This window comes from Diplotaxodon limnothrissa, linkage group LG23 (assembly GCF_057381915.1).
Source record: "Diplotaxodon limnothrissa isolate DT_005_m linkage group LG23, D_limnothrissa_male_GT1.1, whole genome shotgun sequence".
Taxonomy (NCBI): Eukaryota; Metazoa; Chordata; class Actinopteri; order Cichliformes; family Cichlidae; genus Diplotaxodon; species Diplotaxodon limnothrissa.
This window is the reverse complement of record NC_140617.1, coordinates 46,257,364-46,329,452: the sequence shown is the minus strand read 5'-3', so window position 1 is coordinate 46,329,452 and position 72,089 is coordinate 46,257,364. Positions and strand designations below refer to the sequence as shown.

The 72,089-nt window shown below is 42.5% G+C and overlaps 2 protein-coding genes across 3 annotated transcripts; both read right to left on the bottom strand.

Annotated features, from left to right (window-relative positions):
* Window positions 1–20,294: 20,294 nt before the first annotated feature.
* On the bottom strand, window positions 20,295–44,530 carry LOC146608840 (ribonuclease inhibitor-like). The gene is made up of 6 exons (XM_085348898.1): window positions 44,256–44,530; window positions 41,262–41,441; window positions 38,791–38,964; window positions 27,441–27,617; window positions 21,002–21,175; window positions 20,295–20,326 (listed from the first exon to the last, which is right to left on the bottom strand). The coding sequence occupies exons 1-6, from the start codon at window positions 44,528–44,530 to the stop codon at window positions 20,317–20,319; spliced, it is 990 nt and encodes a 329-aa protein (XP_085205024.1). The 3' UTR covers window positions 20,295–20,316.
* A 4,295-nt stretch (window positions 44,531–48,825) lies between these two features.
* LOC146608839 (protein NLRC3-like) lies at window positions 48,826–54,447 on the bottom strand. 2 transcript variants are annotated; one of them, XM_085348890.1, is made up of 4 exons: window positions 52,771–53,289; window positions 50,907–51,148; window positions 49,014–50,802; window positions 48,826–48,874 (listed from the first exon to the last, which is right to left on the bottom strand). In XM_085348890.1, the coding sequence occupies exons 1-4, from the start codon at window positions 52,923–52,925 to the stop codon at window positions 48,826–48,828; spliced, it is 2,235 nt and encodes a 744-aa protein (XP_085205016.1). In that variant the 5' UTR covers window positions 52,926–53,289. The 2 variants fall into 2 exon arrangements, with proteins under 2 accessions (XP_085205016.1, XP_085205018.1); XM_085348892.1 differs by lacking the exon at window positions 48,826–48,874 and adding an exon at window positions 54,414–54,447 and having other exon boundaries at window positions 49,010–50,802; window positions 52,771–52,902.
* Between the last annotated feature and the right edge of the window lie 17,642 nt (window positions 54,448–72,089).

Sequence of the window (72,089 nt, the reverse complement as noted above, 5' to 3'; positions counted from 1 at the left end):
AGACAAATCCCACAGTTGTCTATATTTGTATATTTGACAGTTTAATGAAGCATTTAGAAATCAAAGGTCAGATTAAAATGCTGGATCACAATAGAATGATATCACACAATACAATATTTTTAATATCACACACAGCATGAAAGTTTGCTAGTGTATATTATAAAAATATTACAGTATGTTGGTATAACTTTATCCCCTCCTAGTTTTTAAGATACAAATTTTGGCCCACACTGATTTGTGATCATATTCCTCTGTCCACTAAATGAAGATGGAGGCTCTGCTCTTTATTTCTGTGTTTCTCTGGAGAATCCTGGTAACATGATGGCTTTCTGTCTCTAAACACACACGAGCTTAACTCCGAATGAACATGATCAGAGTTCATTGAACCAACTCTGATCAGTCTTTTCTAAGGGTTTCAAGCCTTTCTTGTTCGAGCCTCTCTTTGTTGTTGCTACAGTTATGTGTAATTATTAATAGTATTGCAGATGTTAGCCTCTGCCTGCAGTGTTGATGTGGGTAAAGGCTTTAACCATGGATTAGCGGCAGGTCCCAGCTTGTAAATTGTGGAGCATTAATGCCCACTCCAGCTCCTATAACCAAATATAAACAGTTGGGATGAGAGTTAGCTCAAGCCACTACAACAGCCAGCAAGAATGATCTGTTCATGCTAGCATTAACAGTGCCTATACACATAGCGACACACGGGGGAGGGGCCTAACTAATAACCAAGATGACTACAGGCTTGGAGGTGCTAAAAGTCAGATATACCAGGAGCAGTTTGGGCTTTAGAACAAATTTTGTGTAATTATAACAATATGTAATTTAGGACCTGGTTACATATGATGCTGCTGATTTTTTAAATCTAATTTTTACGTTGCATTAATTTCTTTTTGTCAGACAGGGAATCAAACAAGTTCTGTTTTCTCGAATGAATCCCACTGTTATTTGTTTGTCCTACCAACAGGGATGTTTACATGGTATTCATGACTGCTGCACCTGATGACTTTCACAGCTTGAGGACTGCAAACATTTCCCAACAAGACATGAGTGGTGGGGTGATCGTTGGTATTCCTGATCAGGTGAGGATCTGTTCCCATCAAACCACCAAAACCAGTTGTTCAGGATGTTTACAGGATGAAGAATCCCCAGTTATTCTTTGTGGTTGGAATGTGCCTACATATGGCTGTGTGGGATTCTGGCTTACTTTAGGGTCAGAGCAGTTGGTATGTGGAGCAAATACTGACACAGTCAGAGTGGGCAAACCAGCAATAGGCTTGTTGTCATACCTGGAAGTCTGAAAGCTCCCGATGCTGGATGGTCTTTCTAGTTTTTAATGACAGGTCGTCTAACAAAGCTTCCATGAGGTGCTATAATGGAGACTGTCCTTTTCAACGAGTTTCTCATGTCTTATCCTACTTTTTTCTTTTTTTTAATTAACAGGAGTGAGAATTTGAAATCCTCTATATTGACATGATTACATTTCTTCTATTAAATGAGAAGTACATTTTGAACACAGTATAGTGAACACAATATCCAAGAAGCTAAATCTGGTGAAATGGTTTCTTTAGCTGTCAGCTTGAAAGGCTGATTGGGGTATTTTTGTCACCTTGCATGCGGGTGGCATGGACACCCGACTTTTGTGTGCATTTATCAAAAAGCTTGGATGATTTTGAAGATCAGTGGCATTCAACTCATGATCAGCGTTCAAGTTTTCTTAAAATCTTGTAACATGATAACTAGAAAGAAGACAGCTAGGATTTTCAAACTGATCCATAGATGGATCTACTATGAAGCTGAGGGACAGCACTGCTTAAAAGATCCTTTTTAAATGACTCCAGCTGTCTGATTTAATGAAACCACGTGTGCTCAAGTTTCCTGCTCTGACTCGGCCTCAGAATGTCTAGAGGCAGAAATCAAGCACACTCAAAGGAAATAAGCGTATCAGTGGGCATGTGCTCAGCACGCAGAGTGGGAGTGACTAAAGGTGCCACTGCAGAGCATCGCAGTTGTTTCGTGTGATTAAGTTGTGTGTTTATGAACCTGTGAGTGTTAGTCCTTTTGGCAGGATGACTCGCATGAAGCTGTTATAATTGTTTGTGCATGTTAAAGTTATGCCTCAGTTCTTTGATACCATGTTGGTAGGATTATTTGGCACTAAGTTAATAGCAGTGGCTGTAATCTCCCGCAGTCATTACATCCAGCGGTATTACAAATAAAGGACTTTTCTATTGTTTAGTTTAATTGTGGCTAGCTTGCCATGTCCGTGCCTTATGATTGGCAATTTGTATGATGTGCTATTTAGGCAATATATGAGCTATAGTGACCCCTTGTGGATATTGTGAGATATTGCTGTGTTGAGTACATTATGTTTTCAATTGTTTTTCTAGTTATTTGTGACTCTACTAATGATAAAATTGCCTGTTTCTGTTTCCAGAAAACCATTGCTCATAGTCCCACATACTATACAATGATAAGTTCAAGTATGGCTGTACCTAATTTGGATTAAGCCTGGCAAGCACTTTGATGTAAACATTTCTTCTGTGGGACTTAAAGACAGTTAACCCAACTCCTGGACTGCTGCAGTCTTCCTGACAGAAAGCTTAGGCCAGGCTTGTATGCCCAGTATATATATTCTATAACGTGTGTAACTACTTCGTTTAGTTGTTTTTGTTTGGATTTAGTTTTGTTGTTTTTCTTTTCAGTGTATTTCAGTGTCAGTAATTTGTGTAGTGCTCACTCACATTTTCAACTGGAAAAGACCTGCAATATAAACGTATTTAGGAGCAAACAAGTGAATGAAAAGTTTGACATCATTAAGGCCAAACAGCACCTAGTTTTCAACAAAAACACATAACATAAGAGCAGCAGTGACGATGCAGCTGACACAGATGAACCCATTTAAACTGGTCCCAGTGTTTTTAGCCTAACTTGAGTTTTGAACCATTGGGGCAAATGAAAAATTCCAGCAGTTCTTGAAAGCAGCAACTCTGCTTTTTTGTGATGTTAGGGACATTATGGTAACTCGAGGCAGAACACCATCCAAATCTTGGTAAATAACACATGAAAGAACAAAACAAACAAACATGGTAAAAAGAAGCCAAACGTGTGATAACATTGTTCCATCACGCTCACTCACTATTCTCTCAACCTTTGCCTTCACGGGGCTGCTGCAACAATGTACCTGGGATTACCGTAATGATGCAAATATTAATGAAAAGTGCAGAGTTGCTGCTCTCAGGAATCATTGGACTTCTTTTAATTGAGGAAATGGATCAGGAGTTACGGTAGTTACAGATGTTTAATACAACCCTAGAAAAGAGCTTTCTGTAGTGCTGTGTGATACGGAAAGATGTTTTATGTATCCGATACAAGTAAATACAGGGCTGATATGATCTCTACTTTTTAATGTGGATGATGCATCATCAAAATGCCAAATTGTTTACATTTTCATGACCTTTACGTTGTTTTTTAGGGGGCTTCATCCTAATGATTATTAATGAGTTAAAACCGAGGACAGAAATAATAAAAGGATTTAGTTTGTAGCCCATAGTTTAAAAACAGTAATCACACATTATCCCTTTCTTTAACAGCAACACAAAAGGATCATTATATTCCATTAAATCTGAGCCATATTATATTCAGTATATTTATTTTAATTTCAGTAAATGTTTTTATTTAAATGACATGTTTCAGTGAGATAAATGTTATTTCAAGGTCGTTGCATCATTTTTACTTTTCGAGTTGGCTAAAATAAGAATTAGCCAGTTGCACTTTAAAGTAATATAACCAACATATCGCCACAGTTATCTACCTGGATATTCTTCAGAGCATGCTTTCTTGCATGTGACAACAAGAGACCTCTCGGTTGTCTGGTGGAGCATTTAGCGCCTCGCTACATGTTTCCAAATCGGCCTTTCTTCTCAGTGAAAGCTGTCCTAGAGAAGTAAAGCAAGTTTGTAAGTTTCTCTCTCAATGTTTGTAACGCATTCCCACGTTAAGCTTAACAACCGATATATGGAGCGACTGCCGTGTCTCCTCTCCCCCTCCCTCTCCTGCTGCTACTTCAATCATGAAACTGATCAATGATCAGCTGATCGCAAGTTCCGTCTCTCTTGTTTGTTTCCCACTTTGCGCCAGAAAGAGGAAACCAGCAGATAAACCACAGCAGCACGTTTAAGCTTGATAAGCTGTTGTTAGAATTTATTTAATATTACTTTAATGCCTAATGCTATAAGTAGCTGACAGCTGGTAACTGTGCAGGGGCGGGTCTAGCAAAGTTTTGCCAGGGGGCCAGCTGGGGCATTAACAGGGAAAAGGGGGGCACAAAGAAATACTTTTCTTTCTTATTCTCATTTAAAATGTCTCGCTTTTAATAAATAATTATCTGAATCTTACAACCAAAGTTTTTATCTAACGTAAAATGTATAGAAATCTAATATTGTATATAGTAACTATTAAGTCTAATATATACCCTAGTAAGTTATAGTACTTTTTCCTTTGGGAAGATACCATCTGTGCAGTCTGCAGTTCTGTTGAAGAAAGATGTTGAATCTATTTAATTGTTGTTGAAAAATAATTGATTTCTGTGCATTTTTTTTAAATACATGCATTAAATTAAAGTCGATTATGTCGATTAAGCACCACGAGGCAGAGGGTGGGCGATGGTTCCCTTTAGTTTTTTTTTTTGCTGGGAGTTTGCAACCCTATTAGTTAGGTTGTTTAATATTTCTGCTAAGTACTCTTTAAAATACCAGAATAGGGAGGATGGTGCAGGTTTAAGTTTATTAGATTGATCAGTGTTGCTGAACTATGAAATATTTTGGGTGCAGTGTGTTTTTTGCATACAGGTATAACTAAATAACTTTAATGTTTTATTTTTTAAAACTTGAGTATGAACTTATACAAAATAAAGAAAGATATTAAAAAAACTGTTTTATTGATTATAAAAATACGCTGTATCGGATTCATATCGATACTGGACACAAAAAAGTGGTATCGTGCGTTCTCTAGTCCATACAGGAGAGAACCAGAAACTAAAGAAACTAAATTGCGTGTTTACCTTTATGTTGACATCAGTGTCTGTTTTTTTTATTATTATTATTTCAGCATTTCAGCATCTCAAAATATTTTTTAGATAAAAGCAGTCAAAATATTTTTTTTAACAGATGAATCATTAAAGGATGGCAATTTCTAAAATGGTAACCAAAAGACCCGTGTGTTTTCTCTTTTGAATAATAATAATTATTGCTCATTAATAAGAAAACTATTTCTAATCCAATTCAATTTTCGAACAATCAATAAAATACTTTATGACTAAAATGATGAATAACTGCAGCCCTAGAATAAACACATTTTAGAGAAACTTGTGATTTTTGAGATGATGCAGGTTTAATTTGATAGTTTTTCCCCTTTGGTAACTTTGCTGTCCTCGCCCTGAGTTCCTTAGTTTCACCAGCTAGACAGCGAGATAACGATGCTCCAATAACCAGACTTATTTTCCTTTCTGTGCTGATTTATTGAAGAATGGCCTCTGACCATTGCCTTCTCTTTGACCATCGTAAAACTGAAAGTACAAAATACTGTATTAGCTAACTAACATTGTAAACTAGCTTGTTACACTCTTACTGCAAGCTAACAGTAGATTACAGCTCAGTATTCAATACCATCGTTCCCTCGAAGCTGGACAGGAATCTGCAGGATCTAGGACTGAGCAGCTCCCTCTGCAGCTGGATCCTTAACTTCCTGTCTGATAGACGCCAAGTAGTCAGACTGGGCAGCATCACCTCATCCCCCATCACACTGAACACTGGTGCACCACAGGGGTGTGTACTGAGCCCTCTCCTGTACTCACTCTACACCTATGACTGCACAGCCACTAACAACTCCAACATCATTGTGAAGTTTGCAGATGACACTACAGTGGTGGGTCTTATCACCAACAGTGATGAGACGGCTTACAGGGAGGAGGTCAGCGCCCTGACCCACTGGTGTCAAGACAACCATCTCACCCTCAACGTCGCAAAGACAAAGGAGTTGATAGTGGACTTCCGGAGGTGCAGAGAAGTACACACCCCCATCACCATCAACGGCGCTGCTGTGGAGAGAGTGAGCAGCTTCCGGTTCCTTGGGGTACATCTGGCTGAGGATCTTACGTGGTCAGGACACATAAACAAAACAGTGAAGAAGGCGCAGCAGCGCCTCTTCTTTCTCAGGAGACTGAAAAGATTTGGCATGAGCCCCCGCATCCTCAGGACCTTCTATCACTGTGCCATTGAGAGCATCCTCACTGGATGCATCACCACCTGGTACGGCAACAGCACCGCTTACAACCGCAAAGCTCTCCAGCGAGTAGTGCGGTGCTCTGAACGGATAATTGGAGGTGAGCTTCCCTCCCTCCAAGACATCTACAGGAAGCGCTGCCTGAGGAAAGCGGGGAGGACCATCAAGGACTCCAGTCACCCCAGCCATCAACTGTTCAGACTACTTCCAACAGGAAGGAGGTTCTGCAGCATCCGGTCCCCAACCAGCAGACTGAGAGACAGCTTTTTCCACCAGGCCATCAGACTGCTGGACACTTCATAGACACCTCAGCTTCACTACTGGAACTTCAACATTATGCACTCCACACTGTATATAAATGCCACTTGTTTTGCACATGTCCAACTACCAACCTCTGTATATTTTATTTTATTGTTTACTCTATTTAATTTGTAAAATATGTACACACACACACACACGCGCGCGCGTAGAAAAACATATTTAGTATACACATCCAGTAATGCATGTACTATTATATATTGTACATATATTTATTAGTCTCAGATTTAGCCGTTCTTATATTTTGCTTGTTTTACGTTATTGTATTTTTGCACACCTCTGTTGCTTGTGAAGCTCGCAAACAAGAATTTCACTGACATGTACTGTACCAGTGTACCTGCACATGTGATGTGACAATCAAAGTGATTTGATTTGATAACAAGATAAAACTTTCAAATGTACAAATTATCGTACCATTTTTACACAAAACAAAAGATAATAATTATTTTATCGTCACTCATACTTACAGACATATCTTGTCCAAGGCAACAACATTTTAAGGTCCATATCAGCTTAGAACGATAACTTTCCGCCATCTTTGATTTTTTCACCTTCTCATTGTTCCTTTCCCAAAGTAGTCAAACCCATATTACAAAGCAGCCACTAGAGGGAGCTCTAGGGCCGTTTGCAACCATAATATCCAGTTTACCTTATAAAAGGCAGAACAGTAACTATAGTGTTTGCAATAAATGGAGACATTTAAAAACAGAAAGCTATCATCTACTGTGATTCAAGTGTATAAACGAAACCACATAAAATGGCTTAAACTGAATATGGTCACGTTTTATTTTTTGTGTGGCCATTACTGCATTTTAATGGTGTTATAGATGCTGTCGAGGCTAAGCCTACATTTAAAGCCACTGAGCTGTTTGTTGGCAGGTTAATGCAATGTCACTGGTATGAATAAACGTATTAAACTTAGTTCAATAACTGAAACCATACTTATCTTGTCCTTTAGATTCTTTATTCCAACACAATTTAACATAACAGCGCAGCGGTCACAATCTGTTTGCTCCTTCCCAACAACAACACACCTGCTGCTAATGACCTATCTACCTTAAATAGACACACCATATGTAACACAAAAGGTGACCCCTAGTGGCATACATGAGGTACCCACACAAAAATGGCTCCTACAGATACTGAGCACAAATATGAGTACAGAGAATTTCCAGCAAGCTTTTAATACTGTCACAAAAAGGTCTAGAGGGATTTATCAGCATCATCCTGTCAAACTGGTTTTATGGTGGTTTTGATGAGAACAGATTATAGCTTGATCAAGAAGACCAACCGTCGAAGTCCTGTTGGGAAACCTTTGCACTTTTTCAAGGTGTGAGTATCATCAAGTGTAGCAGTGATGTCCTCATTGGTCGTTGACACAGTTGACAACTTGTTTGAGGGATGAAATTGTGGCGTTTTGGTCAGAAAGTTTATACTTGTAAATCAGACTGCAGAAATATTTCTGAAAATGTAGTGGTTTGTTTGTTTGTGGTTTGTTTGTTTGTGGTTTGTTTGTTTGTGGTTTGTTTGTTTGTGGTTTGTTTGTTTGTGGTTTGTTTGTTTGTGGTTTGTTTGTTTGTGGTTTGTTTGTTTGTGGTTTGTTTGTTCATGTTTTTTGTTTGTTTTTATTTCAAATATCTTATAACAAGATGAAACTACAATTGTAAACGCAATTTGGTTTTTTGGTTTTTTCTCAAACTTAAGTAACTGAAACCTTTCATTGAACTACAGCAGAAACAGATTGGAAATGCCAAGTTATTCTAACACTAGTGGACTTGTTAAACAAAACATTTGTTTCACTTCTTTCTCAACATGCAGCACCATTAAGAACAGTGGACCAGCATAGTTGGTCTGCATGAGCACACTTACTGCAACAGTTGTACATGCTGAAACTGGTTGCTGGCAGCTGATGTGAAGAAATGTCTGGACACATCAAAAGTTTTCTTTTTCATTTTCTTCCTCCCTTGGATAACATACACATGGCAAATAAAAACATGTAACTAGGGTGACGTGAAGTGTGTATCATCAGGTTTAACTAAAATATAATGAGGCTGTCCATCTGTGAAGTAATTGTTCCTTCAAAAACCACTGTGACAACAGATTTTATTTCATTCATTTGATGGTTTTCTATTCTGTATACTGGAACTTTTTAATAGCCCCCCTGTCCACACATCCTTGACATGAGACTTTCTGCAGAGTTGCACATGATGAATGCACACAAAACTTAAAGTGTTGCTGTCATATTTTTTTGGATGTGGTTTGTTGTCATAATCAAGAACGTGTCTTATTTTTTTATTTGTTTTGTTGCTGATCGGCCATTGGACTGCTGAGCCTGCAGTGAACAGCCAGTCACTGACTCTTGATGCTAGAGCAAGGACAACTGAGCTCTCTCTCTCTCTCTCTCTCTCTCTCTCTCTCTCTCTCTCTCTCTCTCTCTCTCTTTTAAATAAATAATACGTTCGAGCTGTTTATGTTTTTGACTTGTTATGGACTCTGACTGGCAATGGGAGGGCTGGCGGACTCATATTATGGAGGTGGAGGGTAGACACATTTTGTGTGCAAGAGACCACATACTACAGTGGTGATTGACACAGACTTCAATGGACATTTAGGTGAAGGGAACAGAGGTTATGAGGTGTTGGGTAGGTGTGGTGTTTAGGAGAGAAATCTAGAAAGACAGATGTGGGGCAGATTTTCCAAGTGGAAATGGCCGTGGTGCACACATACTTCAAGAACAGGGAGGAACTTGTAGAAATATATGAAAGTGGAGGAAGCTGCACACAGGGCAACTAAATATTATGCAGAAGGTGAAATCAAAAAGACAGGAGACAAGGAGGTGTCAGGGAGAATGCAGCTATGCAGCATCAAATGGTAGTTTGAAGGATGAGTTTGGACATCAAGAAGAGGAAGTGAGTGAAGGCAGAGACATGCAGGAGTATAAACAGGCTCTGGGTAGTAGGGAAGACTTAGCAGATGGCTGGGATAGTACAGCTTTATTGAGATAAACTGCCAAGAAGGGGTTTGACGTCTTCTCTGCACAGAAGAAAGGGAAAAAAGAAAAGTGATTTTGAAAGTATTTGAAGGAAGAGATTTACAAAGAAAAAGAAGTGTAGTTAGTGAAATGAAGAAAATAGACCAAGAAACTGGGAGGCTAGGCATGTAGCAGAAAGAGGTGACAAAGGAAAAGGCTCAGTGCCACGTATGTGAAGCTGGACCCCAAGGAAATGAGGGAATGAGACTTGCTAGGCAGAGAGTGAGTTTGAATGGATGTTCAAACCCAAAAAAAAGATATATTCACATAACATAGATTGAAAGAAGCTGCAGGTGGCACAGCAGCTTTAATGTCTTCCAGACAGGAAGTTTTGGAAAGAAATATCATCATTTCCCAGATTTTACTATCTTAGTGTTCTGTAACAAAATCACTGTTGTGCGCATGGTGTTAGAGATGATGATGATTACAAACAAACTTAATGTGCTAGTCGTGCTTTTCTTGAGGGATTTGTCCTTCCACCAGTTTTCATGTCATTGGAATCATTTGTATTCACTGATTCTGGCACTTATTTCATCAAACCAAACTCCAAGTAAATACTTTCGGCTTTTTGGTTTTGTCAAACGAACTAATGTAAAGAATGCCTGGCTGTGCACTACACCACGCAGTGGGAATTTGTCTTCTCCAGTTAAATTCAGGATTAACTTGCTTTATAACACAGACCTCAAAAGTAACCGTTATAACCCCAAACACAAGAAAATGTGATCTACAGCACAGTGAGAACTGGCAACGCTTATCTGGAGGGGTCAGAGTGAATGAACTGGACACCTGTAGAAGCAGGATTTGATTTCCACTGATTTCCTTTCCGATCCGATACCAAGTAAAATTCAGGGTGGTATCGACGATACTGATCTGATACGATACTCTGTACAAAAACTTATTTTTTTTACTCTCTTTTATTTTATCTCAAATTATAGCGTCGTAATGATCACAGGACATCAGATTACTTGTTCTTATCACTTAATGATGCAGAATTATCATATAGAAATGAAAAACCTGAAGTTGTGGCTATTTGTTGCCTGCCTGCAGCATTAAAGGACTCCGTGAGAGACGTCTGTCTCGCCCTGGCAGCACCTCTCCCTCTCCTCCTCTTCAGTTCGCCTCAACATACGCTCGTCATATTCTGTGATATGATTCACTCTGAGGTGTTTGACCAGGTCAGCGGTGTTACCACAACACCTCACATTCTTGCCACATGTATGGCAAACCACGTCTCAGCTGTTCGTGGAGGTAAAATACGTCTGCACATGACTCTGTTTACGCTCAGCCATTGTTGTGAGTGTGCACGCCAAGGGGCCGGACACAATGACGGGTATCGGAGGAATCGATATTTCAGTATCGATCCGCACATCACTAGTTGAGATACGTTTTAAACTGGTCCAAAAAACAAATGCATATTTTCCCGAACCACTGTTCCTTGACTAAGGTGGATAACGTGATGAGGTCAAGGAAGGGTGTGACGGAGATTTGATTGAAAAACTTTGTCGTCCGTTAAAGTTTTACGTTGGCTTTTTCATCTTGAAAGCCCTCTCTGCTCGTGTCCAACCCGTGTGAACAATCACAGATGTGAGAAATGTAAACAAACCGTCCGCAGAACGCTGATCAGGTTATTTTAAGCGCAAGAAAACAAAAACGTTGCGCTCACCGTCGGCGTCACGGACGAGGCCTGGGGGTCCGGGCCCGTCCACAAAGGTCATTGTAACACAAATCATACGATTGCTAATGAAAATGCTATAAAGCTACATCGCAGATAAGTCTCTGGAGTAACAATCAAGGCCATGTTAGTTATTTGATGAATAGTATCTGTGCCACTCATGGCGCATGACTGAGGAGGACGTTGACCTCTGCAAGTCAGGAAAGTCTGCTGCTCATTGTATAAATATGAGATTTTTTTCAAAAACCAGCCAGCCATCATCTCGGGAGGCTGACTCCAAAGTACCATCTCACTTCAAACTTGCAAAACAAGTCGAGTCGATGCGAGCGCACTGCTTGTTTCTAGTTAGTCTTTAAGGATGACAGCATTAGTCTGCTCCTTTGTATGAAAGAAAGTGAGTCGAGTCCATGTGGTCTGGCATCCACCCACATTTCTCTGCTAGTGATCCATGAGGACTCCACCTTGTTGCCAGTTCTCTTGTGTGGAAGCTTCAGGAAATGACAGCTTCACTCTGACGTGTGTGAGCTGTGTGAGGTCTGTGGTTAGAAGTTTACAGTGTTTGCTCTTTGTGTCGTCTGTAATATGCTCTATGGCTTTAAAAAAAAATGGCCACATGTTTCTGTAGCTGAATTTGTCCATCTCTGACCTTCTGAGACTGTATTTTCAAACAGGGACGTTCTGACTTTTCTTCACCTTGTACTTCATTCTGCAAATGTTTTATACTCTATTAGAGTTATTACATTATTCTGTTATGCTATAAAATCAACCCCCATATAAGATCGTACTTAAGAAATACATTTAAAAAACCTTCCTGTGCAAATAACCCAAGTTATCTAGAAGAAATAAAAACTGCACCGCAAACCAAACTCAGGTGTTCGACCTGTTGAGCTCGGGAAACTAACTGGTGTTTCATTTTAGTGAGTGCTTTGTTAGATTCCTTCATTTGAACCAAATGAAGTTGATTAAAGTTGATGCATTGATGTGTTTGAAGTGTTTTGTTAGTTGCGATGGATCTCCTGCTGTCTTTTTTCCTCATTATTAAAAGAGGATTTCTTTGAATTTCAAACATCCATTTCCTGTTTATCTGGTCCCGGGTCACAGGTGCAGCAGTCTAAGCAGAGAATCCCAGACCTCCCTAAACAACCACTTCCTCCAGCATATCCAGGACAATACTGAGGCATTCCCAGGCCTGCTGAGAGATATAACCTCTCTAGTGTGTCCTGGGTCTGCCCTGGAGACTCCTCCTCATGGGACATGCCCCAAACACCTGACCCAGGATATTTTTAATGAAAACATCACAAATAAGTCGTCAGGTCTGATGGTCACATTTGTGAGATTCAACCACCATAAAGCAGAGATCACACAGGACACACTGTGTAACCCTCAGCTCAGGTGTGTTCAGGACATTTGCTTGGAAGAAGCCGTCTGTGGATAAATCCTGCTCTCCACCTCAGCTGTCAGGTTTATCCAGAGAGCGGCCGTCCTGACTTCCAGCAGCCCCACAGTCCTCGTTTCTAATAAACTGGCATCACTGAAATGAACTGTCTGCCTCGCTGTTCAATAATCTGCTCTTTGCCAATTTCCCAGCAGAAGCTTCCACTCATATCAGCATTTTTCTGTGATTCTCACATGAACTAAACATAAAAAGCTGAAGCCAACCTCAGAGTTCCCCGTAGTGAGGAAGAGTTTCCTCTGAGCCACAGCTGAGTTTGATGCGTCCACAAAGGAAGACTGACGGGAGGACAGACTCTGGGAGAAAGGCAGATATTAAAAGATATGAATACAAAGTACGCTGCAACAAACAGGACAGCAGATTATGAAGAGCGGTTAGACCTTCATGTGTCAGTCATTGAAATGTGATCAAAGTTACCTGTTTGACATCCTGATAGAAGAAAATCAGCTTCTTGGATCCGTTTGCAGCAAAGAATTCATGGATCAGACTGAACTGGAAGAATCAGACATTAATGACTCAAAGGTTCAACTCTGAGGAAGGATCACGTCTCTGAACTTACTCTGTCATCAGAGACGATGGCGTCTTCCACCGCCGCCTCCTCCAGGCTGCCGGCGTCTGCCAGCCTGCTCATCAGGTATTTATGTCGGGCATCCAGAGCTGCCCGCCGTTCCTCCTTCACGGCTCTCGCCTGTTTGGCTACTTCTCTCCTCGCCTCATTGGACAGCAGCATCGTCCTTTTACCAGACACCTGGAGAAACATCAGCTCAGTCTACAGACGCAGAGACCAGTGAGAGCTTGGCCCAAACATCTGCAGGTTTCTGAGGACCACGTTTGACCCTGACTGGAGGCATCGATTCTGAGTGTGACTGCCTAAACTGAGCTACTGTCCCCCCTCCACTGAGACGTTGTCCTGTGATGTGTCATGGGGGGAAGTGTTCCTCACGGTTGGACTCGTGAGAAGTTCAGTCAGTTTATTCAAACTTTAAAAAGACGCATTTTCAGTCTCTGGATTTCAGCAGAAACTAATGTGAACACAGCACTTTTTGATTGAGTATAAAAGGATGAAAGAGTCAGTGATTAGTAACATTGTTGCTGACTGATGCTGTTGTAGAGCTGTCTTTGGATCCTCACCTTCCTGGAAGCCTTCCCTGGATTGCTCATATATCATTAACTTGTTTGTGTTCAGTAGAATCAGGTGTTGTGGATGCAGGTCGTAGCTGTGTGAGGCCTGTACAGTCAGCGCTGTGTGAGCGCTGTGTAACGTTAGCTTAGACTTCTTTCTGTTGTTATCATCCTTCAGGTTAATGTTGTTTTCATTATGCATCACAGGAAGTGTGGGTGGCTGTTAGCCTCACAGCTCATGGAGAGTTGCTGCTGCTCTGCCTCCTCTTTGATGTTTCTGCTCTTTGTGGCTTTGTGTTACTTTGTGTCGTGTCTGAAACAAAGTGAGTCCATGTTACTAACTGTAGTCGGCTCTCTGTCTCGTGCACAGCTGACTGTTGTCTGAATGAAAGTGTTTTTGTACTTTGTGTAATCTGTTGGGTCTTTGAGGCCTTTTTAAACAGCATATGAGCCATATGTATGTGTGTATATGAAAGGTTGTTTGTAATACATCAAATTGTTGCTTATTCTAGAGCTGCTGCTGTGCCTGATTGGTCTACTCGCTCGAAACTGAAGGTTGACTTGATTCTTTTGGTTTTTTACATTTTGTCAATAAACCAACTTCTTTATGATTTGAACGGCGTCTCTGACGTGTCACAGGCCTGTCAGCTTTCTTGGTGATTGGTGTAGTTTTGAGCTTCATGCTCTGGCTGTTGTTGGGTTTTCCTCTTTCATATTAAAGCTTTTGTCCTACATTTGGCTCTAAAGTCTAATTCTAATCCCAGCACTGTGTCTGGGTGTGTGATGCTTGTTTTCCTGCTCTTTCTCATGAAACAGTCACAACATTCTCAGTCCAACTTTCACTCTTTGCTGCGTTTGCTGCAGCTGCAGTGAACATGGTGCCGTTTGCCTTTAAGAAAGTTGTGCACAAAGGCTTTTTCTCTAGCAGACAGCTGTGTGGCTAAAAGTCAGATCATTTTTTACCACCTCAGTCACACTGGACTGAAACAAGAGTGAAACTAGGAAGAATCAGAGTTTGTCCAGTGACTGCACTGATTTTCTTCATATTCACAAACTGATTCTAAGTAGTTGCATCAGCTAATCACCCGGACACTGAGCGTCCAACACGCTCCCTGAAGGGAAACGATTACATCCTCCAAACAATCACAATCTGTCTCTGAACGACTGGAATTATTCTCTGATTTGTCAATAACTGGAGTTTATCAATGCAGACACGTTGCCAACATGATGAAGTCAGTCTGAGTCGCATCTCTTTGGCTAACTTAACTCAAGTGGTTGCCGACTATTCTGGTTCTATTCCCATATAACAGCAGGGTTGCTGAGCACCTCTGTCACTCTGCACTTATGTTCCCAGTTCTCTTTTGTGGAGGAATTTTCCAGGAATTCCTGGGACCAGCTTTCCATGAGAGACCCGATCAAGAGCGACTGTCCTGGACACTCCCAGCATCACAGGGACTCACAAACCCGTCTACCACAGTGAGAAGACTGATGGTCACAGGCCCACATGTAGCTTTAGATCACACGTGTGCACTTCCTGTGGTCACTGCTGTAACTCTAGACTCACCGAGGGGCCAGTGGTTGGTGAGGCAGCAGCAGCTGAAGTCATGTGACTAATGGCTCTCAGCTTCTGTCCTCCTATTCGCCGGTGTCCTTCACCTGTCACACCTGGTCAAGAAAGAGTGAGAATGTTCAGAGCTTTAATGGAAAAGAATATTATTACATATAAAAGGCCTCTAACAAGTATTGTAGTGTTAATCAGGATGAAGTCCATCATGAACACTTCAGAGTGCTTCAGACAGTCGGTGTTTCATCCACAGAGCCTCCAGTCTGCATATCAAAGTATCCTGAGGAATGACAGTGAACCCCGAGTTCCCCTCATTACATTCATGTGTGTGACTGTGAGGAAAAGGTGATTGTATGAACGTGTGTGAGCGAGTGAATGAGGCTTGTATCAGAGTGGAGATAATGTTAGCGGCACAAGCTGGACGCTGCAGGTGTCACATGTGAATCTGTGCATCAGTGTCTGCACCTTTGTGGAGGTGAAGCTCAGGAGGTTTGGATTTGTTCAAAGCTCTGTCTGCTCCATCTTTCTTTCCCTCAGGCCTCTCCAGATCAGGAAGGAGGTCCTGTTCTCCTTCTCCCTCCTGGATTTCTGGATCCAGGGAAGGATCAAAGTCTCTCAGCCCAGCATCAGAGCTTCTGGCTGGGGGAGGACTGGAAGTTTCAGCTGGAGGCTGAGAGCCTGGATCTGCCATCTGAGTCACAATTCAAATATTCTCAGTAATCTCAAAAAGCAACAGAAAGGTGCCATTTTCATGAGCAGTGGGTTATCCAGCAGTTTGATTCATGTCAGCAGCATTTAGTTTGTAACTGCTGACTCACCTCTGGCTGTGTCCTGCTCTCAGGGTCACAGTGGACACTGTACCTTTGACCGAAGCTGCAAAGACAGTCAGCAGGGGTCTGGATGCATTCAGCACCACGTCCTTGTTGGGCAGACACCTTCAGTGACAGGACAGTTTATTATGCTGGTAACGTTAATAAGTCTGTTCACCTGTAGAGCTCATTTAAACACATCAGCTGTAGAACATCATGTGTCATGGCGTGTCCAAACTCACAGGCTGCATCCTCCTGAGGACCCGGCCTTCAAGGTCTACGTGGGCTGGGTCCTCCAAAGGTCGGGTAGGCGGGAAGTGAGCGGCTGTGATGGTCTGGCCTTCAGATCCGCGTCACCGCTGTCTCGGTGGAGTTATATATATACTATATATATATATATATATATCTTAGGGGTGCAACGATACACAAAATTCACGGTTCGGTTCGGTTCGATACTTTGGTGTCACGGTTCGATATTTTTTCGATACAAAAAAAATGTTCATGCCTTTTTAATTTGTCATTTATTAAAATTATAAATATATATTTTAACTCAAAAGTACAGTTTTTAAATTTAACCCTAACCCTTGTGCGTGTTTTTTATTTTGACAGCGAATGCGCACCTGCGGACCACTTATGTGCAGCCCTGGTTATTTAGCTCGTCATATCGCAGCCACAGAAATTCTTTTGTCCATGAAACCATAAAGCTGCACTTTCTTTTTGCCTTATAGTCTGATTTGTCATAACTTCTCCGTTTTGTGGTAAGCTTTTCTTTGGCTGTCACTTCTTCACCCTGACCTGTCTTATTTGGCTCAGCAGAACTGAAATATATATCCTGCTGCTTTTACACACTCACTCACATAAGCTCAGCGATTCTCTGCGCGATCAACCTCTCACATGTTTAAGCTGCGGGAGATTTCACTTGTCATGTTTGCGTAGTAAGCTAACGATTAATAAGACGATGTCAGAGGAATTGGTGCACAAATTATCATCACTCACAGATCAGTGCTGTCGCTCTCTATACACAGTTCGCACGATTGCAAAGTGAAAGCAAAAAACAAGCGCAAATTCAATCGCGATTTCAATATGTCACATATTGACAGTGGCTCACCGATGCCAATGACATAAGTACCCAGCTACATTTCTGAAAGAATGCAAAAGCATTGACATATATTTTTCCTTCCTACAATAGCCCGACGGGCAGGGAAGAGATAGATTTTGGTAGCCCGACTGAAAAAATAGCTAGCCCCAGGACGTCGGGCTAGCGATATTGCAAGCCCTGTATCTGATTGAGGAATCACTCATCTTTGGAAAAGACAGTTATTACAGAGAAACGCAGATTCACTGAGCGCTCAACACAGACAGCATCGTCAGAAGGAAAGTTGATAAAATAAATTACAAATTTTGTATTGTTCGATACATATGCGTACCGAACCGAAAGCACTGTATCGAACGGTTCAATATCGATACGAATATCGTTGCACCCCTACTAAGTGACTTATATATCATGTTTAAACCTGAACAGCCAAAGGCCGTGGGGGTCTAAAAACGATGTGCTGGGAGTCCGCTGTTCTCGCTGGCTCTAATGACCCTCGACCTCCCGGTTAGCTATCAAGATGGTGGGTAACAGACGTCTCCAAAAACGTCAGAGCACTTTTGCAAATATGTGATATCTTGACAAACCGAGCAGATATTTGAAGTTTACACTCCTACATTCTCAAACAGGAGCCCCAGCAGAGATGGATGGCTGGCGCGGCTCTCTGGAGCCCCCAGTCAGAGCAGATGCAGGGCCAGCAGGTGTGGAGACCCCTGGCTGAGGCAGCTGAAGCTGTGGGTGGCTGTCAGTCAGCTCAGGATGCCTTTTGGGCTGCAGCAGCATAAAATCCTCAGCAGGCTGGGTAAGCTTGCGTGAGCTCTCTGTGGAGGCTGTTGCAGCTGAGATGGCTCACCCGAGCGGTGCAAACTTAGTTACCTTCAAGGCTCCAGAGTCAGCTGAGGTCAGCAGCTCAGCCTCTGGGGAGGCTACAATCCCTGGAACAGCCAGGTCTCTACAACCAGAAACAGTCTTTGCATGTGCAGCTTCAGAACCAGACTTGAAGTTCCAGTTAGTGTCCGATGTCCCAGAAACACTCAGGTGCTCACTGAGCAATCTCTTGAGGCCAACACTCAGAAAATCAAACAGTCTTTGAGCCTTTGTGGGAACATTTATCGTCTCTGCTGGAAAGGTGGAAACATCTGGGAGATGCAGCCTTAACACACTGGGCTTCACAAGTCCTTGGAGGCAGCTCACTAAACTCAGGGATGCAGACAAAATCAGCACTTGCAGGAACACAATGTGCCCTCTCACAATGAGCTTGGAAGCATAAACTGAGTTTTCCTCACTGACTGTTTTAGACAGGATTGTGGGAGCAACACAAAAAGCAGCTTCAGCTGGAAACACACAGTTTAGTGTCTTTGCTGCTCGCTTTAAGTCACAATAAACAGGAAACTCATTGTGTCTCATGTCAGAATCACTCATATACAGGACAGGAAGAGGCGGAGCTTATTTCCTGCAGGGAGAGGTTAGCAGTCTGTGTCTTTCTCATTTCTGACTCCTAAAGAGCTGAAAAACACAGGCTGTTATTGGCTGGCTGACACTGGGATTAATGTCCTTGAAGCCAGCAGTCTTTAATGTCCAGGTTCAGAACGGGCAGGTGAAAAACAGTCCTTTATGTCCTCTGATGTTCAATAAACTGTCCTGATTACTGAGGGAGCAGAGAAAGTGTCTCCATCACTCACCACAGCTGGATGCTCTGAAATCCTGGAATCCAGCTGTGGAGAGGAGCGCCGGCGGCGTGGACGCAGTTTAGTAATCAGGGAACGGGAGGCAGGAGGGAAACACAGCTGGGACCAATTACACACACGAGACAGGAAACCGTAACACAGGACTGTCAAAGTAAAACAGGAAATATAACACAGAGTCCAAAGTAAGGAGACGTGGGACACAGTGAAGACACAGAAACAGAAACCAGAACTATAATCACAAAACAAACTCAGAAACATAAAGAGTGAATCAGCTGATTCAGTGTTTGTGACAAAAACATGGATCCTGGTTAATAACTTTTATTTGTTTGTTTCTGTATTATTTTGTGTATCGTTCTTATGAGCTGTTGTTTTGTCAGTGAAATATTATTTCATTGTTTTAAGCTTTTTGTTGACTTTGAAGTGCTTAAGTTGATATTTTTGAACATTTAATTTGTTCGATTATTGTCGAGTCGATAAAACTGTCAAACGCACAGCTGCTTCCAGCATGGCCGGAGGAGAGGTGGCCGAGCAGACGCACAACACACACAGCTCACAGGTTTGCATTTCTAGATATTGCAGATGTTGCAGAAATTGAGAGTAAAGAACTCAGAGATCCAGCGCTGTCTCCTGCCCCTTATTTATACACCACAACACAACGACAGGCGTAACTCACACAAACGGGTAACATGAGGCTCAGATGCTTTGGACGTGTTCACATATACTGGACACAGAATGATGAAGATGGAGCTGCAGGAAGGAGGAAAAGAGGAAAAACACAGAAAAGATTCACAGATGTGGTGAAAAAGGACACGACAGCTTCTGTTTGTTAGTTTGGTTTTTCTTTATTTGGTAAAGATTCAGAAATAAAGAGAAGATCACATGTTTGAATATTATATTAACGTTCTGTAATTACAACAAGTTGTAAAATCTTTCCAGAGTGAGACAGAGACTGTGCAGAGACTGTAGAAGGACAGAGCAGCAGCAGAGCAGTCCAGATACACTGATGATCCTCTGTCAGATCCAGAGGGACACACAGGGCTGATGCTGGACTCTACATTGTGTCTGACAGTGGAGCTGTTCTCAGAGCAGTTCACTCTGCAGCACTGACAGTCATCTGCACTTCATTCCTCTGTCAGTCACTGCTGGATGAAGCTCTCCTCTCCACCTCCCAGTAACATGGCCCAGTCAGAGCGTCTCTACACACAAGCTGCTGCTGCTTCAACCTCTCTGGATCATCAGGACACAGCTGCTCCTCTCTCAGCACACACACCGTCCTGTTTACCATCATCACCTCCACCTGCAGAGAGAAGGAGGAAGAGCAGAGGAGATAAACGAGTGTTTCCAGAGACTCTTCATCAGCTGTCAGTCAGTGATGCAGCACATCCAGTATAAAGAGCAGCAGGGACGTCAGTGCTGGGACTGTACTAGGACTCATTGTTGCTTCACTTTTTCTAATCTTTGGATTTTTATTGAAGTTGCTGAAAATGTTTTTCCCTCCTAGTTTGAGTTTGGACTTTCATTCATTAGAAGAACCTTGGTGTGTCCACTCTGAGCTCTGTAGGAACCCCAACAACAAGCCCAACAATCCAGATGGACGGTTCCAGCTGTTAACTGGAGGAATTCCATCCAAACATCTGCTCTCACTAAATTCTTCCTCACCTACAGACTGTGTTCTTCACTGCTTTAAACTTGGAAATCAATGCAGTCATTGGTCTGCGTGCTGCTTTGTTCAGAGAGCTGATTGGCTGTTGACAGTGTTTGATCAGAGCGTGTCAGCCGTTACTATGGTGACCATAAAGGTGAGAAACAGGAAGTGTTTGTGTCCAATCCTGAAGCCTGTCACCGTTCTCCTCTCACAGCTTCACTGAGAAGCTGCAGCTTTACAGGAAACACTGGATCTTTGTTTCATACTGACTGTGTTTAGTACAATACTGCTGACAGCACCACCCACTCACTCCATCACTCTACTTACAGCAGAGACTCCAGTCTGTAGTCTGGACTCTTCTTAAGATCAGACAGCTGCTTCACATCTGGATCCTTCAGGTTGTTTCCCCACAGGTCCAGCTCTCTCAGATGGGAGGGGTTGGACTTCAGTGCTGCTGCCAGATAATCACAGCTGATCTTTGACAAACCACAGCCCCACAATCTGTATAAAGAATGAAAGATGTAAGTTTATTAGACAAAGTGCTTGAAATCATTCAGTGTTTCATCATCTGTTCAGAGCTGAAGAAGGTTCAGAATGTAGAAGTTTAGAAAATGGAAACTCCAAACAGCTGAAGCCAACAGGAAGCAGCTTCAAACAGGAAACTGTGCAGAGTTTCAGACTATATGTCCTGATGCAGCCAGTTGGATTTTGGAGATTTGAATCTCTGTTCTGTGACTAAGTCCTTGAATCATTTCTTCCAGTTGGTCCAACACAAGGGCACAGATTTTTTTTAGTTATTAGTTCACAGAGGCTGTTAAAATTATACGTCTAACATTAAAATGTTGGTGAGACAATAATTTCATCCTAATGGTGCTGACATATTCATAGAGTTAATTTTTGTGACAAAATGTCATGAGGTAGTCATTATTTTGCAAATATCCACCTTGTAGTGCAGTTTGCACAAATTGTTTTAAAAATGCACTCACCCTACAAACATTACTGATGAGTCAAGATCTGCACAAACTGACAGAAACACTGAAGCAGCTCCACATTTTATTCTTATTGTCATGTATGTCCTATTTGTCAGGTGACAGAAGAACCAACACAAAGCTCAGAGAGCAATGGTGACACAAGATCACAGGTGGAATTGGATGATGACTTGATGGTTCATGACTGTATTTGAAGCACATGTGTGACTGCACGTATGTGGAATGTCTCACTGTTATTCATCAGGTGACAGAGGCAGCTCTGCCATGTTGTAGCTCAGAGGTGAAGAGGCGAGGTCACAGGTGACTGACTGATGATTTGGTGCTATAGATTAACTAGTATTTATTCTCATGACAATTGTTAGGCTGCTGCTGTAAATTGATTCATTAGTGTATGTTTGACAAAGAATCTGAATTGACACGTCTCACTTTTTATATGGCACGAATCAATGTGTTATTTTATCAGGTGACAATATGTCCTAGTGCAGTCAGAGGGGAGGAGCCAGGGCCAAAGGTGAGGCACATCAAGCACAGAATAATAATTGTAATCTGAGGATAAAACGCAGGTACTGAGGCTGAAAGAAGCCTCAGTGCTCTCAGAAGACTAAAAACATGGGTAAGGTCAACAGTGACTCAAATGAGATTAAACAATGCTGCTGTATGTCCACCAGGAGAGACTGGACAGTATAGATGCAAAACCAATATGCCAGCAGTTTATCTCAGTTAATGAGAGGAGCAGGCATGTGTTTGGCTCCTTCACATAGTGGACGTTGAGTTGTTGTGTGGGACGCCAGTAGTCCATGTCTGTTGCTGTAACAGTAGTTCATGTTTAGAATAAAAAATCTCAGCTCACTGATTTGATCGGAGCAATAGTGCCTAAAATGTTGCATAATTTTGCTGAGAGATCTTTTACTCTGTGGTAATCTTAGACGAGTAGTTTTATGGACAAAACCCACCAGGTCATTCAGTGTTCCCTTAGTGCCAAAATATAACAGATGTTGGTGTTATAACTGAAGTAATGTTGTTAAGTCCTTAAAGTCATATTCTTTTATTGTCATGACTCTATTTTTATTTTTGTATGATACCTGATTTATATGGAATATGGCTGAAGTAAACTAAAGCCTAAAATACTTTAGTCAGTCATTTGTTTAATAGTAATTTAACATTATATAATTCACATATAAAACTATGAATTGTGATTTTAAATGGTTTAAAAGCACGTAGAATAGCATATGTAGGCAAGTATATTTCTCCTCTTTTTATTAAGAAGCCAAAACAAAAAGGGAAAAAAAAAGAAACAGGGCAGAGTTCGGTGGTTGAATTATTCGTCCCCAACAATGGCAAAACCAAATCTACACCCTTGGTCCAACAAGACAGACTAAGTATTGGACATGTGTTGTGGCTCCATCAGGGGAGCTTCTAAATGTGATGTGATGGCCCCTCTGGGTCTGTCAGGTCACAGCACTGAAGAGAGCTCAAACTGGGCACACAGCTGTTCCAGTCTGGACCAAAGACTCTATACTGGGACTGAGGGACTGCTTTGACTGCACCCACTGGGACTTTTTAAAGGCTCATGTTCTCACTTAGATCATCGATTTCTACTGACATTTCTTTCTGGGAAAAATGGGGATTACTTTGCAAACAGGAAGTATTTTCCCCAATAAGCAGCCCTGGATTAGTAAATCACTCCAACATGTTCTCAGGCAGAAGAAGCTGTCTTGTTATGAGGGAGAGAAGAAAAAGATTGAGGCACAGAAACCTGTTGAAAGAGAGATAAAGCAGCTAAAATCAGGTGTAAAAGTAAAGCAGAGGATGAGCTGAATAAAGGACACTCAAGGCTGGCTTGGAAAGGAATGAAGTCCATGGTGGGGATGCAGAACAAGGAGCAAAGATGAATGTGATGCTGAATCAGCAGAAGACTTGGACTCATTTGATTCCAGCTTTGATATCATTGATTTCAATGAAGAGCTTTGTGATTGTAGCAAAGGGCTGGTAGCTCTGAGAGTCCCACTGATGAGGTGTTTGTGTGGAAATCTCTTAGTGGGACCAAAGAGAGAAAAAGCCCTGGTCCTGATGCTGTGGGAGGGAAATGATTGAAGTGTGCTGTGAGGAACTGACTGGGAGATTTTCACACATTTTCCAGTCCTCCTTGGAACAACAGGAAGTTCCCAGCATATGGAAACAAAGGTTAAGTGTCCTATGGCACTCAGTGATGATGGTGCTGTGGCCCCACCACCTCCACCTCTTTGTAAAGGAACTAACTGTAATCTGAAGCTTCAAATGGAACTAAGACTTCCTCCACTAGGTGGCAGTGTCTGATGAGAAAGTGTTAGTGGAGCTGGCCTGGAGTCAGAAACAGGAAGATGCAGGATTTGGGCTGAAATGGGCAAAAGTGGTTAGCACTAGTGCCTTAGAGCAAGAAGGTTGTAGGTTGAAGCTTGTTGGTCAGCTGGGCCTTTCTGTGGAGGTTGGATGTTCTCCCACAGTCCAATGAAATGCTGCTTAGGTTCATTGGTGCTTCTACATTGGCTGTAGGTGTGGATGTGAGGGAGTGCTTCTCTGTCGCTCTCTGTTGGCCCTGTGATGGACTGCTCACCTGTGCAGGTGGACCACGCCTCTTGCCCTATGACAGCTAGGGCACAGGCTGCAGCCCTGTGAGCCTAAGCTGAATAAACAGTTAGCAAAAATGATCCATAGATGGCCTGAAATCCCCCAGTTAGCAGTTTGGTAGATAGCTATGACATGCTAATCCCATCCAGCAGCTGTATTCTACCTGTAAGCTGATCCCTGCTGAGCCAAAGCACTTTTTCATATACAAATTACAACCTTTAATAGAAACCTATTGGTCAGCATCTTATTAGCCTGCTGTTAGCTTCATTCCACAGAAAACTGAGAGAAACTAACAGAGTTGATAAAGAATAAAGAGAAATGTGCTGATTTAAAGCCTTTGAAGTGCTTCAGATGATCTCTGTCCACTTCTGTCCACTCATTCATTCATGTAAGCTTTCTAATGCAGCTTTGATCTTCACAGTCTGCTTGATGAAACTCATTCTAACCCTGAATGTCAGAGTGTTCCTCCTTCTCTTTCCCATCATTCATGCTGGCAGTGGAGGAGATTTGGATGTTGGACTGTGTTTTGGATGATGTGTGTATGTTTGTGTTGGACTGCTGTCTGTAAAGCAAACGCACATTTTGCTTTGGATTTCAGTGTCAGACAGACTTTAAGGTGGAACGAAGAGTTTGAGAGTTTCACAGTGAATTTTCCAGTGGAGGATTTTTCTTCTTCTTTGAAGGTTTGAAATGTGAACATTGTTCTGCTGCAGTCAATGGACTAAACCAGAGAAGAAGAAAACAGACTTTACCATGAAGATCCTCAGTGTGGATCAGTATAATATCAGCCTGATGTCTGCAGTTTAGTGTCAGCACAACTTTCACATCATATTCATCTCAGCACAACTAAAACATGCTGACTGACCTCAGAGTTTCAAGTTTACATCCTGGACTCTCCAGGAAACCACACAGATGCTTCACTCCTGGATCCTGCAGCTTGTTCTTAGTCGAAGACCAAGAGGAGTCATTACTCAGGTGCAGCTCTCTCAGATGGGAGGGGTTGGACTTCAGTGCTGCTGCCAGATAATCACAGCTGATCTCTGACAAACCACAGCCCTTCAATCTGTATAAAGAATGAAAGATGTAAGTTTATTAGACAAAGAGCTTGAAATCATTCAGTGTTTCATCATCTGTTCAGAGCTGAAGAAGGTTCAGAATGTAGAAGTTTAGAAAATGGAAACTCCAAACAGCTGAAGCCAACAGGAAGCAGCTTCAAACAAACACAACAAGAGAAAAAACTCTGAATGTTTCACATTAAAGTCGTACATGTCTCATAAAAACAGGACAAAGACTTGAAAAAGTCGTGTTTTTCCTTCCAGGAACCACATGGCTTCACTTTTAAAGGTGAAGTGTGACAGAAATGGACATATTTGAAGTCCAACACCTTTTTCCAGTCACATTATTAAAGCAGACAAACTACAAGCTCATTTTCATTCCAACAAGTCATCTTCTGACCTGGACTAACAACACTGGTCTCTATGTGCAGCTGGCTGTGAGACCAGTGCTCAGGGAGCGTCTACAAAGTGCAACACTGAAAGAACATCACACACTCATTTGCTTCCAGCACTTTCACACAAACATCTACTGTCATTATTGTCACCAAACTCTGTGGATCCTTTATTGCAAATTCAAATGGGATCAAATGGTCAGACAAAAGAGGGTTATGAGGAAATATGATGAAATGTTGTGTATTAGCAGCAACTTCTTGAATCTTTTTCCTCAGAAACCAAACAAAATGATTGACAAACATCTTTTTACAAACTCAGTGTTGGACTTGGATCAGCAGGATAAGCTGATGTTTAAAGGCATTTGAGTCTCGCTGTATGAGAGTCCAGTTCTTACTCAATATTTATGGATGATGTTCTTTCAGTGTTGCACTTTGTAGACGCTCCCTGAGCCTCACAGCCAGCTGCACATGGACCAGCTGACATTACCCAGCATTAGAGGCGGCTGTAAAAAATTCATGTTCCCATTTAAATGGTTTTAATTTGAATAAAACGATGTTGATTCATTCAATCCTGAATCGATGTTTAATATAAATGTATTTTGCCAGAATCTCAGGTTAAAGCTCACAAACTATTTCAACAAGCAGCAAACAGATAAAACAGTAAATGAGAGCAGCTAAACACACAAAGATGGAAACACAGAGCGTGGATCGTTCACTCGACGGCACGTACACGGACACGCCGTCGGGGCTGAAAGTGGACAGCTCACAGATCCTGAAGCTGCAGGTTTCATCTGTCTCCAACCAAAACTGAGTGAAGCAGCAGCAAAAGAAGATCCAAACTCTGCTTCACGTTTGATAAACATGCTCATGAATTCTCTCTGACTTTGGCTGTTCCTGCCTGCACAGCTCTCTCTCTCTCAGTGTACTCCAAGAACAGCTTCAAACATCTGTTTCTGCATCATTCACTGTTTATTAGCCACCAGTCTGCTGTTGTGTTCAGTGCTGTCGGCCTCTGACAGTAAAGCCTCATTTCTGCTGTTCCATGGAAACTTTTTAAAATGATGACAGATTACAAACTCTCAGCTGTGTCTGTAATCAAACCTCTGTAACTTTGCTTCACTTCAGCAGCATCAGCTCATGTTCACATGTTGCTTCATGGTTTGCTTCAGTTTTTGATCGACTGCAGAATATTTTGAAGGTTATCTGCTATAAAAAGCCAGAAGAGGAAAATCTGCTTCATGTGTTTCTGTTTGATCCTCAGTGACTTTGACACAAAGGCCTCTGCTGTGATGATCACACCTCTGATCAAGTCTCACAGTGTCACAACTGATAAATGATCAGAGTTAGAATATTTCTGACTGTCTGCTGTGTGCCGTGACCTTTGACCCTCTAAAGACAGTCAGCTGTGGATTATTCATTGTTGTGTCTGATACTTAGAACTGTGAGGAAGAAGCTACACAGTTAATCAGGGTCCCCTCTCTCTGAATCAGGAAAGGTGGGCAGGCCGCGTGTGGGCCGCGGGCCATACGTTGAGTATCACTGTTTGAAATGCGAACATTGTTCTGCTGCAGTCAATGGACTAAACCAGAGAAGAAGAAAACAGACTTTACCATGAAGATCCTCAGTGTGGATCAGTATAATATCAGCCTGATGTCTGCAGTTTAGTGTCAGCACAACTTTCACATCATATTCATCTCAGCACAACTAAAACATGCTGACTGACCTCAGAGTTTCAAGTTTACATCCTGGACTCTCCAGGAAACCACACAGATGCTTCACTCCTGGATCCTTCAGGTTGTAGTTCCTGCTCAGGTCCAGCTGTCTCAGATGGGAGGGGTTGGACTTCAGTGCTGCTGCCAGATAATCACAGCTGATCTCTGACAAACCACAGTCCTTCAGTCTGTATAAAGAATGAAAGATGTAAGTTTATTAGACAAAGTGCTTGAAATCATTCAGTGTTTCATCATCTGTTCAGAGCTGAAGAAGGTTCAGAATGTAGAAGTTTAGAAAATGGAAACTCCAAACAGCTGAAGCCAACAGGAAGCAGCTTCAAACAAACACAACAAGAGAAAAAACTCTGAATGTTTCACATTAAAGTCGTACATTTCTCATAAAAACAGGACAAAGACTTGAAAAAGTCGTGTTTTTCCTTCCAGGAACCACATGGCTTCACTTTTAAAGGTGAAGTGTGACAGAAATGGACATATTTGAAGTCCAACACCTTTTTCCAGTCACATTATTAAAGCAGACAAACTACAAGCTCATTTTCATTCCAACAAGTCATCTTCTGACCTGGACTAACAACACTGGTCTCTATGTGCAGCTGGCTGTGAGACCAGTGCTCAGGGAGCGTCTACAAAGTGCAACACTGAAAGAACATCACACACTCATTTGCTTCCAGCACTTTCACACAAACATCTACTGTCATTATTGTCACCAAACTCTGTGGATCCTTTATTGCAAATTCAAATGGGATCAAATGGTCAGACAAAAGAGGGTTATGAGGAAATATGATGAAATGTTGTGTATTAGCAGCAACTTCTTGAATCTTTTTCCTCAGAAACCAAACAAAATGATTGACAAACATCTTTTTACAAACTCAGTGTTGGACTTGGATCAGCAGGATAAGCTGATGTTTAAAGGCATTTGAGTCTCGCTGTATGAGAGTCCAGTTCTTACTCAATATTTATGGATGATGTTCTTTCAGTGTTGCACTTTGTAGACGCTCCCTGAGCCTCACAGCCAGCTGCACATGGACCAGCTGACATTACCCAGCATTAGAGGCGGCTGTAAAAAATTCATGTTCCCATTTAAATGGTTTTAATTTGAATAAAACGATGTTGATTCATTCAATCCTGAATCGATGTTTAATATAAATGTATTTTGCCAGAATCTCAGGTTAAAGCTCACAAACTATTTCAACAAGCAGCAAACAGCTAAAACAGTAAATGAGAGCAGCTAAACACACAAAGATGGAAACACAGAGCGTGGATCGTTCACTCGACGGCACGTACACGGACACGCCGTCGGGGCTGAAAGTGGACAGCTCACAGATCCTGAAGCTGCAGGTTTCATCTGTCTCCAACCAAAACTGAGTGAAGCAGCAGCAAAAGAAGATCCAAACTCTGCTTCACGTTTGATCAATATGCTCATGAATTCTCTCAGACTTTGGCTGTTCCTGCCTGCACAGCTCTCTCTCTCTCAGTGTACTCCAAGAACAGCTTCAAACATCTGTTTCTGCATCATTCACTGTTTATTAGCCACCAGTCTGCTGTTGTGTTCAGTGCTGTCGGCCTCTGACAGTAAAGCCTCATTTCTGCTGTTCCATGGAAACTTTTTAAAATGATGACAGATTACAAACTCTCAGCTGTGTCTGTAATCAAACCTCTGTAACTTTGCTTCACTTCAGCAGCATCAGCTCATGTTCACATGTTGCTTCATGGTTTGCTTCAGTTTTTGATCGACTGCAGAATATTTTGAAGGTTATCTGCTATAAAAAGCCAGAAGAGGAAAATCTGCTTCATGTGTTTCTGTTTGATCCTCAGTGACTTTGACACAAAGGCCTCTGCTGTGATGATCACACCTCTGATCAAGTCTCACAGTGTCACAACTGATAAATGATCAGAGTTAGAATATTTCTGACTGTCTGCTGTGTGCCGTGACCTTTGACCTGCTAAAGACAGTCAGCTGTGGATTATTCATTGTTGTGTCTGATACTTAGAACTGTGAGGAAGAAGCTACACAGTTAATCAGGGTCCCCTCTCTCTGAATCAGGAAAGGTGGGCAGGCCGTGTGTGGGCCGCGGGCCATACGTTGAGTATCACTGTTTGAAATGCGAACATTGTTCTGCTGCAGTCAATGGACTAAACCAGAGAAGAAGAAAACAGACTTTACCATGAAGATCCTCAGTGTGGATCAGTATAATATCAGCCTGATGTCTGCAGTTTAGTGTCAGCACAACTTTCACCTCATATTCATCTCAGCACAACTAAAACATGCTGACTGACCTCAGAGTTTCAAGTTTACATCCTGGACTCTCCAGGAAACCACACAGATGCTTCACTCCTGGATCCTGCAGCTTGTTGTTGGAGCTCAGGTCCAGCTCTCTCAGATGGGAGGGGTTGGACTTCAGTGCTGCTGCCAGATAATCACAGCTGATCTCTGACAAACCACAGCCCCTCAATCTGTATAAAGAATGAAAGATGTAAGTTTATTAGACAAAGTGCTTGAAATCATTCAGTGTTTCATCATCTGTTCAGAGCTGAAGAAGGTTCAGAATGTAGAAGTTTAGAAAATGGAAACTCCAAACAGCTGAAGCCAACAGGAAGCAGCTTCAAACAAACACAACAAGAGAAAAAACTCTGAATGTTTCACATTAAAGTCGTACATTTCTCATAAAAACAGGACAAAGACTTGAAAAAGTCGTGTTTTTCCTTCCAGGAACCACATGGCTTCACTTTTAAAGGTGAAGTGTGACAGAAATGGACATATTGAAATCAATGATATCAAAGCTGGAATCAAATGAGTCCAAGTCTTCTGCTGATTCAGCATCACATTCATCTTTGCTCCTTGTTCTGCATCCCCACCATAAATATAAAGAGGCAAAACTCACATTTTCCAAAATCCTCTTTAAGCTTCGACAATAAAGGAAGATAGTTTTATACAAGTCTTTGTGGTTTTCTTGTCACCCAGATGCCCGAGTACTTAAACTTGTTATAGCTGGGTTTAAAAGGGGCTAAAATACACAAAACTCCCAGTTGTCGTACAGATAGACTTTTCCTCGCTCTTCCCAAAATTCACTTTATATCCAGAAATTGTCCCAAATTCCTTAAGTATGCATTAAGGTGACCTTGAGGCTCTTAAAGGCGCCTATAAATAAAACGTATTATTATTATTATTATTGTAAGTCTATCCAAAAGTTTGCGGAGGCTGTTCGATGGGTTGGAAATAAATAAAATCATGTCGTCGGCATAAAGAGAGACTTCATGTTCGATACCCCCTCGATGTTTTCCCTCAACACCAACACATTGTCTCAGAGCAACAGCTAGCGGTTCAATGGCAAAAAGGGGACAGAGGGCATCCCTGTTCTGGAGGGCAGATTATTGTTAGTCCGGACGGCTGTTAGAGGGGAGCAATACAATACTTTTATCCAAGATACAAAATTAAAGACACATTTTTTAAGCGTATAAAAAAAAATCCCATCTCACTTGATCCAACGCCTTTTCTGTGTCAAGCCAAATTACAGTTTCCAATGTATCACCTTTAACATGGGTATAAATGATATTTAATAGAGCTCTAATGTTCAAAAAAGAGTGCCTAATAAAGCCCGTCTGGTGAAATAATGGAGGACAAATACTTGTGTAAGCGACGGGCCAACACTTGAGCCAGGATCTTGGTGTCTGTGTTGAACAAAGATATTAAACGACATGAACGACAATCTAAATGGTCTTTTTCCTGTTTTACAATTAAACACATCACTGCTTGATGCATTGTTGGAGGCAACGACTGTGAGAGGAAGGATTCTTCAAAAGTTGATTTTAACAGTGAATTCAGTCGGTCAGAAAACTTTATGAAAAAAATCAGATGGATACCCGTCGGGGCAGCAGATTTTCCAGACTGCATGCTCCGTACGGCCGTTTCAATTCCAACATTAGAGACAGGTTCCTCCAGACTAGCGATCGCATCTTCTCCCAAGGAGGGAATATCAAACACCTTATTGAAATCATTGTGGATCTCAAGGATAGTTTGGTTGTCTGTAGACCTTATTCCCTGGTCATTGTAGATCTCAAGGATAGTTGGTTAGCTGTTCTTAGTCGTAGCTGGTGAGCTGATAACTCGCCTGTTTTTCCTCCATGTTCATAAGCGTAGCTGCAACTTTGACTCAGCCTGTTTTGTAGATATGAGATTGTATTCAGTTTGTCATTGTAACCGCTGTGTATATAATACAGGCTCAGGAGAGTGGCTGTACACAGCATGTAGTTTAGTCATTTCATCAGCTAACTGAGAGAGGCGCTCGGTCGCTATTTTATTCTGTTTGGCACAAAATGAAATGATTTGGCCTCTCAGATGCTTTTAGAGATTCCCAAATGACTGATGATGACATCTCTGGGGTCTGATTGATAGAAAAAAAATCTCTTTGAGACCTTTTGTAACTGACAAACTCTTCATCTGCTAACAACACTGAGTTGAATCTCCATGGCTGATAGTTGGAGCAGGCATCAGGAATACACATTGAAAAAACAAGAGGAGAAATCACCAGAGTCTTATAATCACATTCTGTAACTAAAGGGAGACGTTTTTCTATACAAATATATGTTTTATGGACATTAGAAAAAAAAGAGTATTGATGTGACGCAGGATTATGAAATCTCCATACATCAGCCAGCCCATAATGATCAAGAAAGCTCTGAATGACGCATGCTGAGTTTGGACTAAGTGTACTTTTGTGTGAACTGTGGTCCATAGCAGATAATGAGCAGTTTAGGTCTCCCTCAAAGATGATATTGTGTGATGACATATTGGGGAGCCGCGCAAAGACATTAGTGAAAAATCTGTGATCGTCCCAATTAGAGGCGTAGATATTTGCTAAGATCAAAGGAAAACCATAAACTATGTTTTCTGCACTTAAAATCCTGTAATTTTCTCATAAATCGACAGTGCGCCTTATGGATGAATTCTGGTTGTGCTTACTGACCTCGAACCGATTTTATGTGCTACACGGCGCTCAGAAACCTTTCAAAAGATGTTTTGGTACGACTTTGCTCAGCTACGAGGCCGCACCGCTTGATGGATTGTTGGAGCATTACAGCTACGAGGAGCCTCGCGGAGTGATACGTACTCTGCTTCAACGTAATATTACTGTATTGAGTGTGTATAAGGACCATAAATGGCACCTGTAAGAGACACGGTTACAAAGAGGATTTCAAACTCCAGGCTGTCAGTCACGCAGTAGAACCTGGGAACAGAGCAGCTGCTTGTTATTATGCTCAGCGTCTGTTTACATTTTGACTGCACGATTGTGAGCTTTTTGTTATGCACAATAACAACATTGTTTTCTTTTATTTATGGAGCATTATTATTTAATAAATGCTGATCATTTATTCCTGAGTAATTGTTTCATGTACATCTACGCTGTATGTTAATAAATGTGCCTGTGTGAGATTTGGGACACAGCTTTGACTAAGAACTCTCTTTTTGTTCGTACTTTCTGGCTTCAAAAATATCGAGATATATATCGTATATCGCCATCCAGCTAAAGAATATCGAGATATGAACTTTGGGTCATATCGCCCAGTCGTAATATTGCAATAGGTTGTCCGTTAAACTCAAGCGGGGCTTGGGCCCTGGCACGGCGTAGCCACACAATCCTGGTAGTAGTGACGCTCGGCTATGACGGCGTGCGGGTTACCAGCTGGCTTTCTCAGGATAGGGCTCCTGTGTGAGCGGTCGACAATAACGTCTTTATCCATACCCAGCACTTCACGTAGTAGCACGGATACGGCCGTGGAGGAGCTCGAGTCCAGGCCCTCTGGGATCCCTATGATGTGGATGTTAGCTCTTCGCTTCCTGCCTTCATCACATTTATCCTTCAGGTCAGACAGCTCCTCCTTCATACTCTCTACTGTAGACTGCAGGGTGGTCACCTCATCGCTCCACATTGACAGCCCATCCTCAGCTTCTTTCACTGTAACCTTTACTCCATCAACTTCGCCGCACGTCGCCGCCATGCTGTTAGTGATCTCATTTCTCAGTCCTTGCACGTCAGCCCTTATATTGTCAAAATCTTCTTTCAATGCATTTCTGACTTCTTCTTTTAACAGCGTACTAATGTCCTCTTTAATGGATTGAAGAAGCTCCAATTTTAGAGCAGTAGGATCCACATCACGCGCGTCTGTTGAGTCTGCTCGTCAGCGGCCGTAGAGCTGGACGCTGCCCTTTGGCCATCATCGATACTCTCGCCCGAGATCGCACCGGGGCTAAAATATTCACCTGCTCAGCTGTTTTTGATCAGTTTGAGCCTGTGTGGTTTGATCAGGTGGAGGAACGATGTGATGCTATAAAGACATCATCTTGTCCAAATGAAGTTGTTCCAACACGTGTTTAAAAAGATTTTAAAGGTTGTCGGTTCCGACATCTTAGCGATTTTTAACAGCAGTCTTAGTTCAGGTGTTGTACAGCCTGTTTTAAACATGCTGTTGTACAGCCTGTACTAAAAACCTGATCTGGATCCTCTGTCCGCTCAAATTTCAGGCCTATTTCAAAGCTTCCCTTCCTGTCGAAGATTTTGTAAAAGATTATATTTGTTCAGCTGCAATCTGTTGTAAAGGTTTCAGTCTGGTTTTAAAGCTCTTCACAGCACTGAAACTGCACTTTGGAAAGTTCTTAATGATCTTTTATCAGCCACTGATCAGGAGACTCCGCTGTGCTTTTGGATCTGACTGCTGCCTTGACCACAGCATCTTGACCTCACCATTGGAGCATGGCGGCATCAAGGGCGCTCTATTAGACTGGTTCAGCTCTTTTATTAAATCGCATTATTACATTTGGGGCTTATATTTGACGGCAATTTGAAAAACAGCTGAGCTCAGTTGTACAGCGGTCTTTCTTCAAACTGAGGCTTTTATCTAAGGTGAGATCATTTCTATCTTTTAAAAACCTTGAACGGGCGATCCACGTTTTCATGACGTCCCAGCTGGATTATTGTAACTCCTTATATGTTGGAGTTAGTGGGACCTGCCTGGCAAGACTGCAGCTGGTCCAGAAAGCTGCAGCTCGTCTTCTGACACAAGCTCAAAGACATTTATCGTCCCAACAACCACATATACGCTGGTCCCTCGCTGTAACACAGTTCACCTTTGGCGGCCTCGCTGTTTCGCTGATCTTTTTTGTGCAATTTTGCATGTTTTTGTTTTTTACAGCGCATTGTGTTCTGCATCCTGATTGGCTGTAGACCATTGTCAGCCAATCTCGTGCCGTGTCTCCTGTACAGTACAGAATGTGTTCAAATTTACAGCAGTGTGACTCTGCAGTGCTGCACTGTATGTTTGTACGTTTTGTCCCAACAAACAACAATGATGACGAGACGTTTTGCACCTGTGGTAGCAGCCAAAGGCAGAGGAAGATGCTGACCATCATAGTTTCAACAAGGAGGCAAAAAGGTTGTAACTGTCCACAACAAGAACATCGTAAGGATGGAGTCAGCTTTGGCTTTGTGGCTCAGTGACCGCAGGAAAAAGAACATCGTGCTGGACACCAACATTATCTGCAGAAAAACTCAAAAGCTTTATGAAACTTTACCTGACAGCGAGGAGCCCAGGCCATGGACGAGTGCTCCTCACACAGAAGCTCATTTAATGCCAGCAAAGGCTGATTTGACACATTTCAGAAACACTTTGCTTTCATTCTTTAATAATGAACTTATTTTTCTATGAAGGTTTGAACTTTGTTTAAACAAGAGAGAAAAGTGTGAAAATGTTCATGCCTGTCTGAGAAAAGTGTAGAAAGTGTGCAGTGAGGGTTTAACTGCCTTAAAACTTCTATAATACTTGTAAAACATAAAGCTGCTACTTCATTCTGAGACTTATTTTTAGAACGTAACTCGATAAACGAGCGACCGCAGTAATGTATTGTGTTTATTTTGAAAACTCTCAACAGGATCTTCAGATTTATTTTGAAAGCTTTATCTGGAAAACACAAACACATAAGCAGGAAACAAAGAGCGTGATATGAAACGATAGACGTTTTCATATGGTCATCATATATACATCGTTCTATCGAACAGCCCCAGCTCCTGCTGTCAGTCTCTGTAAATCTGCTCTGAAAACACATTTGTATTCACTGGCTTTTAATACAGCATGAGAGTTATTTGATATTTGATGTGTGATATTAATATTAGGAGTTATTTTAATCGTTATCTTGGATTCTTGTACAGCACTGTGGTCAACGCTGCTGCTGTAATTAATGTGCTATAAACACATAAACAATCTGCAGTTAAACATCCAAAACTAAAGATGTGATCGCTGCCTTTAGAAAATGTGCTGATGCACAAGATATCAGCTCCATTAAGGTGGAATGTGGCCGTGTTAGAAACATGTTGGAAGAAGTTTGAAGCTGAAACTGTGAAGCTGAGAGTGAAAGAGCTCCAGCGTCTGTCACAGGAAACTTTCTTATTTCCACACTGATGAAAGCATCAAGCTTTGATTTCCTGCTGCTTTTATTGAGTCACACTGTGAAACTGAGCCACAGCTGAACCAGCATCCCTGTACAGCAGACACTTACAGCGCTTGGCTGCTTCCATTGGACCCTCTGCACAGAGCTTCAGTTTCCTCTTCTGGTCCCAAAGTGCAGAACAACAAGGTTTCAAACAGCTTCGTTCCAGCAGCATCAGCCACAGACATGCATAGAGAATCCTTTGGTTGTGTTGTGTGTTTGCATATCTGCTGTGTTGCTTTGTGAGGATGGATCATCTCCTGCAGCTCCAGATAAACAAGCTGGACCTGAACCTGGTAGCTTCACTTAGAAGACACTTGTGACGGGAACGTGTGAGAAGTTTTGTGCAGACAAGTTTGGATTTAGAGTGTGGGACGAGCTCTCCACAGTCTTTGTGGAGATCCACATTCTGCATACTGCCTGTGAGAAGCTGCAGACATTTGTCCTCCAAATCCACTGAGCAGCTGCTTGTGGTGGTATTAGCTTCATGTGTGCGTGTTAGCATGAAGCCTCGGTCACACTCTGCTGTGGACACGGTCACGGACAGCTGGACGCCTGATGGACGAGTCGTCCTTCCTGTTAAACTTCTTTGAGCATGAGAAGAGCATGAGAAGCTCAGTGGACACTGTTCAGGGTTTTAACTCTCGCTTTCACTTCAGCTTCACCAACAACAGCACAAGCAGAGCAGCCCACTGCCTGCATGGCTGGGACAGCGCCCCCTGGTGACTGTAAACCACTACAACATGTAGACGGCCGTCTGCAGGCTGGATGTAGCACCACCGCAGAGACGTGCTGCAGCTCTGTTTAGTTACCCAGCTGACAGCAGAGGCTGTAGTTTACTGTTACCAACATGGAAAACTGAAGCTTCACCAGCTGGAGCTACAGAGCTGGAGAACAAAGGAGACTGAGAGGCCAGAATGATGTGGGAGGAAACATCAAGAGCCTGTTTGAAAGAAGACACATGTGGATGCTGTGCCAGTCTGTGGTCTGTCAGAAGTCAGCTGAGTCACACTGCAAGAAGCTGCAGAATCTCAGAGGAGGAGATTTGGAAGTGTTTGTGGGACAAACTGGACTCAAAGAAAGAAGATGTTTGTGAAGTCTTTGGTGGAGGTGAGCAGTGTGAAGCAGAACACATGCAGATGAATCAGGAGGTCAGCATCAGTGTCTCCTTGTGGTGGACGGTAAAAGAATCAGAGCCAACGCTCCCGTCCACCCTCGGCATGAAGCAGTGCTGTTTCTGAAACAGGAGGACAAGTCCAGAGAAGACAGAGGAAGCAAAGATGAGGGTGGGACAGGACAGCAGGACTTCCTTCAGACCTGCAGCTCCATCACACTGCTGTAGCTCCTCTTCATCACACATGTACCTGCAGCCTGTCTTCGAGTCCAGGAGTCACCTCCACACAGTGTAGAAGCCTCCTGTGCAGACCATGGAGTCCAGCCTCTGTCAGGGAAGTCGGCACTAAAGCCTGAAAGACTTCAATCTGTCTCTGCTCCACCCGAGAAAGACCAGCACCGTACTTGTTGTGCATTCAAGGAGGGAACATCAGCGCTGCATCGTGGGAACAACACCGCAGGAACAAAGACACAGCACGGCCGATGAAGGACGAGGACAAAGGAAAGGTGAGTGAGAAGACCCCGGTGGTGTGGACGGACCTGCAGGGGCTCCAAGACTGAGGAGCAGAGACGTCCATGTACCAGCTGAGGATGCTGCAGTGATCCAGGGAGCTCGGTCCAATCTGAGGCCGTGTGAACTACGTGGACCACAGTTTCTTCACAGACTTCAGCCACGTGAACATCTGGAGATCCAACAGTGTACGAGCTGTGAGCCATCAGCTGTTTCTCTCATCAGCTGCTGTAATGAGAGCTGCTGGAATCATCTCGAGCAGCAGGAAATCACTGATGTTGTTTCTAACCAAAGATATGGGACTGAGCTCCGCTGAGCTCCTTCTACTTTCATCCAGATAGAAACTGCTACAGTCTGCTGATTATTGCTTTGCCTCCATCACACGAGCTCTTTATCCTGTTCTTCACTCTCATTGGTTCTTTGTCTGCTTGTTTTTACAACAGTAGTCTTCTGATTGGTCAAAGACAATCAGCTGTGACTAAATGTAGCTCCTACAGCAGTGATGGGAATAACTACTGAAGCTAATCCAGTATCAAAGCTCAGGAATCAGCAGCTCCCACCTCGTTTTCTTTCAACAACTATTTTTAGCTGCTGTGTTTTTGTGTTTCTGCAGACCTCAGACATCCTGCTGCTCTGGACAACTTTTTCATTCTTTTGTATCATTATTTTGCTTTTCTTTTATTATTATGTTATATGTATTAATATGTGAAACACTTATTCTTTGTGTTTTTGCTTTGCTCCTGTCAAACTGCTTTAATAAAATCTGCTGCAGTCTAAACTGTGGACGTTCCCTTTTTAACCCTTTGTGAAACAATAAAGGTTTAAATCTGAGTATTCATCTATGTTAGTGTTTAATGGGTCTAATAGGTTGCTTTGGCCTTTCCCAGTAATATCTTCCCTTGCAGTCTGTGGTCCAGGCTTCTAAAACCATCCCAGGTTAACAAGAACTACAATCTAGAGGAGAGCTGCCATAACAGGTGTGACTGATGAGATCTGACCTGCAAGGTTACTCAGGTTTGTTTGTATCAGGACAAGCAGGGAAGCCGCCTGGACGTCAAAGTAGTTAGAGCTGGGCGAGTGTCCTCACCCACATCGGCTTCACAACTCTGCATCACCTACTGAGTAAGACTCAGAGCATCAGAGATTAGAAGGTCTACAAAGAGCTGAACCAGACTTCCTGTATAAAGGTTTTAGTTCCACAGATCGACAGTGTCAGCACAACTAAAACGTGGAGACTGACCTCAGAGTTTCAATTTGATGTTGTGGATTCTCCAGAAGAACACACAGCTGCTTCACTCCTGAATCCTGAAGCTTGTGGTCTCTCAGGTCCACCTCTCTGGGATACGAAGGGTTGAGCTTCAGCACTGCTTCCAGATAATCACAGCTGATCTCTGACAAATCACAGCGCTCCAATCTGTATAAAGAACGAAAGATGTAAGTTTATTAGACAAAGTGCTTGAAATCATTCAGTGTTTCATCATCTGTTCAGAGCTGAAGAAGGTTCAGAATGTAGAAGTTTAGAAAATGGAAACTCCAAACAGCTGAAGCCAACAGGAAGCAGCTTCAAACAAACACAACAAGAGAAAAAACTCTGAATGTTTCACATTAAAGTCGTACATTTCTAACAAGAGTGTTTTAAAGACAGAGTCACTGATGATCATCTTCTGCCCAGTAAAACTTTGGTTTTCCTCATGTGAGTGTTAATGATGCACAAAGACTGTGAGTGCAAAGAGGGAGCGAGGAGGATGACAGAGAGATGGTACAGGAGCATCAAGAACCCGGCGAGGAAATGAGCAGAAGGACTTTGGAGCCTGTTGGATTGAAGCTTTCACAGAGACGTGTTTGACTGGACACCACCAGGACAGACTTTTAATCCCAGGATTTGGATGAGCTTTCTGTCTTTATGGTCACAAATGATGCTGTAACTCTGTGAATGTCCTGGAACTGTCAGCAGTGTGGTTACGTCCTTTTGACCTGAGTTTCCACAGCTCTTATAACAGCAGTGTACATTCAGACTGAGACACGCTTCAGTCTGTATGGACCTGTTTCTGTAGCTGCCACCATCATTCTACGGTCGTGTCCAAATTCATGGGCTGCATCCTCCCGAGGACCCGGCCTTTGCGGTCTACGTGGGCTGGGTCCTCAGAAGGTCGGGTAGGCTGGAAATAAACGGCTGGGGAAATTGGACGGTCTAGCCTTCTGATTAGCGTCACCGCTGTCTCGGTGGAGTTTAATAAACTCAGCCGTCTGCTCCTTGCTATCTAAAATATAACAGGACACTGGCGTAAATTCTCGACCGTCTCATACTTCTGTTTAATCAGTTTTCTGTTTGACGTTTAGTCAGCTCTGTAAAGACCAAGGAGGAACCCACCTGGGGGATTAATAAAGTTTTATTTTATCTAATCTAATAACTTTAATCTCAGCCAAACCGATTTACTCACGAACAAACAAAACACTGAAAAAAGCCAAACAATAACATTTTGAGGTTGTCTAAGTGACTTATATATCACCTTTAACCTGAGTAGCGAAAGTCCGCGGTGATCTGAAAATGATGTGCCGGGAGTTGTGCCGTTCTCGGCGGCTTCAGTGACCCTCGAGCTCCCGGCGAGCTATCGAGCTGGTGGGTAGCAGACGTCTCCGAAAACGTCGAAGCACTTTTGCAAATATGCGGTATCTTGATAAACCGAGCAGATATTTGATGTTTACACAGCTACTTTCTCGCCTGAAAATATGTTAAAAGTTTATTTTGTGACCGAAAAAGATTAGTATGAGTCATTTTAAAACTTAGTAGCGGCCGCCATTGTTGGAAACTGGAGTTTGGCTGGGCCGCGCTATGAATTCTGGGATATGGTAGGCCACGAAGGACACACCCGACCCATCCTTCAAATTCGGGGAAAAGGAGAACGCATTTGTTGGCTGCATTCGGAGGAGTCTACGAATTTGGACAGCCTTCGACGTGTCGCTGTGACGTAATCGGTCTACAAATGCGGCCTCAGGAGGATGCAGCCCATGAATTTGGACACGACCTACATGTTTGTACATCAGCTTATCAAATACTGTCTGCTGTCTTCATTTATTACTCTTCACCTGCTTCACTGTCACTGTGTGGGCGGAGCAGCCTGAGCCCCGCCCACACAGACACAGCTCCTCTCTGGAGCAAAACTTCTGCTTCATCTCCGCCTCTTTTCTTCATCCTCCACCTCTCTTTTCTCTTCTTCGGTGTTCTACAGCCACAGAGCCTCACAGCCATTAGCACGCCCATACCTGAGCAGCTAGCATTACCCAGCATGCCGTGCAGCAGTGTCAGTTTGTAAATGTGCAAGAATTCCTGCTCCAAACTGTTTCACAGAGTGCTGTGTGCCGTGACCTTTGACCTGCTAAAGACAGTCAGCTGTGGATTATTCATTGTTGTGTCTGATACTTAGAACTGTGAGGAAGAAGCTACACAGTTAATCAGGGTCCCCTCTCTCTGAATCAGGAAAGGTGGGCAGGCCGCGTGTGGGCCGCGGGCCATACGTTGAGTATCACTGTTTGAAATGTGAACATTGTTCTGCTGCAGTCAATGGACTAAACCAGAGAAGAAGAAAACAGACTTTACCATGAAGATCCTCAGTGTGGATCAGTATAATATCAGCCTGATGTCTGCAGTTTAGTGTCAGCACAACTTTCACATCATATTCATCTCAGCACAACTAAAACATGCTGACTGACCTCAGAGTTTCAAATCGACATCGTGGATTCTCCCGAAAACCACACAGATGCTTCACTCCTGAACCCTTCAGGTTGCTGTAGGTTCCACTCAGGTCCACCTCTGTGGGATACGAGGGGTTGGACTTCAGTGCTGCTGCCAGATAATCAAGGCCAATATCTGACAAACCACAGCTCTTCAATCTGTATAAAGAATGAAAGATGTAAGTTTATTAGACAAAGTGCTTGAAATCATTCAGTGTTTCATCATCTGTTCAGAGCTGAAGAAGGTTCAGAATGTAGAAGTTTAGAAAATGGAAACTCCAAACAGCTGAAGCCAACAGGAAGCAGCTTCAAACAAACACAACAAGAGAAAAAACTCTGAATGTTTCACATTAAAGTCGTACATTTCTCATAAAAACAGGACAAAGACTTGAAAAAGTCGTGTTTTTCCTTCCAGGAACCACATGGCTTCACTTTTAAAGGTGAAGTGTGACAGAAATGGACATATTTGAAGTCCAACACCTTTTTCCAGTCACATTATTAAAGCAGACAAACTACAAGCTCATTTTCATTCCAACAAGTCATCTTCTGACCTGGACTAACAACACTGGTCTCTATGTGCAGCTGGCTGTGAGACCAGTGCTCAGGGAGCGTCTACAAAGTGCAACACTGAAAGAACATCACACACTCATTTGCTTCCAGCACTTTCACACAAACATCTACTGTCATCATTCATGTTCCTGCTCCTCTGGATTCACACGGAGCCTCTGCTCATGCCGTTGCCATGGTGAATCATAGTATGTGGCTCCATAACTCAGACTGAGCATGCTCAGAGCTGATTGGCTGATCAGCTGATCTAGAAGAGGAAACTCTGCTATATGTACATTATTACATCTACACCTGAATCACAACACTCACACAAATATATCAACTGTGTTTAATATTTTGGCACGTAGATCATTTATGTGCTTCAGCTCTTCTTACATTTTACCACCAACATGTTTCAAAAGGAGCAGCTTTTACTTTGAAGGCCAGCTGTCTGTGTTTCTTGTTTTCATTGTTGGATAATGGAACAAGTCGATGCTTCAGTGCTTTGAATTAGGAGTGGGTTTTAATAATCGATTCATCGATTAAAATCGATTCTGGCTTGGATAACGTGATATTGATTAATTAAAATCCTGAATCAATTTTTTAATATTAATTTATTTTGCCCGAAATGTCAGAATCTCAGGTTAAACCTCACAAAACTTTAACAACCACCAAACAGCTGAAACAGTAAATGAGAGCAGGAACACGGATTCTGCACAAAGACGTAAACACAAAGCTCGGACCCGCCGACACATCAGAATCAGTGAGATGTCGCCTTTCTCACTGACGGCACAGACACGGTCGGGGCTGAAAGCCGACAGCTCGCCGATTCTGATGTTTCGGCGGGTCCACGCTTTGTGTTTACGTCCTTTTTGCGCTCGATTCTGAAGCTGTTAGTTTTATCTCTCTCCAAACAATATTGACTGAACCAGCAGCAAAAGAAGATCCAAACTACGCTTCACATAAACATCGTCATGAACTCACTCTGACTTTTGCTGTTTTGCTTCCATCACAATAAAATCACACTTCATGCACAGCTCTCTCTCTCTCTCTCTCTCTCTCTGTACTTCAAGAACAGTTTCCTGTTTAAAATCTGTTTTCTGCATTATTTGCTTGCTTGTTACGCACAAGTCTACCGTTGTTTACAGCGCTGTCGGCCGCTGTTTTTTTCCTTTTACTTGCTTTCGAAAAGAAAACCTAATTTCTGCCGTTCAATACTGAACAAATTTAAACTTTTTAAAATTATGCAAATTGCAAAACGCTCAGTTGTGTCTTTAATAAAAACACTGTAACTTTGCTCTGCTTCACTTCAGCAGCATCAGGTAATGTTCATGTGTTGATTCATGGTTTTCTTTCGTTTTTGATCTACTGCAGAATATTTCTATAAAATCCCAGAACAGGAAAATCACCTTCATGTTCTTCTGTGTTTTATCTTCAGCTACTTTGACACAAAGGCCTCTGCTGTGATGCTCACACATTTGATAAAGTCTTGCGAGTGTCAGCTTCCTTTTTATAGACACAAAAATATGTAAATGTACTGAATTATAATATTTCTGTCTGAGGCAAAATTTCCCAGATTCAAATCGAATTGAATCGAACTGAACATTTCCTCATGAACTGTATTAAACTCTGTAAATGAACTGAGAACTATTTCTACATTTGAAACTATGGATTCATTTTCCCGTTCACTTCTGTACGTTAGTGTATAAATGAATGTTAGACTGGGCTCCATGGAAACACTTGGACTGGTCTCAGCTGCCTTCTTTCTGTAGTCCTTTCTCTTCTCCAGCTTCTGTTTGAAATCCTCTCACAGAGCCTGAAACCTGCTTTGCTGTCATGTGTGGGCCTGTGTTCCTCTGCTTTAACACAAACCTCACCACAGCAGCTGTGTGGGTCGTCTCTGTAGCAGCCAGATCAGCTTCTGATACATGAACATCATCACAGCTCCTAACTTCACCTTTATTAGCTTTGACATTCATGTCTTTCTTTTCTCTGTCTGTTTCCACACAAGCTCAAAGTCTCTGCAGCCTGTTTTTATCTGCTATCATCAGATCTCCAACAGCCTCATTCACATCCATCACACACTCTACAGCCTCATCAGTACTGACTTCATCTTCACTGACTGATGGAGCACAACATGAACCTGTGGAGGCTGAAAAGCTGTCCTGTCAAACATCTCCCCGTCACCACTGCACTTCTGTCAGCCTTTAAATGAACCCTGCTCAAGTCTGTCACTTCTATTTGGAGCCAAGAGGAAAAACTGTTGTTCAGTCGTTTGGAAAGACACAATATTTCTGACAGCACTCAAACTTCTTCACATTTGTCTTCAGACACATCCTGAACATTTAGGAACTAAAGAACGTTTCAAATATCAAAGATCAGAAATATAGAAAAACAACAACCAACAGCTGCAGTCAGTGAACTCACCTCAGAGTCTCCAGTCGACAGTTTGGACTCTCCAGTCCAGCACACAGAAGCTTCACTGCTGAATCCTGCAGCTCGTTGTTACTCATGTCCAGCTCTGTCAGATGGGAGGGGATGGACTTCAGGGCCGAGGCCACAACTTCACAGTGAGTCTCTGAGAGTCCACAGTCAGCCAGTCTGAGATTACAGAAAATATAAAATATGTTATTATAAAAGCAGAAAGTCTGCATTATAAACACAGACTGAATGTATATGAAGACAAAACAGAGTGAGGTCATAATCTGATGAACATCTGCTCTTCACATCTGTGCTTCAGCTCCTCTTACTGTGTTTGACATGACACAACGATTGAGTCTCTCTCAGACCTGCAGACTTTTAATGAGAATCTTTGTTTGGCTTTAATCTGCAGATGAAGGAGGAAGATGGTGTCACATTTAGGCTTCCATAATGTCCACAGTCTGTCAGTGAGATCTGATCCAGAGTCAGAGTGAAGACACACATGTGGACTGTTTCCTGTCTTGAATCCAGAACATTTTGAATGAGCTCAGCTCAGTGAAGAGTTCCAGCTGGAAAGATGATCTCTGTTTGCTACCTGCTGCTGTCAGGTACGACTGTTCACGTCCACACTCAGGAAAAATCTGCTGACTGTCACCAAACGGAGCAGAAATGTCATCACTGGACAATAATGATGAATGAACTCAGAGCTGCTGATATCACATCTGATTTCAGGGGAACTAAACTAAAAAGGAACAAATAGAAACAACCATCATGACTCTGTTTGACCTTCAGATCAGAAACTATGGTTCAGAACAGCAGCAGGATTTCAGGCACTGTCACATCCTCAACATCCATATTCCAAATGCTCTTCCTGACAGGACACGCTTTGTTCCCACTCAGGGAGTTTCCATGTGTACAAATCATTTCTGAATCTCAGTAGACTGGGAGGTTTTTCCATCTCATGAATCTCTTTCCTAACATCAAACTAGATAAATCAAACAAAGGAACTGGAGTCTGTCTAATTTCTGACCCCAGTAAAGCTTGTACTGGGATACCCCGACATACTCTCTCTCCATCTGCTCCCACAGCCTCATATTCACAGCTGGCCCTTCTCTCAGCATCCACACTCAGGGTGGGGGCGGGGTCAACACCAGTCAAAACCATTGCTTTGGCCTTATGGCCATTTTATTAGTGTTCGTTTCTGAGTAACAAGCAGGACTACGCACAGGTGTTTGGACATGTGTGGACCCGACCTACACTTAAACTTCTTAAATCCTCTGTTTCTGTGTCACCAGCTACACTTTTAATATTCATATATTCACTCCGACATTTTTGGGGAGCGGTCAGAGCTCGTACACTGCAGACAAACATGTCTCCCAGCACACAGCTGACTGTCAACTCTCTGAGATTGGATATGATTCATTTAGATTATATCTGTAAGGTGAAGTTTATCTCGGTGTTTATTTGTTCCTGAGGAAGTCAGCTCGGCTCAGATTAAACTTTAATAACTGAACAATTTTAATGAACCTTAACGCCTCCCTGGAGCATATATGGAACTGAATCAGTCACTTTTCTTTATTTCCTGATGTTCATATGTGACATACATGTTTTAACCATTAATCTGGAATTAAACTGACATTTAATGTATTTTAAGGAGGAAAGAGAAATTTCACCAGAGGATGTTGATGCTGTTCATGGAGACTGAAGACAGAATGATTTATCTGTCCTAATATTTCTGCTGCTCTTTCCTCAGGTGCAAAAATATTTTAACTGTTGGTTTTAATTCAAAATCAATGGTTAAAATGTTAAAATACCAACAAACTTGTGGCGTTAGTGTTGATATTCTGTGAGTTACTTAAAGAGATCACACAGGTACAGGACATATTTTATGTTTAAGTTTATGCATGTTTGTGGTGAGATGTGCATGTAGTGGGCTGTTATGTTGCAAACTGTGTGGATGTGTTTGGGAACAGAAAGATTATTTTACTGCATAAAACGGCGCTGATCAGCTGTTTCTGCCGCTGATACACTCGGCCGGTGAACCACCTGACTCACACAGGCGCTCCTCCTCCACAGTCCTCGTTTATGAAGAGCTTTACAAACACAACATCACGGCTAACAGCTGGATTCTCCCGTTTCAGTGCCAAACAGCCACTTCCTGCTACAGACAGTAAAGTGGACAGTTCGGCGCTAAACATGTTTTTAAAACTTTAAGCTCTTATTTGTTAAAGCCAGCTTCACAGACAGATCTGTGTCAGTGTTTTAGAGCAGGGCTCAGTGGTGTAAACCAGCCTTTATATGTGTTTCATCTCCATTTTTACATTAAACTGAACCAAAACACTGAAATCTGGGACTCTCCACTTTTTGGTTTTAGAAGTGAAGAAGCTGAATGTTCGGATTAAACATCTTCAAGAAACTTAAAGCAGTGCACTCGCTTTTCTTTCTAAGCGGCCTTTCTTAGATCACCTGATATAACCTGAGTAAATTATGTCGGGTTTGAAAACTCTGCAGCATGACCCGGGTGTTGCTGGTGGCATCATGAGCTTAGACCCCTCAGTCAGCTCGGTCTGAAGTCATCGCAGCACTAACAGGCACAAATAGGCTCTAACGTGACAAACTGACCCGACATTTAAAGAGTGCCCACTACAGTCTCAGCTAAAACATATTAAAATGTGCAACACCAAGGACTGTACACTGGACTCCATTTCAGTGCAAAATAATAAAACGAAGTAAATCCATCCAATCTCCTCTGCCTGTCCTTATCATCAATAAAAACAATTAATAAAACAGAAAATCATAGAAACAGTCATCTTTGTTATTGCATCATCACACATCAGTTCCCAGTAACTAGTCAGAATGAGACGTTGTTTTCATCTTTCTCACACTCATCTCACTCCCCGGTCACAACAGGTGGTGACTTTAACAGGTGTTACAACCTGGCTCAAAGCTGCAAAAGAGGGCGGAGACTGAAAACAGAGACTGGTTTCATTTTGAAGTACTTAATAACCTCGGCTAAAGATGAAAACAGACAGCGTGACAGGGTCTGACAACGAGTGGTGGCGTCGTCCTAGCCGACCTCGGCAGTTATTCACACGCCATGACCAAAAACTCCTGCAGTGTCACAGCAGATAGAGGAGGAGTCACAGAGGAGCGTAACAGCTGTGACAGATGCAACAGGAGGACGAGCTCCACCAGTAAACCCACTGAAGACAGGAAAGCAGTCACGAGTGATGTTGGTCCTGTTTTTATCTCCACTAAAACCTCTCTAACGTCACATGTAACAGAACACAGACACGTCTGATTATCAGGGACCACGACCCACATCTTTGCCTCACTATGTTTATAAGAAGAGACTGAAAATAATGATTCTCCCAACACATCACCAACACTTTTATGGCAAACAGATAATAGTGAGTGAAAAGAGGTCAACTGTTTCATATGCAGTTATCAGGGTAAATACATTTAAACCAAAGACACTGGAAGACTAAATGAAAGGAACTGAAGGTGACAATTCAAGAAGCTCAACAGAAGTCAAATGTAACAGGATCAAGATTCCCTGTTAAAAACAGATATGTACAGTATAATAGTAGACTATACTAATAATAGTGTATAGTATAATAGTAGACTATACTAATAATAGTGTATAGTATAATAGTAGACTATACTAATAATAGTGTATAGTATAATAGTAGACTATACTAATAATAGTGTATAGTATAATAGTATACTACACTAATAATAGTGTATAGTATAGTAGTATACTATATGAAGTCTACACCGCCACGTCCTTAAAATTCAGCGAAATTAAGGACGCATTTGAGGGCCGCATTTCGAGCAGCGACCTTCGTCCCGTCGCTGTGATGTAATCGGCCTTAAAATGCGTCCTTTAAGGCTGCAGACCCTGAATTGGGATACAGCCAGAGTCTGGTCTCTGTTTTCACAGAGGATGTGGTTCTGTTGGCTTCATCAGGTGATGGCCTCCAGCTCACAGTGGAGCTGTTCTCAGCAGAGTGTGAAGCCGTGTGAATGAGGATCAGCATCTGAGGCCATGGTCCTCAGCTGGGAAAGGGTGGAGTGCCCACTCTGGGTCAGAGACGTTCCTGCCCCAGGTGGAGGAGTCTGAGTATCTCAGGGTCGTGTAAAGAAGGGGGAGGGGAGCAGGAATCAACAGACAGACCGTTGCTGCGGTAACAGTGAGGTAGACGCTGTACCGGTCTGTCGTGGTGAAGAGAGAGAGAGCTGAGCGTGACAGCGAAGCTCTCAATTTACCGGTCGATCTACGTCCCTGCCCTCACCTATGGTCACGAGCTGTGGGCAGTGACTGGAAGAACCAGATCGTGGTTACAAGTGGGGCAAATAAATTTTCTCTGAAGGGTAGCTGGTGTCTCCCTTGGAGACGGGGTGAGGAGAATCCTCTTCACAAAAACTAATCAAGTGAACAAGACTCTCCAGGAGGTAAACATTTAAATATCCAAGTCCACCATAAAGAGAAAACTGCATGAAGGTAAACACAGATGGTGCATTACAATTCATTGCATGTGTTTTACATGAAGAATGGAGGATATACCGTCCACTTTCACTCTGTCTTTAGCAGCAAGTGGCTCTTTGTTGTTTGGCTAGCTGCACTGAAACAGGAGAATCCAGCTGTTAGCCGTAATGTTGGTGTTTGTAAAGCACTTTATAACCAAGGACTGTGTTTTTAATTTAAACATTAAACTATTAACCGACACTGATCAATGATGTAATGATCACATCTGGACTCACCGAGCCTTTCTGCAGTTCCTCACAGCTGGAATCAGTCTCAGTCGTCCCTCCTTTGAAGCTTTGTACTTCTGCAGGTCAAACTCATCCAGAACCTCCTCTGACATCTGCAGCATGAAGGCCAGAGCTGAGCAGTGGATCTCAGAGAGTTTCTTTGACCTTTGCTTTGACTTCAGGAACTCTTGGATCTCCTGATGTACTGAGAGGTCGTTCATCTCCATCAGACAGTGGAAGATGTTGATGCTTCTGTCAGGAGAGGATTTAAACTTCTTGTTATTCTTCAGGTTCTTGATGACTCTCTGGATGGTTTCTGGACTGTTCTCTGTCTGACCCAGCAGACCTCCTAAGAGTCTCTGGTTGGACTCCAGACAGAGGCCATGAAGGAAGCGAACAAACAGGTCCAGGTGGCCATTTTTACTCTGGAGGGATTTCTCCATGGCTCGTTTAAGGAAATCATCCAGAGAGGACTCATTGTATTTTTTTCCCAGGAAGTCCTTCAGCACCTCTGACTTCCTGTTGGTGAAACAGTGGAACATGTAGACTGCAGCCAGAAACTCCTGGATGCTCAGATGAACAAAGCAGTAGACTGGTTTCTGGAAGATCACACACTCTCTTTTGAAGATCTCTGTACAAACTCCTGAGTACACCGAGGCCTCTGTCACATCCAGACCACACTGCTCCAGGTCTTCTTGGTAGAACATGATGTTTCCTTTCTCCAGATGTTCAAACGCCAGCCTCCCCAGCTTCAGAAGAACTTCCCTGTCAGCCTCCGTCAGCTCCTGTGGACTCGTCTCATGTCCCTCGTGGTACTTGTTCTTCTTCCTCTTTGTCTGAACCAGCAGGAAGTGTGAGTACATGTCAGTCAGGGTCTTGGGCAGCTCTCCTCTCTGCTCTGTAGTCAACATGTGCTCCAGAACTGTAGCAGTGATCCAGCAGAAGACTGGGATTCTACACATGATGTGGAGGCTCCTGGATGTCTTCATGTGGGAGATGATTCTGCTGGACAGCTCTTCATCACTGAATCTCCTCCTGAAGTACTCCTCCTTCTGGGCGTCAGTGAAGCCTCGTACTTCTGTTAGCCTGTCAACACATGTAGGAGGGATCTGATTGGCTGCTGCAGGTCGGGAAGTTATCCAGACGAGAGCCGAGGGAAGCAGATTCCCCTGGATGAGGTTTGTCAGCAGCTGGCTGACTGATGACTTCTGTGTGACATCAGACAGCAGCTTCCTGTTGGTGAAATCCAATGAAAGTCTGCTTTCATCCAGGCCGTCAAAGATGAACAAAAGCTGAGAGACAGCCAGCTTCTCTGCTGTGACCTTCTGTAGTGTTGGATGGAAAACATGGAGCAGCTCCAGAAGACTGTACTGCTCATCTCTGATCAGGTTCAGCTCCCTGAATGAAAGCAGAACCACCACACTGACATGTTGGTTCTCCAAGCCCTCTGCCCAGTCCAGAGTGAACTTCTGCACTGAGAAGGTTTTTCCAACACCAGCCACGCCGTTGGTCAGAACCACTCTGATGGCTCTCTGTTGGTCAGGTAAGGCTTTAAAGATGTCCTGGCACCTGATTGGAGTGTCATGGAGGGCGTCCATCTTGGAAGCTGTCTCCAGCTGCCTCACCTCATGTTGGCTATGAACCTCTTCACTCTGTCCCTCTGTGATGTAGAGCTCAGTGTAGATCCTGTTGAGGAGGGTTCTACTTCCTGTTTCATCACTTCCTTCAGTCACATGTTCACATCTCCTCCTCAGACTGATCTTATGTTCATCTAAAACCTCCTGCAGACCAACATCTGCTGAAAGAAAGAAAAACAGACAGAAAACTCTTCAATGTCTGAACAACAACAAGAAGTCCAGTTTTCAGAAATGAGTCCATCAGCAGACAGATGTTCAGTCTTACTTTGTACACAGCTGCTCTGACTGGCTGTCTGCAGTCCAGCTCTGCTTCTGGATCTTTCTCCACACTGGGGACAGGACCAGTCTCCTGATGAAGCAGACTGGTCCCAGTATGAGGAGATGCACTGTCTGCAGAACCAGTGTCCACAGCTGGTAGAGACTGGATCCTTCAGGACGTCCTGACACAAAGCACAGCAGGACAGCTGCTCCTCCTCACAGACACCACTCCTCTTCCTCTTCCTCCCTCTGTGAACACATTTCTTTATCACTAAAATCATTGACTGTCAGTGACAAACATCCAGATTTGATGACACTGTGCAGAAGCTCTGATGGTCACAGAGAAAAGTCAAAGTGGAGAAACTTGTGTTTGAGTTCAGAATCCAAGTTTCCTTTGCTGTTCCTGCCTGTCTTATTAAACACAGAGTGATCAGCCTACAAACTCCACAGTAAAAGCCTTCATCACAGAGCTGATTATGTCCTTCACTGGATGTACTGGAAGTTTGGGATCCATCACTCTGAACTGACCTTTGACCTCCTCTAAAAACTGTGGTGGAGCAGCGGTGTCACATTCAGAGCTTTCAGCTTTATTTTGAAAGAGTTCAGTCATCAGGAAGTGAACTTCTGGGTTCTGATTTCCTTTCTATTATTTTACAGAAGTGAAGAAGAAGAACTAAAAGCTTTGAAATGATCTGAGTGATATTTTTGAACATTGCCACCAAATTGAGTTCAGCCTCCAGCAGTAACTTTGTTTCATGATGCCTCCCTGATGATGTGATGTTTGATTACAAACCTGTTTATGTGTTAGACATTAATCACATGAACACAGGCAGAAAAAAGAAGCCAATGAAACAAATGACAGAAACGTGTTCATTCACTGCCATGATCCATATTTTATATGTACAGATGTTTGTAAAGAACACGTGTGCAGCGCTTTGTTCTGAGTATCTGCTGTCAGCACACAGTGCAGCAATAACTACAACCACACGTTTCTGTAGATCCTGAACATCAGCCTGGAGGAATCTGACCTCAGGTCTGCACACAGACGAGCTTCACCTCTGGGATGATGCTGGCTTCAGCTCCTTCTACAATCAGGCAGAAGCTTCTGCACCATCAGGACACAAACAGAGAGGAGCTTCTATCCTCAGACCATCCAAGTCCTAAATCAGAACATGCTCCCCTCATAGCATCACCATCAGGGTTTAAACAGGACCTTACATCATGTTCTTGTCTCACTGTCATATTTCAGATCATGTCTGATTCATTATGACGTCACACGCTGCTACACTGATCCTGCTGCTTCATTACTGCTGATATTACTCTGCTCACTCTGTTCAGTTACTCTGTTTACATCACTTTGCTCATTTGCTTTGTTCTGCTTGCACTGCTCTGTCAGTACATGCTGTGCTAATGTGGCACAAAGCACTTTAACATTACATCTGCACAATGTTTCATTATTTCATTTAATGATTGTTTCTAATGTTTTGTCCAGTCACAGGAGCAGCTCAGCACATTTCACTGTGTTGTACGTGTATGACGATGCCTGTGACAAATAAACAGCCTCGGACTCTTCAATCTTCTGCATTTCTTTGGAGATCAGCTCAGTGGCCTGTTGAGACCATCTTTCTATTTCTGATGACTCAGTTCAGATTATTATCCTGATACTTTCTTTTAAAATGTGATGAAATCATTTATCTGATGTTCTGACACAAATACACCAAAACGATCCCAAACAGCACAAACCACCACGTTACACACAGTGTAATAAAAATACAGGCAACTACAAATAAAAACACTTTAAAATATAAACTAAAATTACAAAGTGGTCACAGAATTTCAAACACCTGTAAATGAGTCAGCAGCTCTCTTACATGGTCAGCTGAGCTCCATGATTGAAGAACATTGTTGCTGCAGGTTCATGACTGAAGTCTGGAGGTTTGTTTTTGGACCGGTCACTCCTCATAGACACACAGCTGGATGCTGGAGACTGTGACCTCTGACCTCTGCAAACACAACCACATTGCATTCATTTCACATCAATTAGTACACCACAAAAGGCATGCAAGAAACACAGTATGAAGGCAAACTTCTGGCTTCAATAACATTCAACAGGTCAGGTGGAAACTTTTCTCAGATTTGATTCATGTTTTTATAGAACGATCCAGCTAAAAAAAATATACCATTAGGTCAGGGGTCAGCAACCTTCAGGACCCAAAGAGCCATTTGGAGCCAGTTTCCACGCAAAAGAAAACACTGGGAGCCACAAATACTTTTTGACATCTAGAATGAAGATAACACTGTATATACTGTTTTTTACCTTTATGCTTTGTGTGAACAACTAAGGTGTGTTGCTTATGAAATCCATGAAGTGCTACAGAGAAAATTACATGTTATTTATGTAATGAACACATTTGAACTCTTAAAGAAATATAACCAAAGGAAAGACACCCAGCTGAACTAAAATGATGTAGCAAACAAAAGCTGCTGTGAGCCGCCACCCTTATATCTCCTTTGGGCTTTTGGAGCCTTGACCTGACTTTTAAAAAATAATTGGAAAAAAAGCTCTATGCTGCTGAAAGATGAAAAATAGATATTTGCAAAATTCTGCAGATCGGGGCTGTACGAAGTCACTTTCATCTTTACAGGACTGTAAGCTGTCGTCTGTGAGGCGTGAGCGGTGTTTGTTTTTAACATAGTTCACGGTGGAGAACAGCCGCTGACATAATGTGGATCCAAGATCCATAACTGGCCTACCTGGGGCTGAAAGTCTCGATAAATGCACGGCGTTTCGGCGGGTACACCGGCTTCCGCGAGTGTGACGCTTATTTGAACGATGAAAAAATAAAAAATATAATTTTCTTTTTATATTTCAATATCACAATAATCTTCCAATTTAGAGCTACAAGTTAAAAAAGAACATAAATAAAATACACTTCAGCTAAATACTTTTAATTTATTTTCCCAAACCACGAGGAGCCGCACTGTAAGGACTAAAGAGCCGCAGGTTGCCGACCCCTGCATTAGTGTTAGTCAATGTTGCAACTGAACTGAAAAACAAAAGATTTTGGTCAGGTCCAAAGAAACAAAGTCACTATTAATACAACACAACCCCCCCAAAAAGAGCCATGTAGACCCCGGGCTCTATGGGTCTTGTGCTCGGAGCTTGTTCCTGTGCTGCCATGATTAGTGCCTCTGTGCTGTCTTTCAGTCCAGCTTTGTTCAGCCACTGGTAGGATTTCTGGATGTCAGCCACTTCCTCTGCCTGCTGGTGGTGCAAACTGTGTCGTTCTGAGTTTCATTGGACGTCTTTGTCCAAAGCACCAGACAAAGGGCAAAGTAGATGCATTTGCATCAGCAGGAAAATACACCCCAAACTAGCATCATCATTATACAACTTTAACAACTGCCACTAAATGATACTTCATACACAGACCAGTGTTAGGTTAAGTTATGATGTCACTGGCAGAACATTTATAGAAACAACCTTTGAACTCTGAGTCAGCAGCTCTCTTACATGGTCAGCTGAGCTCCATGATTGAAGAACATTGTTGCTGCAGGTTCATGACTGAACTCTGGAGGTTTTTCTCTGGACCTGTCACTCCTCACAGACACACAGCTGGATGCTGGAGACTGTGACCTCTGACCTCTGCAAACACAAACATCAATAACTGATCAGTTCTCTCTGACAGCCATATGATCAGCTGATCCCTCTGTGATATTGTGTCTGCCTCATAACGCTGACAGGTCAGCCAATCATCAGCCAGTTTTTCTGTCTCTGAATGAACTCAGTTTGTTCTCAGCTCTTCTCTGATTCTGCTGCACTGACTTCACTTAAACTTACAGAGTTCAGATCTTAGCAAGAAAACAAGTCAATAAAAATCAAACTCAGATCAAACAGTTTGAACCAATCACAGATCAATGATTCTGTCATGGTTATGTTGAAATGACTAATAAAGTTAGTAGTGTTCTTACATTGTTGCTGCAGGTCCATGACTGTAAGGTGGAGGTGTTTGTGTAACCCCGTCACTCCTCACAGACACACAGCTGGATGCTGCAGATGCTGCTCCGTCCTCTTCCTCCATCTTCTTGATGTCAGGGTGGAGTTAGTCTGAGAGGTAAACACACACACTCAGAGGTGCTGTTGTACTGGAAGCATCACACTGACGGCTTTCTAATGTTGGAGCTTTGGCCCTAAAGTCCAAACCAGTTATTTTAGAGGCTCAAAGTCTTTAAAAAACACCAAAACCATCACATTATTTAATAAGTACATGATCAGGTGGATGAAGGAACTCAGTGTGTTTGGGATCATCATCATGGTGAGGAGCCCACATGTTACGGCTCCTTTGGAGAGAAGCTGAGGATCACTGCAGGAAGTGAGCTCATGAAACCAAACTGCTGTTTGTGAGCAGGATGACTCTGTTATTGGACCTGCTCTGTGTTCTACATATGATCAATACTTCAAATATCTGTAAACATCTCATCTTATATTTGTTGCACTTGGTCACATCTGTCTTTAAAAATAGATTTTTAATGTCACTGAGAGTTCTTTTCTACCTTTATTGATTTATTTTGGAATAAATTAAATATAAAGGTGCCAAAAACTGCCTGCAGCTTCTGCTCTGTGACAGGAAACTACTGTCAGGCTCAAAATGACTTCAGATTATTCATCACAGAGTGTTTATAGATCACAGGACACGTTACAGTTTCACTGTTGATGTTTTAGTTTTAAAAAAAATGCTGTGTTAAGGTCTTACTGTGAATCTGCGCGCTCATTGGCTAATAACTTGAGACTGACAGGTGGTTATCCAATCAGCGTGCGGCCTCACACGGACATAAAACTCTTAAAGTTTGTTTCTGAAGGGATTTTCAGATCAGACCTGATGTTTCTGCCTACAGCCTGTTTACCGATATAATCAATATCAGACATCAGAGCAACAGAAACCTCGGTGATCAGGACGCCGGGACTGAGAACAGGAAGTGGCTCAAACAGTTTAAAGTCAGCCTGAAAGGAGTTTCTGTCGCCATTTTTTTTTGTCGTGATAAGGGCGGGTCTTACTGTGAACCTGCGCGCTCATTGGCTAATAACTTGAGATTGACAAGTCGTTATCCAATGAGCGCGCGGCTTCTCCCAACATAAAGTAGTTTCCTTTGAAAAACCAAAGTCTGATTATTTTTGCCTCCACTGACGGAGCCTGTTGTTCCCGCCACAGAGACACAGTAATGTCAGAGCGGTGTTAACACTCACCTGCCTCAGCACAGCTCTCACTCTCCTCCTGCTCTCTCAGCTAAACTCACTTCCTCTCTACTTACAGGAAACCAGCGCTCAGAGGAGCCGACCGGCCTCACGTTTCACCCACAGACACGAACAACGTGGAATTATTTTATGTCATAAGAAGAAACATATTCATGTTAACACTCACCTGCATCAGCTCCACCTTCCTCCTCCTGCTGCTCTGAACGGAGGATCAACACTTTCACTTTCACTGCTCCTCCCTAAACACAGAGGATGCTGGGACTTGTAGTTTTTACCTTGTGTGATATTTATGGCTGTGACACTAAATCACAGCATGTAAACTTCCTGCAAACATGTCACAGGCGATAAAAGTTTCACATTAAAGGTGAAATTATTTTTCTGTCTCATGTTCAATAAACAGTGAGCTGGGAAAACTGAAGAACAGACTTCAGACGTTCCCTGCAGAGTTTCTGCTGCTCGGTCGTCTGCATGTTGCTGAGACTGAGCTGATGATGAAGCTGTGATGGGTTTATGGCACGTTTGGTTGTGGAGAAGAGTTTTACTGCCGGTGCAGGTGAAATGATCAGAGGTTACAGCCTCTGGTTAAAGTGGAGGCAGCGATCAGGACGGCTGAGCAGCAGAGGTCTCGAGGGTCCTAAAGTGTAAAAGCATCAGAATCAGAATCAGAAAGGGTTTTATTGCCAAATGTTGAGCAGGTTTACAACATTAGGAAATTGCTGCGGTGCTTCAGTGCAAACATACTGTCATAAATTACGCTTAAATAGACATGAAAATAAAAATAAGAATAAGAATTAAAAGTGCTAAGTAGATAGATATATACATGATATATACATGAGTGCAGGTGGTGATCAGTGCCAAACATGGAATGATGCAGTGAACACAGCGTAGGGTCACGTGGTGGGAACAGTCATACGGTTATTGTTCATGTGTCCGACAGCAGAGGGGAAGAAACTGTTCTTATGGCGAGAGGTTCTGGTGCGAATGGACCGGAGCCTCCTGCCTGAGGGGAGCAGGTCAAACAGACTGTGTCCAGGGTGAGAAGGGTCAGCTGAGATCCGAGCTGCACGCCCCAGTGTCCTGGAGGTGTATAGGTCCTGCAGAGATGGGAGTCTGCAGCCAATCACCTTCTCAGCAGAGCGCACAACACGCTGCAGTCTCTGTTTGTCCCTGACAGTGGCTCCAGCGTACCACACAGTGATGGAGGAGGTGAGGATGGACTCGATGATTGCAGTGTAGAATTGCATCATCGTCCGTGTTGGCAGGTTGAATTTCTTCAGCTGCCTCAGGAAGTACATCCTCTGCTGGGCTTTCTTAATGACGGAGGTGATGGTGGGCTCCCACTTCAGGTCCTGGGTGATGGTGGTACCCAGGAAGCGGAATGAGTCCACAGAGGTGATGGGGGTGTCAGACAGGATGATGGGGGGAGTGGAGCTGTGTGCGTCCTGAAGTCCACAATAATCTCCACTGTCTTCTGGGCATTCAGCACCAGGTTGTTGTGGCTGCACCAGGACACCAGACGTTCAACCTCCCTCCTGTAGGCAGACTCATCCCCGTCCGAGATGAGTCCAATAACGGTGGTGTCATCAGTGTTAGTAACACAAAGATCACAGAATGGGATCATCCACACAACACTAACATCTAAATCCACGGCAGGAACTCTTCCAGTGTCCTGAAAAATCTGTGTGCACGATGCTGAGATTAAAATCTGTCTGATCATCTTAATGCAATATTTACTAAAGTCTGGTAGAAGTTTTACTGATTTCCAGTCCACTTAGCAGACGTGTGGATAGGTGGTGGGTTGTAGAGCAGACTGAAAGCTTTAAGTTCATCCTCTGATTAAAAACTCAGACCCACAGATACAGGAAGTATAATGCTGGTGTAAGACAGGAAACGGCAACACGGCAGCCATCTTTTTCCTCCCATGATGACCAGTGTCCCAGCAGAAGCTGGGGTTTGTTAGATCCTGTTCGATCCAGAGGAAACAGGCTAAAAGAGTCGATCGGGGGGATCATGGTTTTATTATGTGCTCGTTATGATTGAAGCTCTGGTTGTGTGTTAGAGACAGAACCTGCAGATTCCTCCACTCTGCCTCCTCCTCTGCAGGAATCAGCCTCTTGGCTGGTTTTATTCACCAACGTGAATAAAATCATCAAACTAATCCAAGTTCATTGTGAAATGCCTGAAAATGGAGGAATAAATCTGTCAGTTACCGTATAAAGTTTGAGTTTGTCAGTGTTTTACACGGAGACGGTCGTCAGATGTTGAATGTTTAGCATGAAAGTTCCACATCTGGAGAAACCTTCAAGATTAAAGCCAGTGAAAAGTGAAGAGTTTCTGCAGCAGCCGCACTTCCTGCAAATCTGTTCTTTCAAAATAAAGTGAAAAGTCTAAATTTATATTCACGACAGGTTTAAAGGTGAAGGTGGTCACATGGTTTTAGTGGAATGCCTACGTGGGCGCGTCTGAGTGATTTTGATTCAGATTCGTGCAGCGTGGAGCAGTAAACACTTGTTTTTGTTCATCTGGACTCATGAAGGATTCCAGTTAGCACATTTCCAGCCAATGAAACGTAACTACAGATGAAGACAAACACATTTAAGCTGCCTGACTCTCGAGTGTGGGTGCGTGTTCCCATTTTCAGGCTGTTTTAGTTTTCAGTTTAGAGGAACGCTGCAAACTCACAAAAACTTCTTTCTTGTGAGGTTTTGTTGTCAGACTGATAAAAGCAGCAGCAGCTGGTGTTTGATGAGCAGACGTGTGTTTCCTGTTCTGTAATAATCAGCTTGTTACCATCACATAATGAACTCAGCCGTGACCAATGAGGCCGTCCTTGTGCGGTTCTCTGGCGCTGATTCTGACTGTGACCTTCACCTCTGCAGGGTCGCCTCTGCTCGTGGCTGAGCTCGTGTTTGTCAGGCTGACAAAATAAAAGCTTCTTCATTTCTGTGGCTGAAGAGGAGTCTGCTCTTCTTCACCAACAGGAAGTGAAACATTTCTCACTGATTCTGAAATCTTCACTTGTCTCACAAACTCACAGTAACACACACACGGTTGTGTTTTCATATCCTTGTGGGGACATCTATTTGACATCATGCTCTCCTCAGCCTTTTACTCTAACCATTAAGACTGAATGCCTAACCCTGACCTGACTGTCCCTGACACTAAAACCACATTCTGAGTCTCAAAAATGTCTTCAAACTTGTGGGGACGGGCATTTTGGTCCCCACAAAGACATGTAAACATGCACACACACAGGTATTAATGACCTCACAGGTTCATGTTTGGGGCTTTTAGCATCTTTGTGTGTCGCTCAGATTTAATTCACTCTTGTTTTGAGGTTTTGTGCCTTTTTGTTTCATTCTTTGTGCGTTTATTTTCTCTTTAAGCCTTTCAGGACTCGTGCTGTTGCCTTTTTCCTGGTGTGTTATTAGTATTTTTAATTTCTAAACTTATTGTAAAAGAAGGACCGATGGAACATTGATGTGAAAATAAACATGATCATTTAATGTTTTTGTCAGTCATTAAAAGATAAATCCTGGTCTTTCATTTTGCTGCTGCATTGTTCACAGAAACACATATTTTCCTGTTTCTTTCTGTTTGTGTTTTTCTGCTTTTGCCTGTTTAGCGCTGCTGAGCAGGAAAACCCAGACGAACTTAAACCTCTTTTAAGTAAATGTTTGAGTCACTTTGGATCTGAACTGTAAAAAACTGCAGACTGAAACAGATTTGAAGGCATCACAGGAACAGCCTCACATTCAAAACATGAAAGAGAGGACTTTTATTTTGAAACACTCAGGAAATGACAGAGGGAAAGTTTTTTAATTAAAACAAATTATTATTTTATGCATTCTAAGTTCATACAACCACCAAAACTGTGATGATCCTCACATCAGCTTTACTGTGTGAGGTCACATACACGATCATTAATGTTACTATTATTATTATTATTATTATTATTAGAGACTTGCAGAGAGAAGAGGTGGAAACATTTTGATTTTCATAAATTTAACAGACTAAAAACCTACAAACATGTTTGGTGCTGAAGAAAAATGGAAAATATCAGAACATCAGAGCTTAGACGACCTCCCTCATCATCTTGGTGACATCGTTGCTAAGGGTGACCATGTCCAAGGCCCAGCCCCTGGACAGGTTGGAGCGTGTCGTCTCCTGGCGCATGGCGGTCAGGAAACCCTAAAGCAGTGGTTCCCAAACTTTTTTTTGCTGGGCCCCTCTTGTTTTACAAGATAAATGTTCGCACCCCCCTCTCGCGCGCGCACGCACAAACACAACCTCCAACCACACACGCCCATATTTTGCTCCATTGCGGTTTATTTCACACCTCAAACATTTAGTAAACAATTAAGCAAATACAAATAATCTGCAATAAATTACAGGTAGTAAGAAAATAAACTACTAACTCTTTTACGCTACGTCCACATCTACACGGGGATTTTTGAAAACGCAGCTGTTTCTATGCGTTTGGACCTTTCGCCCACATGTAAACGGCGTTTCGAATCACCGAAAACTGAGATTTTTTAAAACTCCTTTTTTGCGTTTACGTGTGGACGAGGAATACAGAGTTGGTCACGCAACGTCAAAGATATGTGCCTTTTTTTCACGTCACGCTGTGCGCACATTCTTTTTTACATGAGATGAATTGCAGAATGGCAGATAGAGACAAAATACTGTTAATCTGACTATCTGCAGGTTTTACACACTTACATTACACACATGCAGTTGCTGTCCCTCCATTTACAAAGGCAGAGGCGTCACGGTGTGATTATCTTCCCTTTGGTTTCACCTGCACAAGTGCCGAGGTAGGTATTGATAGCAATGTTGAATATTATTACACAGGAAAAAACAACTACATGTAAAATATGCTTCACCATATTTTCTAGTCTTTGGCTTAGAATGAAGTTGGTTTGGACATATATTCAGCGATGCTTCATCTCCTGCTTTGCGTTTCTGTGGGTGCGCCCAATTTCTGTGGGCACAAAGTGTTAAGTGTGAAACAGGGCAGATCTGTCGTGGTCCTGAGTCATTGACCCAGTGTTTTGAGTTTGTTGGTATTATTTTCCAGTTTCTGCTGTTTTGTATTTGTTCTTAGGGTTTGAGTTGTGTGTTTAGTGTTTCTATTGTCCCTACCTGTGTCTTTCCTCTGTGTTCTGTTCGTGTCCCCAAGTTGGTATTGTGAAACAGCCTGTGAGTTTCCTGTTTTACTTTGTAGGTTTGTGTCTCGTTATGCCCATTAGTTCCAGCTGTGTCCCCTCCTGTCTGCCTGTGCTCCTCGTCGCATCGTCTGTGTTACACTCACCTCTTCCAGGCTCGCACGCTCACTCCTCTTCAGCCACTCACCCTCACACCGTTACACTCTCATGCCAATCCAGCAACAGGCAATCCACACAGGGTCAGGGACGCGTCCAGGAAATCTAGGTACAGGAAAGAACAGGTCAGGAACTGTAATGAACAGTACTGAGAATCAACTCAATGATTTAGCACAAACTGAGAAGACTCAACAAATCACCAACCTGTGGCCTAGAGTGTCCTGGTGCCACGTGCACTTATGGACACTCTTATGTTCGAACATGGTGTTCGTTATGGCCAAGCTGTGGTTTGCACAGAAGTTCAATAACAAAACACCACTCGGGTTCAGGTCCTGGGGTCCATTCCTCCCAATCACGCCCCTCCAGCTTTCACTGTTGTTGCCCACATGAGCATTTAAGTCTCCCAGTAGGACCCTCCAGTGTCCCACCCAGGGACTCCAAGAAGGCTGGGTACTCTGAACCCCAACCCGGAGGCACAGATAACAAACCCTCTCATCCACTGGGAGAAACCCCAACATACAGGCAGCAAGCTGAAGGGACACCAGGATACCCACCCCAGGCCGCCGCCTCTCACCAGGGGCAACTCCAGACTGAGACAGAGTCCAGCCCCTCTCCAGGAGGCTGGTTCCAGAGCCCAAGCCGTGTGTTGAGGTGAGCCTGACTATATCTAGCCGGTTCCTCTCAACCTCACGCACTAACTCAGGCTCCTTCCCCACCAGAGAGGTGACATTCAATGTCCCAATTGCCAGTCTTGGGGTTTGGTTCGCTCCGGGACGGCGCTCACAATGCACCCAACACACATTAGTTGGTATCAAATGAGCACAACTGATCATTAATCCCACTCCATGGTCCTTAGGGTGGCACAGTTGCTTCACTCTCTCCTCTTATTCCATTAGAAAGCATTCTGTATGTCCCTAATATAACTGAGAACTTCAATAAAATCTCTGAATCTAACAATATAAAAATGGCACCGAGTCTGTGTCTGCATTTGTGTGACATTAATGTTCCACTTTAAGTTGGAGGTTTTGACTCCCACTTTTAACTCCTTCTCTTAATGTGGACGATCATACAGCTGGCTTCTTGAAAGGGGGGTGGGTGGGGGGCACACTACAGCCAAACTACACAACAGGACAAATGAAAAGAACAATCACAACTTCTCCTGTATCAGTGTGTTGCAGTGATTGTTTAGTTTTACTATCATTCAGTGTTTCTCATCAAAGGCAGTGCAACTGTCTGTGACACTGTGGCACTCTGTCAAGATTGTTGCACATTTGTGTCTCCTTTATAAAGTCAAACAGGATTTTGAATTGTCTGACATTTGCACGGGAACCTGGAGGAGGGAGACGGGCCTTCTTCAGTTTCCTAAGAAACTGTAGTAACTCTAACTCTACTCTAAGAGAGAGATCCACTAATGCCTCGCACCAACACAAACTGGGTTCTGGAGTCAAAGAGCTGTTAGTGTTTACAAATCGAGCGCAGCGACAGGATTGTGTGTCAGAGACAGAATCTCAAAGATTTTTGTGACCCTGATGAAGACCCAATTCTGGACATTCAAACTGTGTTATTAATGTTTTTAACATCTACAGATCATTATCCAGATATTTAATACAAATAAGCATGTCTTATTTTTGTGTTTTATAGATTTGAATTCACATCTCCTGTGTTTAGAAAACAGCAGAACTTTTGTAATTGGCCCAAAAAACGAACCATGTCTGTAAGCGCTGTTTTGAGCCTTTTAGCAAATCTTGCCCTAAACAGCCTGTTGCTGTTACAAAACAGAGGAAACATAGTGGAGTCTAATTGTTGCACCGTGGAGCTCAGCTGAACTCAGTTCTGGGAGTTGAAATCAACAGAAAGTGTTTCATTTGACACTGAAACAGTTTCTTTTCCATCCATGAAGGAAGCTTTTGTATTTCACTCAGCAAAATATACAGTCTGGACTGCACAACATTTCAGACTGCATGTGATCTGTGCACAAAAACATCGAGCTTCATGGACACACGCAGGTCCTGCTCCACTTCCTGCTGTTGCCATGGCTTTGCTCTCGTCTTGCATTCAGTCTAATTACAGCTTCTTATTCAAACTCTGCACGTCACTAATTCCTGGTCTCTCCTTGTTGAATACTTTTTATCTTCAGCTGTCCTTGAAATCATTGAAAATCATACAGTTATGTCTATAAGACTTTGGACAGAAACAACTTTCTCTAACTTTGGTTCTGTAAATTACAACAATGAATTTGAAATGATACAACTCAGATGTAGTTTCAGCTTTAATTCAGTGGGTTGCATTAAAATGTGAGGAACTAAAGCACTTTTTAGAACAATCCCTTCATTTCAGGCCCTCAAAAGTAATTGGACAAATTCAATTACTAAATCAAATGTTCATTTCTAATCCTTGGTTCAAAAACTCTTAAGTGGCGATGACAGCCTGAAGTCTTGAACTCATGGACGTCACCAGATGCTGGTTTCTTCCTTTGAACTCAGAACAAACATCATGACTCTTGTCTGCTGTTTGTGTTGCATGTGGTGTTGAAAGCACACTTCAGAACAGCTTCAAGTACAGACATGCACTCTGCACGCAGTCCTCCATTGTGTCACCTGTTCGCTCACAGAGCGACGCCCTGAACACAAGAGTGAGTGCAACACAGTTTGAATTCTTAGTCACATGGTTAAAAAGGGGCTTTTACTTCCAGCTTTGTAGAATATTCTATTTGAGCTTTTCAGAAGATAAAATATCAACATATTACCAATCTGAGTTCAATTGTTTCTGCCTCTTTCTTTTTCTCAGTATAAACCACTGAAACCACACCGCAACATTTCTGTTTCATCTTTCCCAGTCTCACATTGGGAATGTCAGACACTGGAAATGTGTGGACCAAAAGGCATGATGTGGGTCTAAAATAAGTGCTACGTAGCTCAAATGTCACAACACAGGTGAGCAAGATGAGGCAGCCAGGCTCCCTCTGATGCTGTCAGTGAATGTCAGTTTATTCTGAGTCAAAGATTACACACAGGCAGCCTCCTGAGGACACAGCATACACTATAGAAACAGCATGGAAACACTAGAACTCACAGCTCTGCCTCCACATTTGAGATTTAAAACCATCTTTTTGAATAAATGAGTCGCATTGATATCACAACTAGGGCTGGGTTTGAAACATTTCCCCGATTCAAATCTATTTTGGTTTGAATAATGTGATATCGATTAATTCTATCCTAAATTCATTTTTTCAATTTAAATTTCACAAAACTATTTCAACAACCTCCAAACAGCTAAAAGAACAAAGAAGAGCATGTAAACGCGCAAAGATGTAAACACAAAGCGCTGATGGTTCACCCGACGGCAGGTACAGGACACGGCGTCTGGAATGAAAGCAGGCATTTCAACCAAAGTCTTGATGAACCTGCATGAGTGCTCACTGTGTATGTTAACAATGATCAGATGAGTTTCTTTTTTGTTCATTTAAACCTGTTTTATATTTAGTTTTTTTCTAATTTGACTCGATTCACAGAAGATGAAGCATTTGAACTGAAGTTCAAACTAGAATTTCTTAGAGAGACTCTGCCTGAAAGACTGAAACCCGCATGTGAGATTTTGTGGCCTCTGTGTGACTGTTGGTGGGTCAAAAAGGTTTCAGCTGCACAGCCAGACGTTATTGAGCGAGCCACCGGTTGAGAGGCACACTTCTCGCAGCTCCTTCCTTTCGTCAGACTTTAAAAGAAACATTTATAGGGTTTAGAGATATTAATATTGATACCACCTCTGGAGAGGTTACGGTGTTGTGCCAAAAAGTGATTTCCAATGTTTCTGTGTATTTTTTATGTGTAATATCTTTACGTACGTTGGTAAATAGACTTCGGTTGTCAGGTTAAGGCTGTGTGCAGGCAAGAGTGGAAGTAGAAGGACCCAAAGCGCAGACACTCGGAGGCGGAAAGTAACTCAAAACTCAGCTTTTATTGCTGGATGGCAAAAAGTGGCAAAACGTAACAAAAATCCAAATAACTAGTGATGGCCCGCTTGAAGCTGGCGCTCCGGAGCGTGTGTCGAAAAAAACAACACACTGGTTCAGAAGCACTGTGTCGAGGCTTGCTTCGTTTGGCAAAAGTCACGTGACCAGTGACATCCGAAGCTTCATTACGCACGTAACTGCTTCGGTACCTGATTCAAACGGATATAAGGAAGTGAATCATCCACGGGATTCGTGGAGTGTGTTGATGGTGACAGAGAGCGAAGAGGTGATCATTCCACTGACAGATATGGAGCCAGCGAGGAAGAGAGGACATTCTGGCGTGTGGGAATATTTTGAGTTGATTTTGCTCAATTCATTTTATCTGCCGAAGTGAAAAACTTGAAATGTCCAAAATCATGTTTTCATAATGTAAATATCATTACAGCATATGACTTTAGGAACACTTCCATGTGAATTAAAGCTAATGAAGACTACAAAAATGTATTTGACACTATACGTACATTACATTGCTACAGTTTAGAAAATCATTTTGTTTATTGTTTTTAGGTGATAGTCTGCAGGACCCAGGAATACCTGCATATCTACCAGCTTGCAGTGTAGTTCCTGCACTCCACAGCCTCTTCTGTTCCATGCAAGTGGATTTTCTCCAAGGCAGGAGAAACTATTTCTAAGAAAAGAAACAGACTCAGCCAGCGCACAGTAACACTAATCCTCTTTTTAAATGTAAATAACAAAAGGGCTACCTTACATTGATCATGTTTTTACTTTGCAAGTTCTTGATTAGGGGTGGGTTTTGATTATCGCCTTTCTGATTACAATCCATGCTAAATTGAATAAAGTGATATTGATTCATTAAAATCCCGTGTCGATTTGTAAATTAACGTTATTATGCCTGAAACGCCAGCATCTCAGGTTAAACCTCACAACATGTCGTCAAACACCATGCAGCTAAAACAGTAACTGGGAGCAGGTTTACGGATTCTGCATACAAACGTGAACACAGAGCGCGGACCCGACGCGTCAGAGTCAGATTTTGGTGTGTCGTCGGGTCCGCGCTGTGTTTGCCTCTTTTTTCTTCGCTGGCTTCTGCAGCTGCAGGTTTCATAACTCTCTGTTTACATCTCTAATTAAGTCTCACATGTGTCAGCTTTCTTTTAATAGATACGAAATTATGGATATATACTGATACATGACCAGAATTGTAATATTTCTGACTGAGGCAAAACTTTCCAGATTCCAATCAAATTGAATCGGATCCTGTATCGAATCAAAAATGATTTTACAAATCAGTGACGATGCAGCCGTACTCAGCTTCCTAAGCATTTTCCCTTTCCAGTTCACAATCAATCCCACCCCTAGGTCAAAAATATGTATAGGACAATTGGCCTAATCTAATATTTTGTATGAACCTGTCCAGCTGTGATTAAATGACAAGTAGATGGAGGCAGGACTCCACAGCAGGGGCATACTCCATAATGTGCTGTGCGTTATCATATGTATAATGTATATATTGCTCACTTATTGTATTTACCAACATCAAGGAGTTATGAGCAAAGAAAGGCCACCATAGTGCATGTTTAAATAGGGAAAGTTTATTGATCAAAATGTATTACGCAAATACGCATTACATTTTTTCAGCCCCCCAATCGAGTAAACAAAACCAATTACATGTTCAAAGCAACGGAACGGTGGCCCAATATCGGAGAGAACGCCACTCTTGAGTGAGCAGTGATGATTGAGCAGTCCGTTTTATTTTGCAGATTCAAGCTGATCTTCAAAATATTCGCCACCAGGGGCCTGTTCTTCGTACCGCGCTAAGTAAGTTAGCTGGATTAGATTGTTGACGATTTCGCGTGATCTTGGATCGTTCAGTTCTCTGAAGCTCATCCGGGACTTGCTGTCATAGCAACAGAGCTGTAAGCGTAAACCTGCTCGGGAGCAGGTTTACTTTATGTAAACAGGATTAGATCGCGGCCACGCAGGTATGTCCGCTTCATTTATACGAAAGCAACAGCGATATTCCACCACTGTTTCACCATAAATAAATAACATCAATGTAACTAAAGATAATGCAGCACTTGATCCTGTTATTGATGTCACACAGATACATACAGGTCATTTCCTAAGAAAGGGAAATGTACTATTAACATTCTATTACATGTATGTGATTATTACAGATGTAATTCATATTTCAGAGTAGTAATTGCAAATTACTTCGTGTATTCAAGATGAGAGACCACGGCTATAAAAGCGAAGGTGGATTTGGGAAGTCTGTCGCAGCCATGTCCTGTCCGTATACGCGAGCCACCCATTGCGGAAGGTGCAAGATTGATAAGGAGAGTCCTCAGAATCCAGCGTATATTGCGGGACAGACAGGATCCTTTAGCTCAGCGCGACAGTGTGCTCATTGAGAGATATCGATGTTCCCGTCAGGGTATTATTCACTTAACCAACTTGTTGACGAGGGGGTGCAGGACCACCACCTGTCTTTTGTTGCTCTGCCCTTTTCTTGGTTGCTGTTATAAACAAACAGATTATTTCAGGGTCTCTTTGCAAGAGACTAAAAGCAATATAAGTGATAAATATTACCATTCTGTAGAATATTCTTATATTTCACTTTTACTTGTTCCCATGTTCTAGTGGGTCCTGTTGTGGCTCTAATGTGAAAGGGGATATAATATAACATATTATAATATAATGTAATATAATATTGGATAATATAGTATAATATAATAAATCTATAAATAAATAATAAAGTGACTGAATAGTGGTATTGTCATGCGCTTTGGGTGCCTTGAAAAGCGCTATATAAACCCACTCCATTATTATTGTTATTATTAAATTACTTACGAGTTTGATTAGTCAGCAACTTTCTGCCAGCCCTCTCTCCTTGCTTTTGCAGCCTTTGCAGTGTTCCCTTGCGTTTTAATTAAACTCTGAAACTCCTGAAATCCCTCACTCAAGAGTTCTTGCTCTGCTGCCGGAAAATACCGAGCGCGGTCCTTCGACATTTTCGCCGACCAATCAGCGGGTTGCCGATCAATGTTTCTACTATCGATGCGTAGCCCCTTTTACGACACCCAGTGATGTCACATTACTGCGTCCAGCTGTACTAATCGTCAACAACAGGTGTGTTCGGGGAACCGGATTAGCGAGCTCACGGTTAGCGCGATGGTTTGGTCTTGGATGTGTCATTTGATCTTGGATGTAGTAAGCGACGTACGAAGAACGGGCCCCAGGTGTCACCGGAGAGGACTGTGTTGAAAAGCTTCGAGTAATGAACCATTTTTCAATACAAGCTTCAGTGCTTCGGAAAGCTTCATTTGGCCATCACTACAAATAACGTTACATGACCAGGCAGCCAGAACACACAGCATAAATGAAAGCAGATCACGACACCGACACAAAGAAACACAGGGCTTAAATACACAGAGGGAGCAATCAGGGAATGGGTAACAGGAGGGAAACACAGCTGGGGCAAATCAGGCCTAACGAGACAAGGGGAAGCAAAACCAGACACATTAACATCAGACATGGACTTTCAAAGTAAAACAGGAAACATAACACAGACTCAGGCAGGCTCTATAACAAAGGGAACAGAGACGTGGGACCAGGGCAGACACAGACACTGGCTGTATCCCAATTCAGGATCTGCAGCCTTAAAGTACGCAGCCTCAACGATCCTCAAGGGCCGCGTACTCAAAGACCGCTAAGGCCGGAAGTGCGAGGCTTGTGAAATGGGACGGTCTAGCCTCCGTTGCGCTGCCCAGGTTGCCTAGCAACCATGATACTAACAGCTGGAAACGTGTCTTACAGCTTTGTTTGACAGAAATGAAGGAGAAAATCTTTTGTGTATTTGTTTGTTTGTTTCTACATGAGCTTTGATCATTCTCTGTAAGATTGAGCTCAGCTATTGAACGGCGTATATTTGAAAGTAAAGGCTTTAAAACCAAGTTAGTACAAACGTCACTAATGTCACATAACTTTGCCGACATGTGGCCAACAGTAATGTTTTAATGTTCTTCGTTATTAAACATTTGCACATAAATAAGTGACATAATATTCAGTACTTACTTAAAGTTTACTCTTCGGGCGCCCCTCATCCGCCGTTTTATTTCGGCAAAATTATCCACACCCACTGCCGCGCTATGCATTCTGGGATATGTTGGGCCACGAAGTCTACACTGCCACGTCCTTAAAATTCAGGGAAATGAAGGACGCATTTGGGGGCCGCATTTCGAGCAGCCTTCGAATTGGGACAGCCTTCGTCGCGTCGCTCTGACGTAATCGGCCTTAAAATGCGGCCCTTAAGGCTGCAGACCCTGAATTGGGATACAGCCACTGACTGGACGTGGGGATACAGCAGATAGGGGAGACAGCAACTATGGAACACAGACAGAAAACCAGAACACTAAAACTCTAACCAAACCCCACCCAGAGAACCTAAACTAAGAATAATCCTAAAACCCATAAAGCAAAGCTAGAATATAATGAAATAACAAAATCAAAGAACCAAAAACACAAAACACTGGGTCAACGACCCAGGGACCCTAACATCGGTGAACAGGGTTTACAAAGGGGTTTTATATAGAATTAAAAAGAAATCTGTGTTTCAAGTGTCTTTACAACTCTGTGTTATTGTACTTACATTATAACCAATCCGCTCCTTTATCCCCACTTAAAATATTTTTACTGAACTATTGTAATATTTCCTCTTGGCCAACTTACTCTTACAAAAGACATGTTTAATGTTAATGAGATTTTTTTTAACTACATAAATAAAGGTTATATAAAAGTCGCTGCCAAAAACTGATCGCGGCTTCTACCTTGTTACACGAATGTTGTTTGTGGCTCAAGACGACTTTATGTCATCCATGAGGGAAGCATTTGACATATGTTTCACATATTATAGCCCAACAAGTTACTTATAGCAGTTTAAATACGAGCAATCACTTTTTGGCAAATACCAGAAATCAGTTTTTGGCAGACAATCACTTTTTGGCACAACACCGGTGTCTAGCAGGTTTTATATTTTAGAAAGTTTAAAGCTCAGCTTAATAGAAGTAGTGTGGTCGTGAGTTTTGCATAAACAAATTTGTGCAAACCTCAATGAAGTGAAGCAACATTATAAAGAAGAGTGAGCCTAAATGACTCCCCAATGATGTGAGAGACTGATAGTCATACAGAAAACAATGACTTTGAGCTGTTGCTGCTAAACGTGCTTCTACAAGCAACTGAATCTTGGAGTGTACTTTGGTTTGTCTGCTCATAAATTGGTGGTTCATGATGATAAATGAACTTCTGAACTGGTTTAACATCAGTGCAGTGGCTGGTCCATTCCTTGATGTATATGTCAACGTTCAAAATGAGCCATTTAAATCAGCTGTGTTGGATCAAGGACACATCTAAACCCTGCAGGACAGCGGCCCCGAGGCCTGGAGTTCCCACCCTCAGTGCAGTGGAAATAGTCTCGTGCCAGTCTTGGTGCTGCCTTTGAGTCTATATTGCCGAACACTGTGTGCACACATTTCTTTCCTTCCTAAACAAACACACATTTGTAAAGGAAAATTTAAATTGAACTCACAGTTGGCGGTTAATCGTTATATAGTTTAGATGTACACCGAGAGACGCATTTAGTGGGACTTTTACACCGCCACAGATTTTCTTCTTCTTTTTTGTTACATTATTGACATATACTAGATATTTTAACCTAAGCAGCAACAATCATGTCTCTGGTACAGGCACTTTCCACCATGCAGGTTAAGCTAAAATGTGACTTGAAACAAATTCTGGGTTTCCGTTCCATAAAGGTTCATTTCATCTGGTAAGTTAGCCCCTGAGGTAACAGTCTATGTGAACATAACATACTCACTGACTCACACTCAACTTGATTGATAGTGATTTCCTGAATTAGGCAAAGCGCACAGAGGAAATTCATTTGCATATGTTTGTTTTCACAATCACTGAAATCCAAGTTAGGCATGTTTCCCTTTTTTGTTGTTGTTCTTGACACGAGTGCTTCAGTTATTTTCTCATCAGTATGTTAGGACAGAAAGGATTCTGTTGTGGATTTATGATCATCTCACGTGTGTCCATCTTTCAAACTCTTAGATTGTGTAGACATTAATGCAGCTGTCAGACTGTAGGCCAGTTTCTTTGCACTGTAAGCATTGATTGGATGCTACTGTAGCAATCAGTGCTTACACAAAACGTCCCTGCGTAAACCCTCAGACACACAACAAACAGATCAATAGTATCTGAAATTCAGAGTACGGATCTTTTTACACATTTCTCACAGAAAATCACCTAAATCGCTTTCGTGTGAGATGCACATCATGTTTGCCTCATAAAGACTTGCCCTGTATGTATTCATTTCTTTTGACTTTCACGTGGAATTGTCACCTAATATAACAGGTCCATCAGTAAATGGTGTCTATCTTCAGTTTCTGTCTCCTAGACTTTGTCCCTGTCAGGTTACAGCTGAATAGATAGTCATATCATGCAGAGACTGCATCGTACTATAATGCTCGTATGATCGCGTTTGTCATAAGTGGACTGGTCTTGTTGAAACTTTGCATAAACCTTGCCCAGTAAACTGTGAGTGCTAACATTTCTATGGCATATGCAAATACTTTAGACAAA

Coding starts and splice junctions, on each gene's coding strand:
- LOC146608839 (XM_085348890.1), bottom strand. CDS start 52,925: ATGCAATGTGGTTGTGTTTGCAGAGGTCAGAGGTCACAGTCTCCAGCA. Junction 51,149..52,770: donor CATGGAGCTCAGCTGACCAT/GTAAGAGAGCTG, acceptor ATGTGTTCACAG/AGGGAGGAAGAGGAAGAGGA. Junction 50,803..50,906: donor TCAGAGCAGCTGTGTACAAA/GTAAGACTGAAC, acceptor TCTTTCTTTCAG/CAGATGTTGGTCTGCAGGAG.
- LOC146608840 (XM_085348898.1), bottom strand. CDS start 44,530: ATGACCTCACTCTGTTTTGTCTTCATATACATTCAGTCTGTGTTTATA. Junction 41,442..44,255: donor TGTCGACTGGAGACTCTGAG/GTGAGTTCACTG, acceptor TTCTTTATACAG/ATTGAAGAGCTGTGGTTTGT. Junction 21,176..27,440: donor TGTAAACTTGAAACTCTGAG/GTCAGTCAGCAT, acceptor TTCTTTATACAG/ATTGTGGGGCTGTGGTTTGT.